The sequence below is a fragment of the Coregonus lavaretus genome, assembly GCF_964263955.1.
Source record: "Coregonus lavaretus genome assembly, contig: HAP1_SCAFFOLD_48, whole genome shotgun sequence".
Lineage (NCBI taxonomy): Eukaryota > Metazoa > Chordata > Actinopteri > Salmoniformes > Salmonidae > Coregonus > Coregonus lavaretus.
In genome coordinates this window covers 2,669,932-2,742,020 of record NW_028163311.1, presented here as the reverse complement: position 1 = coordinate 2,742,020, position 72,089 = coordinate 2,669,932, and the positions used below count along the sequence as shown (strand labels likewise).

At 46.1% G+C, this 72,089-nt stretch overlaps 1 protein-coding gene and 1 long non-coding RNA gene across 2 annotated transcripts; both read left to right on the top strand.

Annotated features, from left to right (window-relative positions):
- Nucleotides 1-37,985: 37,985 nt before the first annotated feature.
- On the top strand, nt 37,986-44,329 carry LOC311118284 (serine/threonine-protein phosphatase 6 regulatory ankyrin repeat subunit A-like; the record flags this gene model as incomplete). Its single annotated transcript, XM_084193112.1, has 3 exons — nt 37,986-38,018; nt 43,534-43,732; nt 44,154-44,329. 3 exons carry the CDS (start codon nt 37,986-37,988, stop codon nt 44,327-44,329), a joined length of 408 nt encoding a protein of 135 aa, XP_084049238.1.
- A 10,689-nt stretch (nt 44,330-55,018) lies between these two features.
- Nucleotides 55,019-59,600, top strand: LOC311118294. The gene is made up of 3 exons (XR_014611785.1): nt 55,019-55,095; nt 57,405-57,487; nt 59,571-59,600. It is a non-coding gene; the product is annotated as an uncharacterized lncRNA (long non-coding RNA).
- The last annotated feature ends 12,489 nt before the right edge of the window (nt 59,601-72,089 follow it).

The following is a 72,089-nucleotide window of genomic DNA, read 5'->3' as shown; positions in this document are numbered from 1 at the left end:
AACATAGCATCCCTCTGTTTGAGCCGGGTATTTGAGTAGGCAAAACTAACCATTTGCATTTGCTAGCTAAGTAAGTGAAACTGAAAAAAATGACAAAATATCTCTCTCTCTTGCTCCTCCTTCATTTTTGAAGAAATGCATTTGTTAAAAACTGTTCAACTATTGTCTTTCTCTCTCTTTGAGTCAACTACTCAATACATTTTATGCACTGCAGTGCTAGCTAGCTGTAGCTTATGCTTTCAGTACTAGATTCATTCTCTGATCCTTTGATTTGGTGGACAACATGTCAGTTCATGCTGCAAAAGGTTAGAGGATGTCCTGCGGAAGTTGTCATAATTACTGTGTAAGTCTATGGAAGGGGGTGAGAACCATGAGCCTCCTAGGTTTTGTATTGAAGTCAATGTACCCAGAGGTGGACGGAAGCTAGCTGTCATTGCAAAACAGTGTGTTTTAATCAATTATTTGGTTAAATATTAATGTATATATTTTTTTATAGTTGTATCTGAAAAGGATAACTTTTTTAATGTTTCACTATTATAAAAAAAAAAAAATGAAATTCACTGAGGGGTATGGTCCTCCCCTTCCTCCTCTAAGGAGTTTCCACTGATTGCAGGGAATACTGACTGGAGATGTTCCGCCCTCCAAGGCCCCTGAACCTGTGTAGGGATATCATTTGGATTGGACTGTGACTTTTTTATGTATTTTAATTTTGTGTGATGTAGTTTTTCCCCCTTTTCCACAATGGACATTTATTTTTCTCTGGTTTACTAACCGAACAGTAGGTGGAGGCATACACATTACGTGAACGTCATTATACTAGATAAGAAGAAGAAGAGGTAGAGGGACCACCCATACCTAAAAATGTAGGCACACATGACTGTAAGTCGCTTTGGATAAAAGCGTCTGCTAAATGGCATATTATTATTATTATTATTTATTATTATTATTATTAAGAGGTAGTTAGTCCATCAGTCCAATAGATGTCGTTGTTGCACTGTGGTAGTGGGGGAACAGGAAGACCCGGGTTGGCGCGACCCATTATTCAGAATAAAGAATGCGCCAGACATGTGCTGTCAAGACGACAACTTTGTGTCCGTTTCAAATGTATTACTACAGGTATGTAATAGCACGTTTAAACTTTCTAATATCGAAAGAACATGTCATAACATGCTAGTTAACAAATACCGCAAGGTATTCTCCCATTTGGTAAAGTTATTATGTGTTATTTTTGTGTCAAACCGAGTGAGTGAAAGAACGTGATAAAAACTATTTTACAAGTCACATAGCTAGATATTTGCGATTTGTCTGAGTGGATGTACATAATTTCGTCAAAGTAACTTAATAAAATAAACAATTTGAGATTTCTGTGTTCGTTTGACATGTTATTGGTTTTGTGTAAAAATGTATATAATCTTACGAGCTGTTAAAATGGCGTCGTCCATTCTGATGTTCGTTTAAAGTCCACATAGAAGATAATGGCCCCTATCAGATATTTATGTAGTTGGTGCAGTATATTATTTTACTGTAGTAAATATACATTGGGTGGTCGGGGTTGTTCGACCACCCAATGCTGATTGGCTGAAAGCCGTGGTATGCTGATTGGCTGAAAGCCGTGGTAATTCAGACCTACACCACAAGTATGACAAAAGCAATATTTGTACTGTTCTACATATGTTGGTAACCAGTTTTATAATAGCAATTAGGCGACTCAGGCGTTGCATCGTGCCTAACAGCCCTTAGCCGTGGTATATTGACCATATACCACACCTCCTCTGGCCTTATTGCATAAATATACATGAGTTCTAACTTGGAAAAGCATTTATTAGCTTTCAATTGTACAATTTATGCTCCCCGCATATAACCACGAAGACGGCCGGAAAGGCCATAAAGTATTGGAGATTTTTCAGTTAATCGCGGTTAACCACTAACTCACAAGGATAGAAAACATAACAAGCTAAGTATGGTGCAAAAGGAAATGGCTCAGTTGAAACAAAGACAGGAAATGGCTCAGTATACACCTATGGAGAAAGAACCACTTAAAGGGTTAAAACAGAGCCAGGAAGTGGCATAACAAGGTTTGGTCCCGCCACCATTGTTTCCAAAAACAGACGGAATAGAAGGAAGAGAAGTCAGATTGTGCCACTATTAAAGAATAAACAAGTGGGTGGGACGGTCAAGATGTTAAGATTGGAAACAATGGTGGAGTAAACTAACCAGGGATGGATTAAGAAAAAGGTGTGTACTAGGAGCAAAAATGAAACTGTATAAAAACTGACAACTGAGTGTAGGAGAGTAGTTGCTCTGCAGACCAGCTTGGCTCTATTGCTTGTGTAAAAAAGTATATCTTGATTCTACAAAAACTCTGGAAGTACTTTGTTTTTACTGAGGATAAGGACAATTCTCCACAACATTGTCTGTTTCTCTTTATTACTACAGGCCGACTAGGATTAAATCTAAGGCCTGTAACATCAACAGTGAGGACAAACCCAGCCTGCCTCTCTCCTTCCACACTGAGTCCAAACCTACATTCACTGGGTCCTGATTGACAGTCGAGCCCAGTTTGCACCGCAGGTACAAGAGATGGCATCAGTGAAGCTGGAAGACTGCAGTCAAACACTGGAGCTGAATGTCAACATTAAAGATGAAGAAGAGGAGGAGAAGATTGGGAAATCTGTTTCTCATGGTAAGAGCAGGTTCGTTCCAACTTTCCACTGTGCATGAAAAGTTGCAGTAGAACTGTTTCATGATGAACTGTTTCAATGAGAACGTAGATGTTATTTTATGCTACTGAGACTTGCATGGATGACACCAGTATAGTCTGTTTTGGAATGGGTGGCCAGTAATAAACTGGCCCTGAACATCTAAAACTAAGAGCACTGTATTTGGTACAAATAATTTCCTAAATTCTAGACCTCAGCTGAATCTGGTAATGAATGGTGTGGTTGTTGAACAAGTTGAGGAGACTAAATTACTTGGCATTACCTTAGATTGTAAACTGTCATGGTCAAAACATATAGATTCAATGGTTATAAAGATGGGAAGAGTTCTGTCCGTAATAGATGCTCTGCTTTTTTGACACCACACTCCAAAAAGCAAGTTCTGTAGGTTCTAGATTTGTCTTATCTTGATTATTGTCCAGTCGTGTGGTCGAGTTCTGTAAGGAAAGACCTAGTTAAGTTAAAAAGTATATAGGATATAGGTTAAGAACTTTTGTGAAAGAGCACAGTTTGAAAGATATGGCATACAGAAGAAACCGGATGGACATCATGAAAATGATCGGAGAGGTTGAGGAGTAAAAACAAACAAAATAGAACTATTGTGAAATTGACTGTCCATAAAATGTATATAGTATGTATAAGCATGAAGTAGAGGCCTAAGCATTGTTGTTCACTAGTTTACTCCAATTAGGGGAGGGGTGGTGGGGTTGGAAAGTAATAAAGGAAAATATGTATTTTTTAAAGGATATATATATATTATATTATATATGTGAAAAGTATATATGGGGGATTGGAAGTGATGCAGACAATTACATTGATGGAAGTTAAATCTATCAGAAATATTAAAGCTGATTTATTTTTAATAAATCTGAATAAATAAAAATACCTATTTAAGCTGCAGCTGGCCCAGAACAGAGCGGCACGTCCTGCTCTTCATTGTAATCAGAGGGCTAATATAAATACTATGCATGCTGTACACATATCTCTGACACACACACATACCCCACCAGACATGCCACCAGGGGTCTTTTCACAGTCCCCAAATCCAAGAAAGGATACACTATTATATAGAGCCGTTATTGCATGGAACTCCGTTCCATCTCATATTGCTCAAATAAACAGCAAACCTGCTTTCAAAAACAGATAAAGCAACACCTCATGGCACAACGTTTTTGTATGTATTGACATGTATTGACATGTAGGCTACGTGTGCCTTTTAAAATGTTTTTATGTAGTTCTGTCCTTGAGCTGTTCTTGTCTATTAATGTTCTGTATTATGTCATGTTTCATGTTTTGTGTGGACTCCAGGAAGAGTAGCTACTGCTTTTGCAACAGCTTATGGGGATCCTAATAAAATACCCAAATACCAGTATTGCCAGCATGTGTTTTATTAACTGGGCTATCTGGAGTGCTCAGAGAGTAGACTAAAGAAGTGACGTAGACAAACTGCCAGTAATTAGAACTTCTATGAAATGAGTCTGTGTAGTTACTAGGCTTGGGTGGTATACTGGATACCAGGGAATTTGGAAAAAGCCACTGGATGGGTTTTCCATACAGCTGAAACTGTTTTCTTGAAGTTTTTCTTGATTAATTTGAATATTTGTAGCTACTTTTTAAGTAAATACCTGCAGTCAACTTGTGCAATACGTTACGAGATAAAGAACATTACGTCACATTATTATGTAGCTTACAGTAGTCCCCAGTCAACGAGAAGAGACCGGAGCCTTGTGAGTCAATCTCTGTCGTGCAGCATGCGCCAGGTGATCTAATTACAGTATGGAATTCACAACTAAATGTTTGCCAGCTAGATATCTAAACTATTAAGTTAACAGTCTACAATGTGCTAAATGCTCTGCAGTTGCCCATTAGGTTTGCTAATGTAGTAGTTAGTTAGCTATCTAGCTAAGTGGTTAGCTTCTTCCAATCAAGCATTCCCTTGCTAACAGCAGAGAATCCCCACCTGGATCAAGAGCCTTGCTGGCTAATATTAGTTTTGTGCGGGCAGCCAACTGTGAGTGTTTGAGTTACTTGTATAGCTGAGGTCAGAAACTGTACAAAGTGTTCGCATTGCACTCGTTAGCATTTAGTTAGCGTCCTCTATGATGATTCCTTAGTACTAGTTAGCATTTTGTTAGCATTCTGCTCAGTTAAGTTTTTTGGCCTTTGAATATTAGTACTTTTAAATAAATACCTGTAGTCAAGTTGTTCGCTAGGTAATAGATAAAGCACATCACGTTCATCATTTCGCCCGTTAGATAATTTTTCATTATGAAGCTTTCTGTTAGGTTCTGAACAAACAGAGTAAAAACTCAAACGGACATCTAGGAAAACCTCAAACCAAGTTCATTCATCCAACGGGTTTCAAACAGCTGCAAAGACAAAGCATGATTACACAAGCACATATATTTATAACCTCCTACTCAACTCCTTACATATCTAGACAGCCAATACATCTCTGATGCTAGTCAGGAACTTAATTGGTTCTTCTCACTGGTGTAGTCATGGCCCTGCCTGATGCTAGAACCTTTGTGGGCGTGAAAGTGTATGCGTGTGAGATAGGACTGTAGTAGGAGGGTCGTTGTGGTGGGCCCCTCTGGCCCCCCTCCCAGAGGTTTCTACTCACTTCATCTGTTGACATGACCTCGAGCCGGATTCCTTGCTCCTCCCTAGTCCACAACTGGCCTGCCTTATCAGGAACTGAAACTAGACTGTTGCCCTTTGCCTCCCTCCTTAGGAACATGAATTCTGCACTTCCCCTTGTCTCCCTTAGTAACTTTCCATGCACCAAGTTCCTATCCACCCTTCATTGACCCCAACATATACAGTGCCTGCGGAAAGTATTCAGACCCCTTGACTTTTTCCATATTTTGTTGTGTTATCAATCAATCAATCAATTTTATTTTATATAGCCCTTCGTACATCAGCTAATATCTCGAAGTGCTGTACAGAAACCCAGCCTAAAACCCCAAACAGCTAGTAATGCAGGTGTAGAAGCACGGTGGCTAGGAAAAACTCCCTAGAAAGGCCAAAACCTAGGAAGAAACCTAGAGAGGAACCAGGCTATGAGGGGTGGCCAGTCCTCTTCTGGCTGTGCCGGGTGGAGATTATAACAGAACCATGCTAAGATGTTCAAAAATGTTCATAAGTGACAAGCATGGTCAAATAATAATCAGGAATAAATCTCAGTTGGCTTTTCATAGCCGATCATTAAGAGTTGAAAACAGCAGGTCTGGGACAGGTAGGGGTTCCATAACCGCAGGCAGAACAGTTGAAACTGGAATAGCAGCAAGGCCAGGCGGACTGGGGACAGCAAGGAGTCACCACGGCCGGTAGTCCCAACGTATGGTCCTAGGGCTCAGGTCTCTCAGTTGGCTTTTCATAGCCGATCATTAAGAGTTGAAAACAGCAGGTCTGGGACAGGTAGGGGTTTCGTAACCGCAGGCAGAACAGTTGAAACTGGAATAGCAGCAAGGCCAGGCGGACTGGGGACAGCAAGGTGTCAGCATGCCCGGTAGTCCTGACGTATGGTCCTAGGGCTCAGGTTCTCAGAGAGAAAGAGAGAACGAGAGAATTAGAGAGAGCATACTTAAATTCACACAGGACACTGGATAAGACAGGAGAAGTACTCCAGGTATAACCAACTAACCCCAGCCCCCCGACACATAAACTACTGCAGCATAAATACTGGAGGCTGAGACAGGAGCGGTCCGGAGACACTGTGGCCCCATCCGAAGAAACCCCCGGACAGGGCCAAACAGGAAGGATATAACCCCACCCACTCTGCCAAAGCACAGCCCCCGCACCACTAGAGGGATATCCTCAACCACCAACTTACAATCCTGAGACAAGGCCGAGTATAGCCCACAGAGGTCTCCACCACAGCACAAACCAAGGGGGGGCGCCAACCCAGACAGGAAGATCACGTCAGTAACTCAACCCACTCAAGTGACGCACCCCTCCTAGGGACGGCATGAAAGAGCACCAGCAAGCCAGTGACTCAGCCCCTGTAACAGGGTTAGAGGCAGAGAACCCCAGTGGAGAGAGGGGAACCGGCCTGGCAGAGACAGCAAGGGCTGTTCGTTGCTCCAGAGCCTTTCCGTTCACCTTCACACTCCTGGGCCAGACTACACTCAATCATAAGACCTACTGAAGAGATAAGTCTTCAGTAAAGACTTAAAGGTTGAGACCGAGTCTGCGTCTCTCACATGGGTAGGCAAACTGTTCCATAAAAATGGAGATCTATAGGAGAAAGCCCTGCCTCCCGCTGTTTGCTTAGAAATTTTAGGGACAATTAGGAGGCCTGCGTCTTGTGACCGTAGCGTACGTATTGGTATGTACGGCAGGACCAACTCGGAAAGATAGGTAGGAGCAAGCCCATGTAACGCTTTATAGGTTAACAGTAAAACCTTGAAATCAGCCCTTGCCTTAACAGGAAGCCAGTGTAGGGAAGCTAGCACTGGAGTAATATGATCAAATTTCTTGGTTCTAGTCAGGATTCTAGCAGCCGTATTTAGCACTAACTGAAGTTTATTTAGTGCTTTATCCGGGTAGCCGGAAAGTAGAGCATTGCAGTAGTCTAACCTAGAAGTAACAAATGCATGGATTAATTTTTCTGCATCATTTTTGGACAGAACATTTCTGATTTTTGCAATGTTACGTAGATGGAAAAAAGCTGTCCTTGAAACAGTCTTGATATGTTCGTCAAAAGAGAGATCAGGGTCAAGAGTAACGCCGAGGTCCTTCACAGTTTTATTTGAGACGACTTTACAACCATCAAGATGAATTGTCAGATTTAACAGAAGATCTCTTTGTTTCTTGGGACCTAGAACAAGCATCTCTGTTTTGTCCGAGTTTAAAAGTAGAAAGTTTTCAGCCATCCACTTCCTTATGTCTGAAACACAGGCTTCTAGCGAGGGCAATTTTGGGGCTTCACCATGTTTCATTGAAATGTACAGCTGTGTGTCATCCGCATAGCAGTGAAAGTTAACATTATGTTTTCGAATAACATCCCCAAGAGGTAAAATATATAGTGAAAACAATAGTGGTCCTAAAACGGAACCTTGAGGAACACCGAAATGTACAGTTGATTTGTCGGAGGACAGACCATTCACAGAGACAAACTGATATCTTTCCGACAGGTAAGATCTAAACCAGGCCAGAACTTGTCCGTGTAGACCAATTTGGGTTTCCAGTCTCTCCAAAAGAATGTGGTGATCGATGGTGTCAAAGGCAGCACTAAGGTCTAGTAGCACGAGGACAGATGCAGAGCCTCGGTCTGACGCCAGTAAAAGGTCATTTACCACCTTCACAAGTGCAGTCTCAGTGCTATGATGGGGTCTAAAACCAGACTGAAGCATTTCGTATACATTGTTTGTCTTCAGAAAGGCAGTGAGTTGCTGCGCAACAGCTTTTTCTAAAATTTTTGAGAGGAATGGAAGATTCGATATAGGCCGATAGTTTTTTATATTTTCCGGGTCAAGGTTAGGCTTTTTCAAGAGAGGCTTTATCACTGCCACTTTTAGTGAGTTTGGTACATATCCGGTGGATAGAGAGCTGTTTATTATGTTCAACATAGGAGGGCCAAGCACAGGAAGCAGCTCCTTCAGCAGTTTAGTAGGAATAGGATCCAGTATGCAGCTTGAAGGTTTAGAGGCCATGATTATTTTCATCATTGTGTCAAGAGATATAGTACTAAAACACTTAAGTGTCTCTCCCGATCCCAGGCCCTCGCAGAGCTGTGCAGATCCAGGACAGCTAAGCCCTGGAGGAATACGCAGATTCAAAGAGGAGTCCGTAATTTGCTTTCTAATGGTCATGATCTTTTCCTCAAAGAAGTTCATGAATTTATTACTGCTGAAGTGAAAGCCATCCTCTCTTGGGGAATGCTGCTTTTTAGTTAGCTTTGCAACAGTATCAAAAAGAAATTTTGGATTGTTCTTATTTTCCTCGATTAAGTTGGAAAAGTAGGATGATCGAGCAGCAGTGAGGGCTCTTCGGTACTGCACGGTACTGTCTTTCCAAGCTAGTCGGAAGACTTCCAGTTTGGTGTGGCGCCATTTCCGTTCCAATTTCCTGAAAGCTTGCTTCAAAGCTCGGGTATTTTCTGTATACCAGGGAGCTAGTTTCTTATGACAAATGTTTTTCGTTTTTAGGGGTGCAACTGCATCTAGGGTATTGCGCAAGGTTAAATTGAGTTCCTCAGTTAAGTGGTTAACTGATTTTTGTCCTCTGACGTCCTTGGGTAGGCAGAAGGAGTCTGGAAGGGCATCAAGGAATTTTTGTGTTGTCTGAGAATTTATAGCACGACTTTTGATGCTCCTTGGTTGGGGTCTGAGCAGATTATTTGTTGCGATTGCAAACGTAATAAAATGGTGGTCCGATAGTCCAGGATTTTGTGGAAAAACATTAAGATCTACAACATTTATTCCATGGGACAAAACTAGGTCCAGAGTATGACTGTGGCAGTGAGTAGGTCCAGAGACATGTTGGACAAAACCCACTGAGTCGATGATGGCTCCGAAAGACTTTTGGAGTGGGTCTGTGGACTTCTCCATGTGAATATTAAAATCACCAAAAATTTGAATATGATCTGCTATGACTACAAGGTCTGATAGGAATTCAGGAAACTCAGAGAGGAATGCTGTATATGGCCCAGGAGGCCTGTAAACAGTAGCTATAAAAAGTGATTGAGTAGGCTGCATAGATTTCATGACTAGAAGCTCAAAAGACGAAAACGCCATTTTTTTTTTGTAAATTGAAATTTGCTATCGTAAATGTTAGCAACACCTCCGCCTTTGCGGGATGCACGGGGAATATGGTCACTAGTGTAACCAGGAGGTGAGGCCTCATTTAACACAGCAAATTCATCAGGCTTAAGCCATGTTTCAGTCAGGCCAATCACATCAAGATTATGATCAGTGATTAGTTCATTGACTATGACTGCTTTTGAAGTGAGGGATCTAACATTAAGTAACCCTATTTTGAGATGTGAGGTATCACGATCTCTTTCAATAATGGCAGGAATGGAGGAGGTCTTTATCCTAATAAGATTGCTAGGGCGAACACCGTCATGTTTAGTTTTGCCCAACCTAGGTCGAGGCACAGACACAGTCTCAATGGGTATGGCTGAGCTGACTACACTGACTGTGCTATTGGCAGACTCCACTAAGCTGGCAGGTTGGCTAACAGCCTGCTGCCTGGCCTGCACCCTATTTCACTGTGGGGCTAGAGGAGTTAGAGCCCTATCTATGTTGGTAGATAAGATGAGAGCACCCCTCCAGCTAGGATGGAGTCCGTCACTCCTTAGCAGGTCAGGCTTGGTCCTGTTTGTGGGTGAGTCCCAGAAAGAGGGCCAATTATCTACAAATTCTATCTTTTGGGAGGGGCAGAAAACAGTTTTCAACCAGCGATTGAGTGCTGAGACTCTGCTGTAGAGCTCGTCACTCCCCCTAACTGGGAGGGGGCCAGAGACAATTACTCGATGCCGACACATCTTTCTAGCTGATTTACACGCTGAAGCTATGTTGCACTTGGTGACCTCTGACTGTTTCATCCTAACATCGTTGGTGCCGACGTGGATAACAATATCTCTATACTCTCTACACTCGCCAGTTTTAGCTTTAGCCAGCACCATCTTTAGATTAGCCTTAACGTCGGTAGCCCTGCCCCCTGGTAAACAGTGTATGATCGCTGGGTGATTCGTTTTAAGTCTAATACTGCGGGTAATGGAGTCGCCAATGACTAGGGTTTTCAATTTGTCAGAGCTAATGGTGGGAGCCTTCGGCGTCTCAGACCCCGTAACGGGAGGAGTAGAGACAAGAGAAGACTCAGACTCCGACTCGCTACATAATGGGGAAAACCGGTTGAAAGTTTCTGTCGGCTGAATGAGCGACACCGGTTGAGCATTCCAACGGTATTTCCCTCCAGAAGCCATGAGAAAGTTGTCCGGCTGCGGGGACTGTGCGGGGGGATTTATACTAACGTTACTATCTGTACTTACTGGTGGCACAGACGCTGTTTCTTCCTTTCCTACACTGAAATTACCCTTGCCTAACGATTGCGTCTGAAGCTGGGCTTGTAGCACAGCTATTCTCGCCGTAAGGCGATCGTTCTCCTGTATATTATGAGTACAGCGACTGCAATTAGAAGACATCATGTTAATGTTACTACTTAGCTTCAGCTGTTACAGCCTTATTCTAAAATTGATTAAATTGTTTTTTGCCCTCATCAATCTACACACTACCCCATAATGACAAAGCAAAAACAGGTTTTTAGACATTTTTGCCAAACTATTAAAACATTTAAAATGGATTCAGACCCTTTACTTAGTACTTTGTTGAAGCACCTTTGGCAGCGATTATAGCATTGAGGCTTTTTGGGTATGACACTACAAGCTTGGCACATCTATATTTGGAGAGTTTCTCCCATTCTTCTCTGCAGATTCTCTCAAGCTCTGTCAGGTTGGATGGCGAGCGCTGCTGCACAGCTATTTTCAAGTTTCTCCAGAGATGTTCGATCTAGTTCAAGTCCGGGTTCTGGCTGTGCTACTCAAGGACATTCAGAGACTTGTCCTGAAGCCACTCCTGTGTTGTCTTGGCTGTGTGCTTAGGGTCGTTGTCCTGTTGGAAGGTGAACCTTCGTCCCAGTCTGAGGTCCTGAGCGCTCGGGAGCAGGTTTTCATTAAGGATCTCTCTCTGTACTTTGCTCAGTTCATCTTTGCCTCGATCCTGACTAGTCTCTCAGTCCCTGACGCTGAAAAACATCCCGACAGCATGATGCTGCCACCACCATGCTTCACCGTAGGGATGGTGCCAGGTTTCCTCCAGACGTGGTGCTTGGCATTCAGGCCAAAGAGTTCAATCTTGGTTTCATCCAACCAGAGAATCTTGTTTCTCATGGTCTGAGAGTCTTTAGGTGCCCTTTGGCAAACTCCAAGCGGGCAGTCATGTGCCTTTTACTGACAATTGGCTTCCGTCTGGCCACTCTACCATAAAGGCTTGATTGCTGGAGTGCTGCAGAGATGGTTGACCTTTCTCCTATCTCCAGAGGAACTCTAGAGCTCTGTCAGTGGCCATCGTGTTCTTGGTCACCTCCCTGACCAAGGCCCTTCTCCCCCAATTGCTCAGTTTGGCCGGGCGGCCAGCTCTAGGAAGAGTCTTGGTGGTTCCAAACTTCTTCCATTTAAGAATGATGGAGGCCACTGTGTTCTTGGGGACCTTCAATGCTGCAGACATGTTTTGGTACCCTTGCCCAGATCTGTGCCGTGACACAATCCTGTCTCGGGGCTCTACGGACAACTCCTTCGACCTCATGGCTTGGTTTTTACTCTGACATGCACTGTCAACTGTGGGACCTTATATAAACAGGTGTGTTCCTTTCTAAAATCATGTCCAATCAATTGAATTTACCAAGGATTGGCTCGAATCAAGTTGTAGAAACATCTCAAGGATGATAAATGGAAACAGGTTGCACCTGAGCTCAATTTCGAGTCTCATAGCAAAGGGTCTGAATAATTATGTAAATAATATAGTTCTGTTTTATTGTCACACCCTGGCTCTGGGACTCTATATGTTGAGCCAGGGTGTGTTCATTCTATGTGTTGTGTTTCTATGTCGGGAGTTCTAGTTGTATTGTATTTCTATGTTGGCCAGTGTGGTTCTCAATCAGAGGCAACGAGTGTCAGCTGTGGCTGGTTGTCTCTGATTGGGAACCATATTTAAACAGTCTGTTTTCCATTCGTGTTTGTGGGATCTTGTTTCCGTTTTGGTTTGTTCCTTGTTGGCTATGTTAAACCGTAGGACTGCACGTTTCGTTTTGTTGTTCTTATTATCACTGAAGATAATAAAGATTAAATATGTTCGTTCATCACGCTGCGCCTTGGTCTACTCTCTACGACGATCGTGACATTTATTTTTTATGTATTAGCAACATTTTCTAAAAACCTGTTTTCGCTTTGTCATTATGGGGTATTGCTGAGGATTATTTTTGTATTTATATTTTTTAATCCATTTTAGAATAAGGCTGCAACGTAACAAAATGTGGAAAAAGTCAAGGGGGTCTGATTACTTTCTGAATGCACTTGTTAGCAGTTGATGTTATTCTTCAATAACACAGACCCCAAAGCAAATCAGGGGGAGAAAAATATATTTATTCAAAGAGAACCAATCATTTTTTATGCTGGAAAGTAGATTGTAGATGTTTATTCTTCCCTGTTCTCAGTGTTTTCTCCCTTGCCTATGGTTGACCAATTAGAATTCCTTGCAATAACATTGGTCCAATGGCCAAATACCAAGTATTCCCATTTCAGGCTCCATGTATAGACCATTTGGACCAATGCTAACTTGCCACATGTAGCTATGAGTCCTGGACTGGAACCCCTACATAGATACTAAACAGATGTTGAACTGAAAAACAACTGTTTCCATTGATCGTTAATTCCCTGTGTTGTATATTTATCTTGGAATACTCTTGCACACTGTATATAGGCTACTGTATCAATCATTCATTTGTTAATGTCATCACACACCATGCAAGTCATTGAAATGCAATCAAGCATTTTGGGTTTTAAAATAACAAAGCAACCCTTGAATAATTAGCGTAAACAATAAATAAACCGTTCCATTTCGGAAGTTGCATTCACGAATCAATGCAACTGTTTTTAGTCTTTGCTGTAATAAAGGCTTAACAATAAAACGTTACAACAGACTCTCTGGTACGCTTATCATTTATTTAGTATTTAGTTTGCTTCAACCTGTCAGACAAGCTCAGTGCATATGGTGGATTTGATTACCTGGATGTGCGTATATTCTTCAGCTTTTGTATTTGATTTGATTAAAACACACCATTCACCCTCTGAATGGCACACATACACAATCCATGTCTCAATTGTCTCAAGGCTTAAAAGTCTTTCATTAATCTGTCTCCTCCCCTTCATCGACACTGAAGTGGATTTAACAAGTGGCATCAATAAGGGATCATAGCTCTCACCTGGTCAGTCTATGTCATGGAAAGAGTTCATAATGTTTTGTACACTCAGTGCATATCACACCAATTGACTTTTTTTTATTCTGTTCACACAGGTGACATTGAGACATTCATTACATCCAGGGAGCAACAGCAGGAAGATCGCAGAGCTAAGAGGTCTCACCACTGCCCACATTGTGAGGAGATTTTCCCAATTCTATCAAAGCTAAAAATACACCTAAAAATACACACAGGAGAGAATCTGTATTCCTGCACTGACTGTGGGAAGAGCTTCACAGGATCTGACAGTTCATCAGAGAGTGCACACAGGAGAGAAGCCTTACTCCTGCTCTGATTGTGGGAAGAGTTTCTCTCGACTGGACAGCTTAAAAATTCATGAACGTATACATACAGGAGAGAAGCCTTACTCCTGCCCTGACTGTGTAAAATGCTTCACAAGATCAGCTGAGTTAAAAATTCATCAGAGAACACACACAGGAGAGAAGCCCTACTCCTGCTCTGACTGTGGGAAGGGTTTCTCTCGACTGGGCAACTTAAAAACACATGAACGTATACACACAGGAGAGAAGCCTTACTCCTGCACTGACTGTGGGGCAAGTTTCTCTCGACTGGATACCTTTAAAAACCATGAACGTATACATACAGGAGAAAAGCCTTACTCCTGCTCTGACTGTGTAAAATGCTTCACAACATCATCTGACCTAAATGTTCATCAGAGAACACACACAGGCGAGAAGCCTTACTCCTGCTCTGACTGTGGAAAGATGTTCTCTCGACTGGGCCACTTTAAAAAACATGAACGTATACACACAGGAGAGAAGCCTTACTCCTGCTCTGAATGTGGGGCAAGTTTCTCTCAACTGGGCACCTTAAAACAACATGAACCTATACATACAGGACAAAAGCCTTACTCCTGCTCTGACTGTGTAAAATGCTTCACAAGATTAGCTGAGTTAAAAATTCATCAGAGAACACACACAGGAGAGAAGCCTTACTCCTGCTCTGATTGTGGGAAGAGTTTCTCTCGACTGGGCAACTTAAAAACACATGAACGTATACACACAGGAGAGAAGCCTTACTCCTGCTCTGAATGTGGGACAAGTTTCTCTCAACTCAGCACCTTAAAACAACATGAACGTATACACACAGGAGAGAAGCCTTACTGCTGCTCTGAATGTGGGACAAGTTTCTCTCAACTCGGCTCCTTAAAACAACATGAACGTATACACACAGGAGAGAAGCCTTACTTTTGCTCTTAATGCGGCAAGAGATTCTCCTGATTGGGCAACGTAAAAACACACCAACGGTTACACACTGTAGAGAAGACTTATCACTGCACTGACTGGGAGACGAGATTCTACAGATTGGGGAATTTAAAAAGACACCAAAGTATACAGTGGGGAAAAAAAGTATTTAGTCAGCCACCAATTGTGCAAGTTCTCCCACTTAAAAAGATGAGAGACCTGTAATTTTCATCATAGGTACACGTCAACTATGACAGACAAAATGAGGAAACAAAAACCAGAAAAACACATTGTAGGATATTTAATGAATTTATTTGCAAATTATGGTGGAAAATAAGTATTTGGTCACCTACAAACAAGCAAGATTTCTGGCTCTCACAGACCTGTAACTTCTTCTTTAAGAGGCTTCTCTGTCCTCCACTCGATACCTGTATTAATGGCACCTGTTTGAACTTGTTATCAGTATAAAAGACACCTGTCCACAACCTCGAACAGTCACACTCCAAACTCCACTATGGCCAAGACCAAAGAGCTGTCAAAGGACACCAGAAACAAAATTGTAGACCTGCACCAGGCTGGAAAGACTGAATCTGCAATAGGTAAGCAGCTTGGGTTGAAGAAATCAACTGTGGGAGCAATTATTAGGAAATGGAAGACATACAAGACCACTGATAATCTCCCTCGATCTGGGGCTCCACGCAAAATCTCACCCCGTGGGGTCAAAATGATCACAAGAAAGGTGAGCAAAAATCCCAGAACCACACGGGGGGACCTAGTGAATGACCTGCAGAGAGCTGGGACCAAAGTAACAAAGCCTACCATCAGTAACACACTACGCCGCCAGGGACTCAAATCCTGCAGTGCCAGACGTGTCCCCCTGCTTAAGCCAGTACATGTCCAGGCCCGTCTGAAGTTTGCTAGAGTGCATTTGGATGATCCAGAAGAGGACTGGGAGAATGTCATATGGTCAGATGAAACCAAAATAGAACTTTTTGGTAAAAACTCAACTTGTCGTGTTTGGAGGATAAAGAATTCTGAGTTGCATCCAAAGAACACCATACCTACTGTGAAGCATGGGGGTGGAAACATCATGCTTTGGGGCTGTTTTTCTGCAAAAGGACCAGGACGACTGATCCGTGTAAAGGAAAGAATGAATGGGGCCATGTATCATGAGATTTTGAGTGAAAACCTCCTTCCATCAGCAAGGGCCTTGAAGATGAAACGTGGCTGGGTCTTTCAGCATGACAATGATCCCAAACACACCGCCCGGGCAACGAAGGAGTGGCTTCGTAAGAAGCATTTCAAGGTCCTGGAGTGGCCTTGCCAGTCTCCAGATCTCAACCCCATAGAAAATCTTTGGAGGGAGTTGAAGTCTGTGTTGCCCAGCGACAGCCCCAAAACATCACTGCTCTAGAGGAGATCTGCATGGAGGAATGGGCCAAAATACCAGCAACAGTGTGTGAAAACCTTGTGAAGACTTACAGAAAACGTTTGACCTGTGTCATTGCCAACAAAGGGTATATAACAAAGTATTGAGAAACTTTTGTTATTGACCAAATACTTATTTTCCACCATAATTTGCAAATAAATTCATTAAAAATCCTACAATGTGATTTTTGCATTTTTTTTTCTCATTTTGTCTGTCATAGTTGACGTGTACCTATGATGAACATTACAGGCCTCTCTCATCTTTTTAAGTGGGAGAACTTGCACAATTGGTGGCTGACTAAATACTTTTTTCCCCACTGTACATAAGAAGTGGTGGTGGATTGGATCAAATGAAGAAAGCGTAGAACACTATTGTAATCCTATTGTTTCTCACTGTTAGAGAACTGTGCAGAGAAAAGAGCGCATTATAGAATGTTAGCATCTCTTTACTTTACTGATCAGTGTTCACCTTGTCAGTTTTGGTGTGTTTTGTTTGTTTCTACTGTAATGATATTGAGATGACCTTGGAATTGCCCTTAGGGTTGAATATCCTCTGTGAGGCGTCTCACAATGGAGTCTGATGGTTGACTGGGTTGTACTGCTTCCCTCTGCAGTTTTCTGTGGGAAATGAGCTAGTAGACACAACATACACTGAGTGTACAAAACATTAAGGACACCTGCTCTTTCCATGACATAGACTGACTAGGTGAACCCAGGTGAAAGCTATGATCCTTAATGATGTAGTTGTGGTGTATTTATTATGGATCCCCATTAGCTTTCAGCAGAAAACAAGAAACTGCAGCTGCAGTGGGCTAAGGAATGAAAACACTGGACACTGGAGAATTTGAAAAACATTGCCTGGTCTGATGAATCCCGGTTCCTGCTGTTTCACACTGATGGGAGGACTAAGGTATGGAGAAAACCACGAGTACATGCATCCATGCTGTGTGTCAGCATTGCAGGCTGGTGGTGGTGGTGTGGGGTGTGTTTTCATGGCACACATTGGGCCCCTTGATAAAAGTAGAGCAACATTTGAATGCCACAGGATATCTAAACATCATTGCCAATCAGGTGCATCCCTTCATGGCAGCAGTTATCCATCTGCAAATATATTTTTTTCAGCAGGATTATGCCCCATGCAACAAGCCTTGTCCAGGAATGGTTCCAAGAACATGACAGTGAATTCCGCTAACTGCAGTGGCCTGCCTAGTCACCAGATCTCAATCCAATTGTGCATCTGTGGGAGGAGATGGAATGAGCTATTCGGGGTAGAGATCCACTCCCAGCCAACTTGACAGAACTGTGGGAAGCATTGCAGTCAACATGGACCAGCATCCCTTTGGAACGCTCTACACACCTTGGACAGTCCATGCCCCTACGAATTGAGACTGTTCTGAGGACAATGGGGTGTGCAACTCAATATTAGGCAGGTGTTCCTAATGTTTTGTACACTCAGTGTACATCAGATAAAGATGGTGTGATGATCAGTTTTCAGCATTAGTTTGGATGGATTATTTTATATTACTAAACAACTTTTGTTTAATGATAAACAGGCTATGAATTGACTACTTGTGTTTTGTAAATTGTCTTTTAAAACTAGATTCATTATTTTATTAATTGATTATGAATGTATTTGAATAACTGTATTGAAGTTAATTGATCTGGCGTGTTGGGCCAGTAACTGAAAGGTCGCTGGTTTGAATCCCGAGCCAACTAGGTGAAAATCTGTCGTTGTGCCCTTGATCAAGGCAATTAACCTCTATTGGTCCTATAAGTCGCTCTGGATAAGAGCATCTGCTAAATGACGAAAAATAATGTTTGTACATGAATTTATGCTGGGCAACTTCTTCTCTTGTGTATAATTAAATGAAACAAACAGTTTTAAGTGAAATATTTAGTGTCTATTTCAATCTTCTACCAACCATCCCTATGCCTGGTGTAGGCCTAGAAACATAGAGAGAAGATACGGCCAGATCTGTCACAGCCCGGAAGTAAAGCCGCACTGGGAGACACATTTGAAATGGAATACATTGACTACATGCAGCAGGGTGGAAAAAAATCACAATTTAAATATATTGTCGGAAGGGCTGTGGTCACCATTCATGTAATACATTAAATATATACATCAGACGGTATTGGGGAGCTATTTCATAGGGTTTTCACAAGTACATTATTTTCCCATTTCAATCTTATACCAACCAGATTTAATTTACAATATAGGGGGGTTGGCAACTAGGTTTGGCCTCCAGTCAATGTGTTGCTGAGCTTGTAGCTAGTCTGCGGGCCAGAACATAATTAGCCTATTAACAAATAGCCTATAGCTGCCCAATTCATAGTCCTACACAGTGAAGCTACACTACACATTTAACACGTGGTTAGTGGGCTAATCAATTCAATGACCATAACATAATAATGGGCTAATTATGGATGACTAGACTGAAGAGCCAAGAAGAGACGAAGCACGAAGACTTAGGACGAAAACGCCGTTGATATTCCAGTCATCAACGTCGTCTAAATGAGCACACCGGGAGAATTTCCACCCCCAAAAGCTATTTTCAGAGCTCAGTGCAGATGCACTTCCATGGCGGCCGGTGACCACCATGACTTATGTTTCTTGTGTTTCGGATCCCAGCATGCCAAGGAAGGCGTCTGCAGTCCCCCGAATTGCGCCTCCTGCGCCCCTCCTTTCTTTAAAGGAGAGGAAGCAGCGTTGGGCGTTTTTCAGGGAGGACATCCCCCTTGAGGATGTGTTGTCGATACTAGCCTCTGCTTCAGAGGCGTCGTCCGACGGCGCAGACTCGGGGGAAGATGGGGATTTTGAGGAAGGGTCTGGCATTCCAATGGAACAGTCGGACCCCGTCCCTCATACTTTCAAGCCCCCCTTTCCTTTGGAGAGCGAGAGGGCTTGTAGTCCTTATAGCGAAGGGGATACGAGCTCTGAGAGATAAGAAGCTCTCTCTTTCGCTGCAGCCTCTCTGAGAGCGGATTTTCCGGGTCTGATTGAGAGAGCTGCTCAATGGCTGGCAATAGAGCTGCCCCCTCTTCCCTCCGCACCGGAGGTTGATATGATGGAGGGCGGTCCTTATTCCAGGCCAAGGAAGGCGGCAGAGCCAGTGGCTCCTGCCATGCCTTCTTTGGCTAGGTACGTTGGAGGCTCGTGGGAGGCACCTTTAGCGGCGCGTTCGCCTGTAAAAGCTTATCTCCCATTCACGAGAGTGGAAGGAAGGCTTCAGGGTCAGGGAATCCCCAGGTTAGAGAGCGCCATGGCGGCGTATCTCGTACCGGGTTCGAGCCCTTGGCCCTCTTCCAAGAAGGCCACGTTGCCATCCCAGAAGGACCGACTCACAGCGTCGCTGTTAGAGAAGTCTTTTTGGTTGGGAGCCCAAGCTGTAGCAGCAGCTAACAACATTGCCCTCTTGGCGACCTCTCTGTCCCGTTTAACCACGGGTAAGACAGAGATGGCACCGGAGGAGGCGTTCAGAATTTCTGGCGCCATACTCCACCTTACAAAGGCGTCCGCAGTCTGCGCGGGGAGATCCATGGCCACTTCGGTGGTCGGGGAACGACACCTCTGGTTGTCTTTGACTTCCATGAAAGAGGCAGACAGGACGTCTCTCTTGAACGCCCCCCTCTCTGACGACGGCCTCTTTGGGGTCGCAGTCAAAGAGGCGACGGAGCGTTTTTCGAAGTTGGAGGAGGAGAAGAAGCAGTTGGCCAAGCACCTGCCGTTGGCAGGACGACTCGGCCCCCCTCCTCCCCAAAGGCCATCTACAGTGAGGGAAAAAAGTATTTGATCCCCTGCTGATTTTGTACGTTTGCCCACTGACAAAGACATGATCAGTCTATAATTTTTATTTATAAGTTTATTTGAACAGGGAGAGACAGAATAACAAAAAAAAAATCCAGAAAAACGCATGTAAAAATTTTTATCAATTGATTTGCATTTTAATGAGGGAAATAAGTATTTGACCTCTCTGCATAACATGACTTAGTACTTGATGGCAAAACCCTTGGTGGCAATCACAGAGGTCAGACGTTTCTTGTAGTTGGCCACCAGGTTTGCACACATCTCAGGAGGGATTTTGTTCCACTCCTCTTTGCAGATCTTCTCCAAGTCATTAAGGTTTCGAGGCTGACGTTTGGCAACTCGAACCTTCAGCACCCTCCACAGATTTTCTATGGGATTAAGGTCTGGAGACTGGCTAGGCCACTCCAGAACCTTAATGTGCTTCTTCTTGAGCCACTCCTTTGTTGCCTTGGCCGTGTGTTTTGGGTCATTGTCATGCTGGAATACCCATCCACGGCCAATTTTCAAAGCCCTGGCTGAGGGAAGGAGGTTCTCACCCAAGATTTGACGGTACATGGCCCCGTCCATCGTCCCTTTGATGCGGTGAAGTTGTGATGTCCCCATAGCAGAAATAGCATAATGTTTCCACCTCCATGTTTGACGGTGGGGATGGTGTTCTTGAGGTCATAGGCAGCATTCCTCCTCCTCCAAACACGGCGAGTTGAGTTGATGCCAAAGAGCTCCATTTTGGTCTCATCTGACCACAACACTTTCACCCAGTTCTCCTCTGAATCATTCAGATGTTCATTGGCAAACTTCAGATGGGCATGTATATGTGCTTTCTTGAGCACATATACATGTGCTGCAGGATTTCAGTCCTTCACGGCCTTACCAATTGTTTTCTTGGTGACTATGGTCCCAGCTGCCTTGAGGTCATTGACAAGATCCTCCTGTGTAGTTCTGGGCTGATTCCACACCGTTCTCATGATCATTGCAACTCCACGAGGTGAGATCTTGCATGGAGTCCCAGGCCGAGGGAGATTGACAGTTATTTTGTGTTTCTTCCATTTGCGAATAATCGCACCAACTGTTGTCACCTTTTCACCAAGCTGCTTGGCGATGGTCTTGTAGCCCATTCCAGCCTTGTGTAGGTCTACAATCTTGTCCCTGACATCCTTGGAGAGCTCTTTGGTCTTGGCCATGGTGGAGAGTTTGGAATCTGATTGATTGATTGCTTCTGTGGACAGGTATTTTATACAGGTAACAAACTGAGATTAGGAGCACTCCCTTTAAGAGTGTGCTCCTGATCTCAGCTCGTTACCTGTATAAAAGACACCTGGGAGCCAGAAATCTTTCTGATTGAGAGGGGGTCAAATACTTATTTCCCTCAGTAAAATGCAAATCAATTCATAACATTTTTTACATGCGTTTCTCTGGATTTTTTTATTGTTATTCTGTCTCTCACTGTTCAAATAAACCTACCATTAAAATTATAGACTGATCATTTCTTTGTCAGTGGGCAAACGTACAAAATCAGCAGGGGATCAAATACTTTTTTCCCTCACTGTACCTCCGCCCCTCTAAGTAGACCGGGGTCTACGACGAGGCGGCGTAATCGGCGTCATCCGGCGGCCACGAGCAGCAACGGAGCGGGCTCGGCCCTCCCAGCAGCTACGGTAGCCCCACTACAGCCGGCGAGGGAGGTGACGAGGACGCCGACCTGGCCCTCCAAGGGAGGCAAGAGGAGGCGTACGTGACGGGACGCGGGGGAGAGGATGGAGGACGCATCGATGGTGTCGAACACGCCCACTGTTCCCCCCCACCCTTCGGTTGAAGGGACGGGTGCTGATGTAAATGCTTTTGTTGATGTGTTTAATAAAGAGTTGGCTCCACCTGACTTTGTCAAAAAAGAGCCTCTTTTCCATAATACGTCCGAGAGCGTTCAAATCTCACCCTCTCTTCCTTACCACTCTAAGAGCCGTTCAGCCCACCGGGGGTGCGTTGCTGAACAGGCACTAAGAGTAGGTATCCAGAAGACCTCAATCAGGTCGTCACATCACACTTCACGTATAAGAAGTGCTTTACATAGAAGGCAGCAATCCCGGTCAGATTCTGACATGAGGACGCAGCCGCTATTTGGGGATGGCGCACTAGTACAGACTAAGGTCTCCACTAGTACGAGCCAGACCCATGCTACGTTCACCAAGGTGCCCAGAGTATCGCCGCCCCCAGGCATTGTAACACAGCAGCTATCTGGGAACGGCGCATTATCGCAGACCAAGGTCTCGGTTAATGCGATTCAGACCCATGCTACGTTCACGGAGGGCAGGATTACTAGCGTTATGGGTATAACCAAAGTATCAGCTCCCCTGACAGAACGAGCCAGTACTCACCACACTGAGCGTGAATCAACCCACCAGGGGTGCAGAGTTGAACACACACAGAAGGTGAAAGTTAAGAAGGTATCAAGGCGCCGCCTTGTTTTACCTCATAGAGACCTCATACTACAGACTTCTAGGAGTACTGTAGTGAAGGGCTCTGATAGCGAATTGCAGTCACCTAAGATGACGCAATCGCTTGCTGGGGATGGTGCCCTGCCGCAGGCTGTGGCCTCGGTCAGTGCAATTCAGACCCGCGATGCGTTCAAGGAGGGCAGGAATACGACGGTTACGGGTTTAACCGACGTCCCTACTCCTCTTTCTTTCTCAGAACGCATTTCCTCTCCCTTTTACGGGAGGCCCACCTTGGGCTGTTCCACCACTTCAATGTTGGGGAACAGTGGCGGTAAGGGCCATAGAAGAATACAGGTCCTTCCTACTGGATGCACCACAGCTTCGCGCCCAGCCACTTTCTCTACATTGCTGGCAGTGGCGAAGAAGCTGCACCCTCTCACGCTGGCTAGAACAGACGTTGCAGAAGGGTTATGCTCTCCAATTCCACCGGACCCCACCCCCGTTCAGGGGAGTGGTGGAGACGGTGATGAAAACGCCAGACAAAGTGGCCGCTCTGATGACAGAGATTACAGAACTTTTGGCGAAGGAGGCGGTGACAGTAGTTCCCCGGGAGCAAAGGAACAAAGGGCTATATTCGCCTTATTTCCTAGTGCCCAAAAAGACGGGGGGAGTGAGGCCGATTTTGGATTTACGCATTCTCAACGAGAGCATAACCAAACGGCCCTTCCGAATGCTAACGACAAAACGTCTGCTGGAATGTGTCCAGAGAGGGGACTTTTGTACGAGCATAGACCTAAAGGATGCGTACTTTCATGTGCCGGTTCAGCCGCGTCACAGGAAGTTTCTGCGGTTCGCCTTTCAAGGGGTGGCGTACGAATACACGAGGATGCCATTTGGGTACGCCCTGGCACCTCGCACATTTTCCAAGTGTGTGGAGGCGGCATTGGAACCGTTGCGTCGTCAGGGAATATGGCTACTAGCCTACCTGGACGACCTACTGGTTCTCGTCCCGTCAGCAGAGCTGGCGATCACTCACACAACACAGACAGTGATGCATCTCACAAGTCTGGGGTTCGCTGTGAATTGGAAAAAGAGCGCGCCCTAGCCCACTCATCAGATTGTCTACCTGGGGATACAGCTAGACACTGTGAGGATGAGGGCTCGAATTTCGGACCCCCGAAGGGTAGCCTTGTTGCTAGCCCTAAGGAAGTGTCGTCCGAATCACACGGTGACGGCGCTGTCGATCATGTCACTTTTGGGTCTCATGTCGTCAGCCCACTCTGTGGTTCCGCTGGGACTCCTGCACATGCGCAGGATGCAGCGATGGTTCGCCCAACCAAGACTAGACCCATTGCGTCAACGTCATTGGTTGGTGGTGGTTCCCCTCTCGCTCAGTGCAGACCTAAACTATTGGAGAAACTTGCGCGTTCTCACGCACGGAGTCCCGATAGGAAAGGTGTCCTCTCACATCCCAGTATTCACGGATGCGTCCCTGACGGGATGGGGAGGGACATGTCAGACACAAGCGATAGGAGGTGTGTGGCCTCAATCAGGTCGTCACATCAACCTCCTGGAGTTGGAAACAGTTCGACTGGTTCTGACCCACTTCGCGTCTACCCTTCGGGGTCGCGATGTGCTGGTCTGGTCAGACAACCGGACCACAGTAGCCCACATAAATCGCCAGGGTGGAGTCAGGTCTCCTGCTCTCCATCGGGCGGCAGAGGAATTGTGGCTGTGGGCTCAAGAGCACCTTCGCTCATTGAGAGCAGCACACATTCCGGGCTACTTGAACATAGGAGCAGACCTCATGTCAAGAGGGGGTCCTCGAGACGACGAGTGGTGTCTGCATCCAGACATTGTTCTCCAGATTTGGGAACAATTCGGGAGAGCCGAGGTGGACCTATTCGCGTCACGCGTGAATGCGCAATGTCCTCTGTGGTTCTCTCTGAGGGAACAGGACGAACCGCCACTGGGAAGGGACGCCTTTGCGCACCAACCGTGGCCGAGAGTTCTCCTGTATGCATTCTGGGAGGTAATGCCTTCTTCAGCACAATGGATTTGACGTCAGGGTATTACAACGTGCCCCTGCATGAAGAGGACAAGAAATACACTGCCTTTTCCTCCCCTTTAGGTCTGCACGAGTACAATCGGTTACCTCAGGGCCTCTGCAACAGCCCGGCTACTTTTATGAGAATGATGCTGACCATCTTTGGTGACCAAAAACGTTCTAAGTCTCCTTTGTTACTTGGATGATCTGATGGTTTTTGCTAAGACGGAGGAAGAGAGTCTGCAGAGACTTGAGATGGTTTTTCAGCGGTTGCAGGAGCACAACCTTAAACTGTCTCCATCTAAGTGCAAGTTTCTGAGGAGGTCTGTAAAGTTTTTGGGCCACATCATTTCTCAGGAGGGTGTAGCCACTGACCCTGCTAAAGTTCAAACCATTTTGAATGTGACTGAGAGTGAAGCTGAGAGTGAAGCTGATGGTGTCATACCATCTCCTATCAAAATAGGTTATTTCCTTGGTATGGTAGTATACTATCAGCACTACATTGAGAATTGTTCCATGGTTGCTAGGCCATTGTTTCAGCTAACTACAGGTCAGAAGAAGCCTAGGAGAGGCAAGGGTAGGAAGAGTGATGTATGCACTCATAATGATGTATGCACTCACTAACTGTAAGTCGCTCTGGATAAGAGCGTCTGCTAAATGACTAAAAATGTAAAATAAAAATGATATCCAGTACATACAGTGGGGAGAACAAGTATTTGATACACTGCCGATTTTGCAGGTTTTCCTACTTACAAAGCATGTAGAGGTCTGTAATTTTTATCATACGTACACTTCAACTGTGAGAGACGGAATGTAAAACAAAAATCCAGAAAATCACATTGTATGATTTTTAAGTAATTAATTTGCATTTTATTGCATGAAATAAGTATTTGATACATCAGAAAAGCAGAACTTATTATTTGGTACAGAAACCTTTGTTTGCAATTACAGAGATCATACGTTTCCTGTAGGTCTTGACCAGTTTTGCACACACTGCAGCAGGGATTTTGGCCCGCTCCTCCATACAGACCTTCTCCAGATCCTTCAGGTTTCGGGGCTGAGATCCCCAAAGCCTACAAGAATTCTGATAGTGAAACTCCACTCAGCTGGGATGGTGCTGTGCCTGATGTTGTTAACTTGGTTGAAGATGCTTTGTCAGTCTGGTCTGTGACAATCTACCAGGATTCTGATCAGTCGTCTGACACTACTAGTGTTGAGTCGGAAATTGAAAGTGTGCTGGCTCCGGATATGCTGATCTGTAGTACTCCCCAACCTGAGGTTAGACCTTTGAGCACGGTTGGTGCTGTCCGTGACATTCCTGCTAGGTTTTTGGGTGAGGGTGTTCGGACTAGACTAGGTAGATTTATTAATCCAGTGAATAGGCTAATCCAAACTATGTCTACACAGGAAATGAAACAATTCTTGGTTTCTCAGTGACGGTAGGATATTGCCTACCTTTTCTTTGTTGTGTGTATGTGGTAATCTAAGTGGGTCTTAGAGTGATTTGTGGGTTTGTATAATATTTTTGACAATTCATGTAACTTTGTGTGTAGTTCATCAGCATAAAATGTATTTGGCATTTTTTGTATAGGGTTGAATAAGGGATTAGCTACCTCTTATTTTTCCTAATCCTTCACGGGATAGCTTTCCAGCTGATCAACCATTTGTGGGTCAAGAATTAAGGGACTACACTGGGTTACTCTGTCGCCCTGTGGGTGTGAAATGTTTTTTTTCTTTCTTTGCTTTGTTACCTTCGAGGTAATGTGTTTTGTTTTGTGTTTATAATCTAGTGTAAAACAGTAGGGGTGAATGTAGTAGTGTGATGTTGTTTCCCTAGATTATGCACCAAGTTGCACACAAGGACAGTTCAACTAGGCCAGGTCAAGAGGGGATGTTAATAAGTTAATAATAATAATAATAATAATAATTCAATGTGGTTTTTATTTAATTACAGCTGCATAGCTAATGTAATTTTTTGGTGTACAAACATTTTTATGTATCTATATTGTAAATACACCTAATTGTAAAAGTTTTGTATATTTTGGTTTGGTCCATCGCGGGTTATCTGTATTTATGTACCCTCTTATTGTTCTCTTTTGCCTGACCTTCAACTAGCAAGGTATGTTGTCCTTGGCGCCGTAATTTGTCAATATAAAACTGTGGTAAAGTTACACAAAGTGCTGTTACGCAACTACAGGTTTTGTTACAATGTGGACAATATAAAGATTTATGTTAACAACTTTCACCAAGCTCGCTAATTAGGGTACCTATTGTAACTCGGGAGTATTTGGGGCAGTGTTTGAGTGAGTTTCTATGTGCTCACGCAGGTGCCCGAGAGCTGTGGCTGCACCAAGGGCTAACCTATTGTGTGTTGTCTCTTCGTGTACAGGTATGTCTTTTATTTTGTCCGAATTATGTTGTATATCATTTTACTTGTATTGTATAGTGTGTTGTTAGGCACTGAATGTGTGCATGCAGCACCTGTTCTCTTTTGCCTGACCTTCAACTAGCAAGGTGCCCGAGAGCTGTGGCTGCACCAAGGGCTAACATCATTTTTTTGTCTCTTCGTGTGCAGGTCGAATAAAAATTATCCAACCATCAGAATTCCAGTTGTGGCAGTGTCCTAATTAAAAGTACACAACGCAGAACGAACCACGCTACATATGCATAATGATGTAGTAAACAACATTGCTCTGCGTGGGAACTTTTGGTGGGGGGGAAGTAGCCTTTATAAGTCTCCATGGTGGGTAAAGACCATCACTTCGTTGTCTTGTTGGGAATAGTAATAATTTGTGACAGTACGCATTGTATTAGTCTAACGTTTGTTTTTAATTTAGTTTCTCACATTAAACAGACATTTGAGAAGGATTTGAGAAGCGATTGCTTGCAGTTGTACCTATGAGACACAGACACACTAAAGCTGTACAGTGTAGTTAGAAAAGTCAATTTACATTATTTGCAGATGTGTTCCCTTTTATTTACAAATCGAAAAATGTAACATTTGAAATGAATGTGGCAGAACAGTTAAGCATAGAGTTCCTGTGGGAGTCTTCTCCTTCAGTCTTTTTGCCTCCTATGCCTCGTTTCCTATTAGATGGGATTTTCCCAATGCCAAGTTCACCTGAGACAGCCGCTATCCAGTGTCATGTGTTGCTGAATTACAGATCTCGCTATCCCAATGTCGCTGCTGTCCATGGTGCTGAAATATCCAATCTCGGCTATTTGCATACATAGGACCATCCACACTTGACACCACACACACAAGTTAATGCTAATATCACACACACTTTTGAACATTGCACAACCTGCAACAAGACACTGAAACAGCACTTAATTTCAAGTTTGTTTGTTTCTGAATAAAGATGCGAAGAATGAAATCAATGTGTGGAAGGAGATTGGACAATGTATAGGCATTCCCTATAGCTGTATTTGACTGGAGCATGATCAGATTGCTTTGTTTCAGCCAGAATGGAAATTTGGTCTGAGAAACTATGCCCATTACAGCATGACTATTTCAGACAGAATTCACTTAATATTGTCTGTAAAAATATAAATAAGGCAATGTTTATATGACCCCCTTTCAAACATTCACATATTTATCATTTTCTTGCAGATATACAGTGCATTCAGAAAGTATTCATACCCCTTAACTTATTCCACATGTTGTTTTCTTACAGCCTGAATTCAAAATGCATTCAATTATAATATTTTCTCTCACGCAGCTACATACAATACCCCATAATGACAAAGTGAAAACACGTTTTTGACATTTTTGCAAATGTATTGGAAATGAAATACAGAAATATCTCATTTATATAAGTATTCACACCCCTGAGTCGATTAAAGCTGTGTCTTTCTGGGTAAGTCTCCAAGAGCTTTGCAAAACTGGATTGTAAAATATATGCAATATACATTATATAGACAGCCATTTTTTTTTTTTGCCATAAGTTTTCAAGCCGAATTAAGTCAAAACTGTAACTAAGCCACTCAGGAACATTCAATGTCATCTTGGTAAGCAACTCCAGTGAATATTTGGCCTTGTGTTTTAGGTTATTGTCCTGCTGAAGAGGGAATTTGTCTCCCAGTGTCTGTTGGAAAGCAGACTGAACCAGGTTTTCCTCTAGGATTCTGACTGTACTTAGCTCTATTCCGTTTCTTTTTGTCCTAAAAAAGTCTCTAGTCCTTGCCAATGACATGCATACCCATAACATGATGCAGCCACCACCATGCTTGGAAATATGAAGAGTGGTACTCAGTGATGTGTTGTGTTGGATTTGCCCCAAACATTACACTTTGTATTCAGGACATAAAGTTAATTTCTTTGCCACATTATTTGCAGTTTTACTTTAGTGCCTTATTGCAAACACAATGCATGTACAGGTTTCCTTCTTTTACATTTACATTTTAGTCATTTAGCAGACGCTCTTATCCAGAGCGACTTACGGTTAGTGAGTGCATACTCTGTCAATTAGGTTAGTATTGTGGAGTAACTACAATGTTGATGATTCATCCTCAGTTTTCTCCTATCAAAGCCATTAAACTTTCTAACTGTTTTAAAGCCACCATTGGCCTCATGGTGAAATCCCTGATAGTTTTCCTTCCTCTCCGGCAGCTGAGTTAGAAAAGGACGCCTGTATTTTTGTAGTGACTGGGTGTATTAATACACCATCCAAGGCGTAATTAATACCTTCACCATGCTCAAAGGAATATTCAATGTCTGCTTTAATTGTACCCATCTACCAAAAGGTGCCCTACTTTGCGAGGCATTGGAAAACCTCCCTGGTCTTTGTGGTTGAATCTATGTTTCAAATTCACTGCTGGACTGAGGGACCTTATAGATAATTGTATGTGTGGGGTACAGAGATTATGTAGTCGTTTGAAAATCACTATTATTGCACACATAGTGAGTCCATCTAACTGATTATGTGACTTGTTAAGCACATTTTTACTCCTGAGATTATTTAGGCTTGCCATAACAAAGGGGTTGAAAACTAATTGATTAGATTACTAGATACTAGACTCTGTCAATATGTTTTTGGAAGTGGCTCTGCATTTCTTGCATACACATCATATTTATGTAAGGATTATGACGACCTTCTAAAAGGACAAAGCTGTTTATGTGTGTTCCCTTGTCTCCACTGTCACCACATCCCTCGATGTGTGCAAACAGAGCATCTATATCAGGGATGGGCAACTCCAGTCCTCGGGACCTGATTGGTGTTACACTTGTTCCCCAGCCCCAGCTAACACATTTGACTCTAATAATCAAGTACTCATGGGCTTCAGTTTAGAATGCAATAAGTTTAATCAGCTGTGTTTGCTAGGGATGGGGAAAAAGTGTGACACCACTCCGACCCCCAAGGACTGGAATTGTCCATGCCTGATCTATATGGTAGGACCAGTACCAGATTAATATGGAGGCGAAAGAAACGCACACCTATTTAGGCGAGGTGCTGGCTATTGGAGTAGAACACTTGAAAAAGAAAAGGAGAGCCGCACACTCTAGGAGCTCAGATGCAATAATTTAATAACTTAATAACCAACGTCAGGATACCCTGATGAAGACAGCTTGTCTGTCGAAACTTTGGTTATTAGGTTATTAAATGATTGCATCTGAGCTCCTAGAGTGTGCGGAAAAAGTGTGACACCACTCCGGCCCCCAAGGACAGGAATTGTCCATCCCTGATCTATATGGTAGGAACAGTACCAGACCTGAATGAATGTGTCTGTTTTGAATATTCACGGAGACAGAATGATGTGGTTGATAGCAGAGACGTCATGCCCAAAGGGGGCACAGGGTCACCTGCCCCCTCAGATTTGTGATGTTTAAATTTGTCTTGTTATTTTTTCTCTGTCATACTACTAACCATGAAGTTGGCTTTAGCTAGCCCAGATAGGATCCCATTCTCCCAACCTAATAACTACACTGAACAAAAATATTAACGCAATATGTAAAGTGTTGGTCCCATGTTTCATGAGCTGAAATAAAAGCGTGAAATATTTCGTTCGCACAAAAAGCTTATTTTTCTCAAATTGTGTGCACAAATTTGTTTACATCCCTGTAAGCGAGCGTTTCTCCTTTACCAAGATAATCCATCCACCTGACAAATATGGCATATCAAGAAGCTGATTAAACAGCATGATAATTACACAGGTGCACCTTGTGCTGAGGACAATAAAATGCCACTCTAAAATGTGCAGTTTTGTCACACAACACAATGCACAGATGTTTCAAGTTTTGAGGCAGCGTGCAATTGGCTTACGGACTGCAGGAATGTCCACCAGAGCTGTTAACAGATACGTTTATGTTAATTTCTCAACCATAAGCCAAGGCGGCTTTAGAGAATTTGGCAGTACTTCTAACTGGCCTCACGACTTCAGACCAATTGTAAAGCAGCGTATGGGCGAGCTGTTGGCTGATGTCAACGTTGTGAATGCTCCATGGTGGCAGTGGGGTTATGGTATGGGCAGGCATAAGCTACAGACAATGAACACAATTGCATTTATCGATGACAATTTGAATGCACAGATATACCGTGGGATAGTGTACGTGCACAAAGTGAGTTTGTAACATGTATATCATTCTTACTTGTTGTTCTTTATATTTACTACCATTGCCTATTGTAAGTTGCCTCTCTGTGTTTTACTGTGTTGTGTAATACTCCGCAGGTAGCATTATGCCATTAATACAGCCCTTCCTTTGTTAATAGCGTTGTTGCTCTACTTGTGCTATCAGATATTGTGCATATTCATTACCCCTGTTATCTGTCCATTACAGGACCACTATCATTCCACTACCTTTCCATGTCCATTTCATCCGTGTGTGTCAATAAAGTATCCTTGAATGTAACTCTGAGGTTGCCTTATTCCCCTCTTACCGGGGGAGGTGAAAGCGCAACCTGGTCTCAGAACATTTCGTATTATTCTGTATGTACAAAGCTGTGATCAAGGCAAAGGGTGGCTACTTTGAAGAATCTCAAATCTGAAATATATTTTGATATGTGTAACACGTTTTTGGTTACTACATGATGCCATATGTGTTATTTAATAGTTTTGATGTCTTCACTATTATTCTACAATGTAGAAAATACACAAGACACAGAGGAGGAGAAACTATCCAACACCCTGGGAGAGAGAACGAGTGACCTCAGTCGAACTCACAGCCAGAAAGATGGGTTAGATACAGGAGAGGAGGAGGTTACCCCGGATGCCATCACCCCTGCTCCTGTGAACAAGGAATGAGAGGGGAAGCCTTCTAATCAGGCCAACGGGCAGGCGGAGCGAGAGGTCATAGTGATAGTGATTCACACCCAGAGAGAGACAGACAACCCATACAACCTCTTGGCTGAGATTAACCACACAGAGGTAGAGGCAGAGGGCCTTCAGGGCAAGCCAGTCAGCCTGCCTGCTCTGATCCTCAAGTCAATTGTATTTAAATTCATATTTATTAAAGATTTTTAGTCAAGACTTGAAAAGTGCCATTTATTTCAAATGATAATTATTCAGTGTCTGCAACCCTCAAGAACCAGGGTGAGTCTGGGTCCCCTTTTAACTGGGCAAACACAACTTGCATATTGTCATAGACTAGGCCGAAACGTTAATCTTTTAACCTTGCTTAAAAAAATGTTTTAATAAGTTAATTATTAAAAGCATTAAAATTGGGATTGGGATGTTTCCCACCTATTTATACAACCTACTCCACAAAGTTTAGAGAAATGTTCTGAAATTAATTAAGAATTAAACAGAAGAAAATCAGAATTGAAGGCAACTATAATGCAAAGAATTTAATGGTATATGGTTCAATCCTGTTTCTGGTCTAATGAATAATTAATATTGTTCCTCCTCTTCCTTATGGCAAGCGCAGCAGCACACTGCCCTCCAAAGCCTGCAAAAAAAACGCTGGACTGCCCCTTTCCTCGCCCTCCATGGAACATCCAGGGTCACGTCCTTGGTGACGTGTGGGGTGACGTCCAGGGTGACCACAGCAACATCCTCTGGAAAGGGACAAAAGCGGGACAGAATGTAAATAAATGCAAACCGTAGGTTCTAAACACTGGCCAGTTGAATGGGATCTTTTATTTCAGCTCATGAAACATGGGACCAACACTTTACATGTTATCATGATGAACGGCACCTGTCAGAGTGCTTTCTATAAGTCTTACTCACCTGCTTGGATGTCAGATGGCAGAGTGGCGTAGACGGCCACCATGAGAGGCTTTTCTTCAGGTGTGACGTCCACAACCTCCAAGAGTGAAGAAGCAGGGTATGCATCTGTGTTAGGGGTGAGGTCCACAAGCTCCAGGTGGGAAGAAGCAGGATCTGCCTCTGTGTTTGGGGTGATGTCCACAAACTCCAGGTGGGAAGAAGCCGGGTCTGCCTCTGTGTTAGGGGTTTTGTCCACAAACTGCAGGTGGGAAGAAGCAGGATCTGCCTCTGTGTTTGGGGTGATGTCCACAAGCTCCAGGTGGGAAGAAGCCGGGTCTGCCTCTGTGTTAGGGGTGATGTCCACAACCTCCAGGTGGGAAGATTCTGGGTCTGCCTCTGTGTTAGTGATGATGTCCACAACCTCCAGGTGGGAAGAAGCTGGCTCTGCCTCTGTGTTAGGGTTGATGTCCACAACCTTCAGGTGGGAAGAAGCCGGGTCTGCCTCTTTGTTAGGGGTGATGTTCACAACCTCTAGGTGGGAAGAAGCCGGGTGTGCCTCTTTGTTAGGGGTGATGTCCACAACCTCCAAGTGGGAAGAAGCCAGGTGTGCCTCTTTGTTAGGGTTGATGACCGCAATCTCTAGGTGGGAAGAAGCCGGGTCTGCCTCTGTGTTTGGGGTGATGTCCACAAGCTCCTGATGGGAAGAAGCCAGGTGTGCCTCTGTGTTAGGGGTGATGACCACAAACTTCAGGTGGGTAGAAGCCGTCTCAGCCTCTGTGTTAGGGGTGATGTCCACAAGCTCCAGGTGGGAGGAAGCAAGGTGTGCCTCTTTGTTAGGGGTGATGTCCACAACCTCCAGGTGAGAAGAAGCCGGGTCTGCCTCTGTGTTAGGGGTGATGTCCACAACCTCCAGGTGGGAAGATGCTGGGTCTGCCTCTGAGTTATGGGTGATGTCAACAACCATACGGTGGGAAGAAGCAGGGTCTGACTCTGTGTTAGGGGTGATGTCCACAAACTTCAGGTGGGTAGAAGCCGTCTCAGCCTCTGTGTTAGGGGTAACGTTCACAATCTCCAGGTGGGAAGAAGCCAGGTGTGCCTCTTTGTTAGGGTTGATGACCGCAATCTCTAGGTGGGAAGAAGCCGGGTCTGCCTCTGTGTTTGGGGTGATGTCCACAAGCTCCTGATGGGAAGAAGCCAGGTGTGCCTCTTTGTTAGGGGTGATGTCCTCAACTTCCAGGTGGGAAGATACCGGGTGTGCCTCTGTGCTATGGGTTTTGTCAGCAACCTCCAGGTGGAAAGAAGCCAGGTGTGCCTCTGTATTAGGGGTGATGTCCAAAACCACTATGTGGGAAGAAGCCGGGTCTTCCTCTCTGCTACGGGTGATGTCAACAACATCTAGGTGGGGAGAAGCTGGGTCAAACTCTGTGTTAGGGGTGAATCCCTCAACCTCCAGGTGGGCAGAAGCCGGGTCTTTCTCTGTGTTAGGGGTGATGTCCACAACCTCCGGGTGGGAAGAAGCTGGGTCTGCCTCTGTGTTATGGGGGATTTCCACAACATCCAGGTGGGAAGAAGCCTGGTCTGCATCTGTGTTAGGGGTGACAATTAAAATCCTGATTGGCTCTACTACTACAAGGCACCAGGATGTCATGACAAAAGGCATCTGTCAGAGTGCTTTCTATGAGTGCTACTCACCTGCTTGGATATCAGCTGGTAGTGTGGCGGAGAAGGCCACCACTAGGACAGGGGGAACTCGCAGGGTGTCTGCAGTAGGCTGGAAGTAGCTTTTCACCTCGTCCGCCACAAAGGCACAGACAGAGCTCATAAAAAAAGGGGTCTTGAGGTCATCCAGGGAGAAGGACTGGCTGATTCTCCCGAGGATCGACCTCACAGAGTCAAAAGCAGCAGCCCGGGAGAAAGGGGTGTGAGGAGAAGAGGCCTTCAACGTGTTGGAGAGCTTCTCCCCTACGGCCACCACCATACTCACAGCCATACCGCTTAGGAGGATGGGGTGATCTGAATGGCCTTCCTCTGGCTGAAGCCACAGGGCCAGGAGGATCCTGGGCACCAGCTCCACCACCACCTGGGATGGGCTGAGCAGGTTGCTACAGGGCTTATTGGACAGCTTGTCCAGAATGCTCCTCACAGCTCTCTCCACGATGATGTGGACCTTGGGGTCGCTGAAATCAACAAAAAGCAGCAGAGAAAGCTAAACGATGTGCAATGTTCACACAGAGAACACTGCCCTAGTTATTTTCTGCATAGCTCCAGATGTGTAGATGAATGGAGCAAGCTGTATGCAGGGCAGTACTTGGAACTCACATGTCAGCTCCAGCTGGAGAGGTGGTGTGCATAGAGCGGCGGAGCTTGCAGACAGCCTTGTGCTCCATGTCAATCATTTTTAGGCAGGTGTTTACTTCCCAGGTCTGCCGTAGGAAACAGGAAGTCCCATTAGTGTAATTTCACAACAGATATATTCTGCTGTACTGACTAGTTGTTGAAAGGCTAGAAAGGAGCTCACTGACTGATAGTCTAAGTCTCTAACTCTCATTCTCTTACCAGCCGAGCGAGTTCGTTCCCCTCCTCCAGGGTTTCCTTCCACACCCTTCAAATAAAACACAAAGCATTTCAACTTTCCTGGCTTCCTATTTATCTGTTGTTTATTTTACCCACACCTCCTGGAGTGCTGCTGGTGACAGAGAATGGCAGTGAAGGTGAGAGCTGACGTGGTACTCACCTCTCCCTAAGGGATTTTTTGCCCTGAGACACCAGCCAGTCGCTCATGTGCTCCATGGTGACATGGGGCGAGACCTGGCCTCGACTCTGGAGCAGCAGATAGTGGACCATGAACTTCTTCTGCAAGATGAGGTAAGGTGTGAAACCGTGCCACTAAAGACCATATAATGTGCTTTCAGAAGGGCCTCTCGCAACATTTCACAACTGCTCATGTCTCACAATTTGCAAGTGATATTAAAAACTCTTATGACCATCTTCTCTAAACTGTCTTGAAATAAAACTCTTGTTTTGGGATTAAATCTATCTCTTTTTTTCTGTGATTACTGTTTTTGTGGGATGAATCTTACCTGTTTATTGTAATATGCTTCCTCCCAGCAGGCCTGCAGAGTCTGAAAATAAAGGCTGCTTCTACAGAATTCCTTTGAAGATAATTAAAATAAGTATGCTTTATTAGGTACATTATGCACAGGCATTTACAGTATGCCAAAAGGAATATCTCGTAAGATTACCTTAGTGGGACCATAAGTGAACTCAGGAATGCTCCCAACCCTATCCATGGTCAGAGGGGGACGAAATGCAGCGCTATAAATATACGGGATGCTCTAGAGATAACAGGAATGACTTAAAGTCGCGAATGATCAATGCCTGTGGAGTCGTCCAATATGCTGCGCTGAGAATTGAGTTGTAGGCGATATTTGGATATGTTTGGCGCAATTTACATGTTTACATTCTATTGCCATGGAGAAATTGAGTTTCTAGAACCTGTTTTCTTCTATGTCTTTATTTCGTGAAATATTAAGATCTTTATTTTGTCATAATGTGTATATGAGGACGTTGGAGCCCGTTCCGATTCATGACGCGGTTATCCAGCTTCATGTTGCATAGACCTACTAATCCAACCTTGGCTTACAAGTTAAATTAAATTAGTATATATGCCTATACAAATCTATTGACCACATCCATTTAAATCAATGATTGTCAATTGAAAATGTGGTAGTTGTGTTATCCTGTTGTGCGTGTCAGGGCTCCTCTTAAGCACGTTATTCCAATATTTCCTAGAATTGACGCAGGTTACACTTTTGCAAAACTACTAGGTTAAAAATAAGAGCATGAATGACAATAAAGGTATGACTTGAATTATATGTGTAGTAGTGTGATGTTGTTCCCCTAGATTATGCACCAAATTGCACACAAGGACAGTTCAAGTAGGCCAGGTCAAGAGGGGATGTTAATAAGTTAATAATAATAATAATAATTCAATACGGTTTCTTTATTTAATTACAGCTGCATAGCTAATGTTATTTTTTGGTGTACAAACATTTTTCTGTATCTATATTGCAAATACACCTAATTGTAAAAGTTGTGTATATTTTGGTTTGGTCCATCGCGGGTTATCTGTATTTACGTACCCTCTTATTGTTCTCTTTTGCCTGACCTTCAACTAGCAAGGTATGTTGTCCTTGGCGCTGTAATTTGTCAATATAAAACTGTGGTAAAGTTACACAAAGTGCTGTTACGCAACTACAGGTTTTGTTACAATGTGGACAATATAAAGATGTATGTTAACAACTTTCACCGAGCTCGCTAATTAGGGTACCTATTGTAACTCGGGAGTATTTGGGGCAGTGTTTGAGTGAGTTTCTATGTGCTCACGCAGGTGCCCGAGAGCTGTGGCTGCACCAAGGGCTAACCTATTGTGTGTTGTCTCGTGGTGTGCAGTTATGTCTTTTATTTTGTCAGAATTATGTTGTATATCATTTTACTTGTATTGTATAGTGTGTTGTTAGGCACTGAATGTGTGCATGCAGCACCTGTTCTATTTTGCCTGACCTTCAACTAGCAAGGTGCCCGAGAGCTGTGGCTGCACCAAGAGCTAACATATTGTGTGTTGTCTCTTCGTGTGCAGGTCGAATAAAAATTATCCAACCATCAGAATTCCAGTTGTGGCAGTGTCCTAATTACGTGACCTGCGGACTGGTCAGCTCAAGCCGACCGCCGGAGCTGTGCATGTGGATGAGGTGCACGACCTGCCCATGTGAATTTGTTGATGGTTTACTGTAAGTGAATATATACTGTAAACAGTGAAAGTGAATGTAGCATATTCATTAGATACAGGTATTCGTGCTTATTTGTATGTTTTGGATGAATTTGTTTTTTGCATTTTTTTTTTTTTGGTATTTGAATGCACTAAATTACATTGTATTTTAGTGCTCTGTTGAGCCATGGAATATTCTCAAATCCATAAGACATGTTATGCTGGGGATTTTAGTGTGGGTAGAGGGAGGGGTGTCCTTCCATTTACACCAATTGTACAGTCAGCTCCTGGGAGTAGAGCGTTTGCTAGTCCTGAGTTTGCAAGCACTGGGAGGGGTTGGCTGTTTGTTCCACCTGACCAGGGTATCCCACCTCTGTCTTTTGATGTACCATCATCCACAGTACTCGGTGATAATGGGACTAATCAAATGTTCTGGTCCTGTCCCCGTCTGGCAGATTAGTTGTCCACTATTTAAAACCCTTTCTGAAGCATTTGATATAAAGTTGCAGCCTAGTGCAGAAATTGCTATTTTTGGAGTACCAAACAACAATCCTTCTCTGACCAATAGACACCTAGATGCCATTGCCTTTGCCTCCCTGTTAGCCCGCAGAAGGATTTTATTGGATTGGAAATCTATCAATCCTCCCTTAGCCTCTCTTTGGCTCAAAGATCTGAAGCTGTTCCTAAAATGAGAAAAAATGAAGTTACCATTCGAGGGTCAACCAACTCATTTTATTCCTCCTGGGACCCGATGATATCCTATTTTGAACAGCTCCAAACACTTCCTCCAGATTAGTACTCTTGGCCCCACCTTGAGATTACTGCTATATAGGCCTATAAAATCACTTAATCACCTGAAATTGTTAGGCTATTACATTTTTGCTTGAAGTAACGTTGTTGTATACTTTTGTTTTGTTTTCTGACATGTAACTCAATTACTTTCCCTTTCTTTTTAAATGTGTTTGGAGGCATTCTGGGGGGAGGGGGAGGTCAAAGGGGGACTAAAAGGGGAGAATTGTACCATGTCTTTACATGTTATCTTTCATTCATTGTGAATACAAAATATATCATTTTAAAGGGAAGGCTTTGAAGCCAGATTTAGCGGATTTTGCTGTTTAGTTTTCCTCAACCTGTGTTTTGTTTCTCTCTCCTCTCCCTGTTAGATGGTGAGGCTGCTTCTCTCCAGAGGAGCCAACATGAATGCCTTTGACAAGAAGGATCGCTGAGCAATCCACTGGGCTGCTTACATGGGTGATGAGTTTACCACATCATTTACATTCTGACTAATGTCCTTTATACCAATGAATGAATGAATGAATGGACTGTGTGTTAGTCTCACAGCTCAGCTGTATGAGCCACGTCTAGTGTGTTATTATGTCAGAATCATGTACTAAGTAGGTTGATTAGATGTTTTCAGTTGTACTAACATGATGTAGGTGTTGCTTATGGTGCTGTGTACCACTGTAAACTAATCTATCTCTCCCTCTCTCTGCCTATCTCTCTGTGTTTGTGTCTCTGTTTCTCTCTTAACCCCCTTACTATCTCTCTCTCTCTCTCTCTCTCTCTCTCTCTCTCTCTCTCTCTCTCTCTCTTTATCCCACCCCCTCTCTCTCTACCATAGGGCACATTGAGGTGGTGAAACTGCTGGCCTCTCATGGATCAGAGGTGTCCTGTAAAGACAAGAAGGCCTACACCCCTCTCCACTCTGCAGCCTCCAGTGGAATGATCAGTGTGGTCAAGTACCTCCTGGACCTTGGTGTGGATGTGAGTCAACACGCATTCAAATGTGTAGGGGGTTTTCATAATAGTAATGAAGAGAGAGAGGTTAGAGCCAGTGATTTGGACCAGGGGTTTTTCATAACCAAGTAATGAAGAGAGAGAGGTTGGACCAGGGGGTTTTCATAACCAAGTAATGAAGAGAGAGAGGTTGGACCAGGGGTTTTTCAGAACCAAGTAATGAAGAGAGAGAGGTTGGACCAGGGGGTTTTCAGAACCAAGTAATGAAGAGAGAGAGGTTGGACCAGGGGGTTTTCATAACCAAGTAATGAAGAGAGAGAGGTTGGACCAGGGGGTTTTCAGAACCAAGTAATGAAGACAGAGAGGTTGGACCAGGGGGTTTTCATAACCAAGTAATGAAGAGAGAGAGGTTGGACCAGGGGGTTTTCATAACCAAGTAATGAAGAGAGAGAGGTTGGACCAGGGGGTTTTCAGAACCAAGTAATGAAGAGAGAGAGGTTGGACCAGGGGGTTTTCATAACCAAGTAATGAAGAGAGAGAGGTTGGACCAGGGGGTTTTCATAACCAAGTAATGAAGAGAGAGAGGTTGGACCAGGGGGTTTTCATAACCAAGTAATGAAGAGAGAGAGGTTGGACCAGGGGGTTTTCATAACCAAGTAATGAAGAGAGAGAGGTTGGACCAGGGGGTTTTCATAACCAAGTAATGAAGAGAGAGAGGTTGGACCAGGGGGTTTTCAGAACCAAGTAATGAAGAGAGAGAGGTTGGACCAGGGGGTTTTCAGAACCAAGTAATGAAGAGAGAGAGGTTGGACCAGGGGGTTTTCAGAACCAAGTAATGAAGAGAGAGAGGTTGGACCAGGGGGTTTTCATAACCAAGTAATGAAGAGAGAGAGGTTGGACCAGGGGTTTTTCAGAACCAAGTGACCTGATCAGGAATATATTGTTTTGTTCTCTCCCCCCCCCCCCCCTCTCTCTCTCTCTCCACTCTTTTCCCTCCCTTGCTCCCTCCAGATAAATTAGCCCAATGGGTACGGTAACACCCCCCTCCACGTGGCATGCTACAACGGGCAGGATGTGGTGGTGAATGAGCTGATCGAGTGCGGCGCCAACGTGAACCAGGTGTACGAGAAGGGTTTCGCCCCACTCCACTTCACGGCCGCCTCGCACCATAGGGCGCTCTGCCTGGAGCTGCTGGTGGGCAACGGGGCCCTCGTCAACATCAAAGTATTTGGCCCTGGTCTACATTCAAATACCAATGGAATAGGCCTAACAATGCAAACTAAATGCAATCAAGCGCTCCTCCAATACGTGTTTGATTTTGCCTGTGGTCAGCAGCACAGACTGCCGTGTGAACCATCTTTGTCTTTCTATCTGCAGAGTAAAGATGGAAAGACCCCCCTCCACATGACGGCCATCCACGGACGCTTCTCCAGATCTCAAGCCATCATCCAGAATGGTGAGTCGCTGTGAATGCTCTCAACTGAATATATATGAACCAGTAGGCTCTTCAGCATTGTCTTTTGTCTTCAAACCATGATTCACTGGCACAGAGCAATGTTACTTGCAATGTGGTTGAACATGAAGCTTCATGAGGCCTCTAGGGTCAAGTGGTTGACGTGTGTGTGTGTCTGTGTGTGTGTGTGTGTGTGTCTGTGTGTGTGTGTGTGTCTGTGTGTGTGTGTGTTCTGTAGGTGCTGAGATCGACTGTGAAGAAAAGAATGGAAACACATCTCTGCTCGCTACGGCCATGAGTTACTCATCAATACACTCATCACCAACGGAGCTGACACAGCCAAGTGAGAACACACACAGTTTCCAGCAAAAATGCAACATGCATCTGCAATTCTGTCATTGACCGAATTCCCGCTTGGAGACTATGCTCAACACATTGTGGTGTGTGGGGGGTTGATAGACAGGGCATTGCAGCATGCTGATGTGTTGATCTGCTGTGGGGTTTAATGAGGACTGTGATGTGGTGCTGTTTCCAATCTTAGCTGAATCAACTGTAAGTCGCTCTGGATAAGAGTGTCTGCTTAAAGTCTAAAATGTAAAAATGTGTTGCAGGCGAGGCGTCCATGGGATGTTCCCCCTCCACCTGTCTGCTCTCAGTGGGTTCTCTGACTGCTGTCGGAAGCTCCTCTCATCAGGCTTTGATATAGACACCCCTGACGACTTTGGAAGGACCTGTTTACATGCTGCAGCAGCTGTTGGGTGAGTGGACTGGTCCAGGCTTTACACCAAGGAATATTTAGTTCATGAACTGGAAAGCCACCAGAAAGAACAAACACATATTCACACTCTTACATTTCACATTGTTTAGCAGTATTAAAAAATCGTATAGATCATTAGTGCGGTATCATTTCTATATAATGTGGTTCCATGCCATGGTGGTATTGACTTGCGCTCTGGTCTAAATTGTCTTTATATCTTCTTGAAAGAGAAGAGAAACCTGCAAACTGCTCTTGCTAGTATCACTTTTTATTATTGCTTTTATTAGCATTATAAAAGCAGTGATACTAGCAAGAGCAGTGTACGGGTTTCTCTTTTCTTTAAGGTTCTCATTGTTACCATCCACCTGATAGCTCAGATGTGAAAGGGCCTTTCTGAACTTGATATCTTGTTACCATCCACCTGATAGCTCAGATGTACGAGGGCCTTTCTGAACTTGATATCTTGTTACCAGGAACCTGGACTGTCTGAATCTGCTGCTCAACACAGGGGCAGACTTCAACAGAAAGGACAGCTTCGGAAGGTCTGTCTGTGGCATCAAATAACTTTCATATGTGATCTTTATGATAATGGGGAATATAGTATAGGGGCATATAGGAATTATTATGGGAAATATTGGGCGGTAGGTAGCCTAGCGGTTAAGAGCGTTGGGTCAGTAACCGAAAGGTTGCTGGTTCAAATCCCCTAGCTGACTAGGTGAAAAATGTGTCTATGTGCACTGCAGCAAGGCACTTAACCCTAATTGCTCCTGTAAGTCGCACTGGATAAGAGTGTCTGCTAAATGACGTAAATGTAAAATGTAAATGTTTTACAGCTCCAATAAGCTGTTTCTGTTGTTGATGTTGAATGGTTTCTGTGCGTTCTTCTAGGAGTCCTCTGCATTATGCGGCAGCCAATTGTAACTACCAGTGTCTGTTTGCCTTGGTGGGGTCTGGGGCCAGTGTGAACGATCTGGATAAAAGGGGTTGCACCCCGCTCCACTACGCTGCTGCCTCCGACACAGACGGAAAGTACGTCTCACACCTCTCTTACTGTTGTGTGTGTTGTGGTGCCATGACCTTTCACATTTCACTGTAGTCTGGAGAGTATGTTGTAGTGCCATGACCTTTCACATTTCACTGTAGTCTGGAGAGTATGTTGTGGTGCCATGACCTTTCACATTTCACTGTAGTCTGGAGAGTATGTTGTGGTGCCATGACCTTTCACATTTCACTGTAGTCTGGAGAGTATGTTGTGGTGCCATGACCTTTCACATTTCACTGTAGTCTGGAGAGTATGTTTTGGTGCCATGACCTTTCACATTTCACTGTAGTCTGGAGAGTATGTTGTGGTGCCATGACCTTTCACATTTCACTGTAGTCTGGAGAGTATGTTGTGGTGCCATGACCTTTCACATTTCACTGTAGTCTGGAGAGTATGTTGTGGTGCCATGACCTTTCACATTTCACTGTAGTCTGGAGAGTATGTTGTGGTGCCATGACCTTTCACATTTCACTGTAGTCTGGAGAGTATGTTGTGGTGCCATGACCTTTCACATTTCACTGTAGTCTAGAGTATGTTGTTGGCCGTGTTTGAATACATACTAGTGTTAAATATGCAGTGTGAAAGCTTGGCCACGTCTCCTTTGGGAAAGTGTCTCTGCTTGCTTATCTGTTTGTCTTGATGTTGGTATAATGATTAGTGAACTCTTGACCTCTGACCTCTAGGTGTCTGGAATATTTGCTGCGAAACGACGCTAACCCAGGGATCAGGGATAATCAGGGCTACAACGCAGTCCATTACGCGTCTGCGTACGGACACCGACTCTGTCTGGAGCTGGTGAGTCAGAACCACAGGGGACTAGACGCCCTGCATTCACAGACCTGTAGGGGGACCTGTCTCCAGACATCATTTGTAATAATTGATGATTCATTATTATATCATTGATTATTAGTTATTTCAAATCCATTCTTGTCTCCCCGCCCTTCCTCCCAGGCGGTGACGGGTCATGAGGAGTGTGTGGAGGCCCTGCTGCAGCACAGCGCCAGCTTCCTGGTTCGGGACTATAAGGGGCGGACCCCTGTCCACCTGGCGGCGGCATCCGGACACATCGGGGTGCTGGGGGGGCTCCTACACGCCGCCCAGTCAGTGGAGACCCTCCCCGTCATCACAGACAACCAGGGCTACACGCCACTACACTGGGCCTGCTACAACGGTACGTACTGGACTAACAGAACACTAGATCTTTTCTGATTTTCTCTCTTCAGCACCGTAAACATGTCCCTGAATTAGGCAGGCCATACAACGGTACGTACTGACTAACTGGACTGTAGCTCTGTTCTCTCCTCCATGAAGTGTACACTCATTCACTCCCTCTTGTGGCTTGAAAAGCATTCGATTGGTGTGGACGGAGCCATGTGGGGGAATGAACAAGACTACAACAGAATTAGGGGTTATGACTCTCAGTGGAGGACCTTACACTGAAACAGGACTTTGTCAGGGATTGACATAGCATATGTTGTAGCTAAAACATATTTTGTGACTTCACCATTGTCAGATGTGTAGCTTTCTCTGAGTGTATTGTTGTGGTCTGCAGCGACGTCATCTTTTTCCTGTATGAATCAATCTTCCACTAGGCCATGACACGTGTGTAGAGGTGCTGCTGGAACAGGAGGTTTTCCACAAGACCGAGGGCAACTCGTTCAGCCCCCTCCACTGTGCTGTGATCAATGACAACGAGGGGGCTGCAGAGATGCTGATTGACACTCTGGGGCCGGCCATTGTCAACGCCACTGACACCAAGAACCGGTAACTACAGCACATGACAAAGTCCTTTTCTTCTGGAGAATAATGTTGTCTTGGGAATAAAATGACCTCTGGGGTTGGATGAGGGATTGTAGATTACTTTTAATACATCTATTAGTGATTTTATATTTCTATGGTATAAACAGGGTTAATTGAACAAACTTGTTTATAACAGTCCTACATGATGTCGGTGAAATAAGTTTCCTCTCTCTCCAGGACCCCCCTGCATGCGGCGGCTTTCACGGACCACGTGGAGTGTCTTCAGCTGCTGCTAGGCCACAACGCCCAGGTCAACTCCCCCGATGCCTCCGGGAAGACCTCCCTGATGATGGCTGCTGAGAACGGACAAACCAACGCTGTCGGTACGCAGCCCCCTCTCCTCCGCTTTGCCTCGCCCAGCCGGCTTAAGTTCAACATGTCTGTTTTACATTTTAATAAGTCGCTTAATTTCCTAATTGAGTTTCTTTATGTTTCTCTGTCTGTGTCAGAGCTGTTGATGAGCAGTGCCAAAGCAGAGCTCACCCTGCAGGATGCAGTCAAGAACACTGCTCTTCATCTGGCCTGCAGTAAGGTGAGCATCCCCACATGAAGATGACGTTCATCTGAACAGTTGGCTCTCTCTGGTTAAAATTTTGGTCTGACATGTTTGACTCTGGTTTTTAAAGGGGCATGAAACCAGTGCTTTGTTGATATTGGAGAAGATTACAGACAGGAACCTCATCAACTCGACTAACGCAGCCTTACAGACGTACGTATGGTTCAGCTGTATTAATTGGGCCAGAAGAATTGGTCCTCTGTAGCTCAGCTGGTAGAGCACGGCGCTTGTAACGCCAAGGTAGTGGGTTCGATCCCCGGGACCACCCAAATACAAAAAAATGTATGCACGCATGACTGTAAGTCGCTTTGGATAAAAGCGTCTGCTAAATGGCATATTATAATTATATAATTAGAAGAAGTGCACTATATAGGGAATAGTCTGGCATTTGGGAGGTATCCTCATTTGCTGCTGGCTAATCTAACGGCAGGGGCGGTGTGTTCAATAGGGCGATATGGGCGACGCACTGCCAAACGGGAAAAGGAAGGGATTTTTTTTCTAATCAATTATATCACGGCAACAGTAGTTATCAGTGTTGTAATCTAGACGTCTGATCTGCCACTAAATGTCCAATCAGGCTAAAGTCGTGCTTCAAATGCCCCCCCCCCCCCCTTTTGGGGCGATTTCAGTCAGGTTGAAAATCGCCCAGAAGTCTCTCATAGACTCCCATGTAAAATCTATTTTTTTCAAATATCAGAGCTTTCAATACAATCTCTATGGGTTTCTGAGGGCTTGCACTTACGCGCTTTCGTCATACGTAACATAACCATGAACGTAACTAAGAAAAGAGCGGGTAGCAGCGTCAATCAATTCACGTACTACTGGTAAGATTGCTATAGCGTTCAGTGCAACTCGATTGTCTCTTTGAAATAAGTTACTTTTTGTCGGCGAACAAATCAAGATAAATTGGCAACGAAACAATTAGGACCTCCCAGACCAAATTTAATAATTCAACAGGTTTCTACTAAAGGCGGAAAGTCCTACACCCGAGGATTTTCCAAAAATTAGTACGAACGAAAAACCTGGCTAGCAGGCTGCGATGTAGCTAATGCAGTCTTCTGCTACCCCCTGCTTACTCTTTCACCCTGAAGGCGGCACGGCAGACAGCACCGCTTGGACAGCGACTGGTGTGTAATGGACATGCACCATCTTTCAGGAAAGATTAAGAAACATGAGCTGTCAAAGACCCACATGGATAGCTGTTTGAGATTGTCTGCTTTGGGGAGTGAACATTGCCACTCAACTGGATGAGGGATACAGGCTAGCTGTCCGCCGCCACAACGATGAGGTTAGTGTTGATAATCACAAGTTTACTGGAGAACTGAGACCAAGTAGAGACTTTGGACAGGGTGGATATGGTATAATAAAGGCAGTTTATTCAGAGGTAAAGATATCTGGAATCGCGTGCACGGACCCGTTCGTTATCTGAAGACAATGTTTCATTGTGTGCAGACATTTTATGCAATAAATGAAGTAGGTTGAATCTAGTAGTTCTGATCTTCTGATTGGTCCTGATGAGTTGGGCGAGGTCACCTCCAGGCTAGTGTCACTGTTGCATTGGCTCTGAGTCGGGTTCTCTGTCTTCAAATGTTCAGCCTAAGAGAGGGGATTTTTGTGTGTGTGTGTGTGTGTGTGTTTAACAGTGATGATGTGTGTGTGTGTGTGTGTGTGTGTGTGTGTGTGTGTTTAACAGTGATGATGTGTGTGTGTGTGTGTTTGTGTGTGTGTGTGTGTGTGTCCTCAGAGCAAGAACTCGTGAGTTGGAAGAACTGAGAGGCCTATGGCGTGGGTGTTGTCCTTGGCCACCTGCTGACAAGGCTGACAAGATAGGACCCTTTTGTCCATTGTTATTGGATAGGAACAGAACTTATAACCAGCTCCTGACCTAAATAGATCTTAGCACAACATTTTACTCAACATATCATATTCCATATTCACTATAACAAATATATTTACTACGACATTAGCAAGAACCGCCACATCCTCAGCCGGCTAATCCAGTGTGTGAAGTTTTGCGGAGTGTTTGAGTTAGCTTTGCGAGGCAAAGATGAAACTGAGGGCTCCACCAACCCTGGTAAGCCAACACTTTTGAGATCAGTCAATAAATGCTTCTGGTATTGACTTATATGCTGCCCCTGTCTTCATGTTGTTGCTGGACATATCTTTTTTTAAATGTGTGTAGGTCACCTAAATCATCAGAAAAATTGCCCCCCCTGAGAATTTTTTCAGGAGCCGCCACTGTCTAACGGTACTTTCTCCTCAGGCCGTTACACGTTGCAGACAGAAATGGTCTGACAGTGGTGGTTCAGGAGCTACTAGTGAAGGGTGCTAGCGTGCTCGCAGTCGATGAGAATGGTAAGATCCATAACGCTAACACCGTTTTCTTCTGTACTTCTCTTCTCAATGTGTCCACAAATGTTTCTCTCTAGTCCACTGCTTGGTTATTGTCTTAACTTTGTATCTCCTAGCCTGCTGTTATTTCATGTTTTTCACCAAAAGTGTTGTAGTAAACGGTGATGCTCCTGAAGTGACCCTCTGCTGTTCTGTTTGAACCCCTCAGGTTACACGCCTGCCTTGGCCTGCGCCCCCAACAAAGACGTGGCGGACTGCCTGGCGCTGATCCTGGCCACCATGATGCCCGTGTCCCCCTGCAACCCGGCGCCCAGCCTGTCCTTCAGTGCCATTAACCACTACACCACCAGCCCCTCCAAGAGTGTGACCTTCGACAGCCTGCCCGTGCTGCGCAGCGAGCACAGCTCCTACTGCAGCTTCAACAACATCGGCCACCGCGAACACGATGGAGGCTTCTACAAGGATGAGGAACTCAACGACTCAGACTCAGAGACATACTGAGGGGGGTGGTGGTCGCTGCCCAGGAGGGGAGCCAAGGGCAGGCGGATGGACAGTGAAGTGGGGCAGAGGCCACAAACAAATCCACACATACACACCGTGTCTTAAATCACCACAGCCAGCTTTGGGAGGGCACGAGCCGAGACAGTCCGCACAGGAGCCTTAAGAGTCCCGCAGATGGAGAGAGAGAAATGGAGGGAGGGAGGGAGAGGGGGAGGCACAACAGGCTGGCTGGCCACACTCATCCTCTCATACCACCAGGTGTCCTTCCAGCAGATACTGGACTTCAGAGGAACTGCTGCTGCTATACCCCACCTTTACCTTTACCCACAAAGGTCCTAAACGGTAGAAACTGTCCAGCCAACAGACAGACGGACACCTTATGACGGCAATAACCTGTAGTCCAAGGGGATAGTAGCACTTCACTGAGTGAAAAACAGACATGGACCAAAAGATGTGATTGCTTGTTCAAACCCCCGTTTTTGTCTCTTTTTGAAAATCATTTTAACTGGAAATATGTACAATACATATGCTATGTTCGTCAAATCAGGATCAGGAGGTTCACAGGTTTTTTCGTGTCCTTTTTTTTCTTTAAAAGGATGAAACTAGCATGTACATATTGTAGCGACCCGCACAGACAGCTGTGTGTTATGTGATAGGCTAGTAGATGGTTGTGTTGTACCTACCAGTACCCAGTGTTCGCGGGGTCCGACATGTCAATCAACCTGCTATCTGCCAATCACGGGAATGCCTGGAATGTTCTGATGCCGGGCATCCTGGCGGTTGGCGGAGTGGCGTGGAGGGGGGTTGGGCAGGGGGATGGAGCATTGGAAGTTAAGACCAGGTTTAACCTTTGTTCTCTCTCTTTTTACGTCTGGGCTTCACAAGAGAAGGTCACGATTGGCTTGTGGATTATCTTTCATTTATTTGGCGTGGGCTACGGCCAAACAGTAGCCTGTGTAAAGTTGGTTTAATAAACCGTCCATTCGTAAACTCAATCCTCTGTCTGGACAGTTGTTCTTTTATGATCTAGTCAGGTCATTACATTGGTTTCAGAAGTAAAAACGTTGATAAAAGTTAGCCAGCTAGCTAGCTGACTTCTGTAGCTAGCTACCGTAGGGGAGAACGAGGGGTTGAAAATGCTTCGAGGGAATCCGAGAGTGAAGGTGGAGGTAGGGGACGATTATGGCCAAGGAGGTGCGTGTGCATGGACGTCGGGGGTTCTGGCTGAGGAGATCGCCAGGGCATCGGAGCCCAGAGGCCGCTTGAGGGAGGACGTTAGAGTGATGGCGGCTGAAGCGGGCATGAGTCATTCGTCGACTGTGTTTCGCGCGGATTCTGGTGGGCGGACCGAAGGGGTGACGTCGACGCGGCGGGACGAGGAATCTGGGGCTCAGGATGTAAACAAACATGGCGGCGCCCAGTTCCCGGCTGCGTCCGTATCTGTTAAGACCCCGAAGTGTTCCGGTAAGGCGGATTGGGAAGCTTTTCATGCTCAGTTTGAACTGTTAGCTCATTGTAGGGGGTGGTCGGATGAAGAAAGGGCACTGCAGTTGGCTTTATGCCTCACGGATGAAGCTCTGGCCTGTTTGATATTGATTAGCCCCGAGGACAGACGTGATTATGGTGCTTTAGTGGGAGCACTGAGGAGGCGCTATGGACAGTGTGTACAGCCCGGGCTACTGCGCTCCGAACTGAGTAATAGACGCAGGCAGCCTGGAGAGCCTCTACGGGTGCTAGCTAATGACATTGAGAGCCTCTCTCGGTGGGCATATGCTCACATGCCCCCCTCCGTGCAGAGCGAGCTAGCACGGGACCAGTTCATACAGGCGCTCTCTCCTACGGAGCTGTGCATACAGACCCAGCTGGCTCATCCTGAGTCATTGCAGGTAGCCTTGGAGATGGCTTTAGAGAGGGAGCTGGTGTGGGCTGGGGCTTCAGCTGGGGCTTTGGTGGGGGTGCAGGGAGACAGACCCTCTGTGCGAGCTGGGGGGCAGAGCAGCCCGGAGCCGGAAAAGCCTGCATGGGTGGCTGAAATTACAGAACTCATTCGTGCTGTGTCGCTACAGGCGGCACGAAACACACGCCCTGGTCCCAGGGTCTGCCGGGGTTGTGGCCAGCCAGGCCATCTGCGCCGAGATTGCCCCATGTCCCCCAGAGCTCAGGGAAACGGCTCGGGGTCCGCATAGACCGGGTAGTGCGGACCCCTGGCTTTCTATCCCAACCACCATCTTCTTCAGGAGGAGCCCACCGGCACAGACGGGGAAGCAAGGCTCCACTTCCCCCAGAAGCAGACGTGGGCAAGCGGATGGAGCCTGTTGTTGTGGTGGGCCGGACCTGTGTTGGGGACTTTTGTCATGTCCCTGTCACTGTGGAGGGGGTGCCCTGCTCCGCCCTGGTGGACACTGGGTCCACAGTAACCCTGGTGAGGCCAGATATTGTGCCAGGTTGGACTCAGTGTGAGCCTACAACTGTGCAGCTCCGCACAGTCACAGGTGAGCTGGCACCCATGAAAGGGAAGGGAATAATGACTCTGACAGTAGGGGGCAGGACTGTGCGTCATCCTGTGTGGGTGGTGGCTGTGCAGGACCCTTGTATCCTGGGGTTGGACTTTCTTAGGAGCACAGGCTGCCAGTTAGACCTAAATAGGGGCACACTGAGCTTCCAGGGAGGGCCGGAGGTCACCATGGCCCCTATTGTCACATTCACTCAACCCAACAAACCCTTTACTCCAACAGTTAAAGCAGCAGAGACTCATGGCTGCCCCCCCTCCCCCACATCTGTGTGTGACTTTTCCCCAGCCCCCCTGTCACCTACGGCGTTGTGTTACATTCCCCCAGCTACCTCCACGACACAGCCCTCTGTGAGCCCGGGCCGCGCCCCCCCAGCCCAGCTACCCCAGATGGGAGGGGAGAGGACACTGTCTGCAGTGAGGGAGATATGGGGGAGGAACTGTGTTGGTCTTGACCCCGAGCAGCAGGAACGGTTGTGGCAGTTGCTGTTTGAATTCAGAGACAGCTTTGCGCTGAGTGAGGAAGAGGTGGGTCAGACTCATCTGGTGCAGCATGAGATCGACACAGGTGATGCTCGAACTATCAAGATGCGTCCCCGCCGTATCCCGCTGGCACGCCAGGAGGCGGCAGACAAGGCTGTGTTGGAGATGCAGCGGGCAGACTTCATTCAGCCCTCAGACAGCCCCTGGGCGGCGCCAGTCGTCATGGTTCCGAAGAAGGGGGGCAAGCTGAGGTTCTGTGCGGACTACAGGCGGCTGAATGAGGTAACCAGGAAGGACTCATACCCCATACCACGTATCGATGAGTCGCTGGACCTGGTTAGGGGGTCCTCCTGGTTCTCCTCACTAGACCTCCGCAGTGGCTACTGGCAGGTGCCCCTCTCCCCAGAGGCCAGAGCCAAAACTGCGTTCTCCACTAACAGAGGACACTGGCAGTTCAAGGTCCTGTGCTTTGGCCTGTGCAACGCTCCAGCTACTTTTGAGCGTTTGATGGACAGGGTGCTGGATGGCATCCCCCGACAGCAGTGTCTGGTATACCTCGATGACATCCTGGCCCATGGCAGCTCCTTCCAGTCAGCCCTGGGGGCGCTACGGTGTGTGCTGGAGAGGGTGGCTGCCGCAGGTCTGAAGCTCCACCCCGAGAAGTGCCACTTCATGAGGAGAGAGGTGTCCTTCTTGGGCCACCGAGTGGGGAAGGAGGGGATCAGCACCATGGAGGACAAGGTAGCGGCTGTCAGAGACTGGCCCACCCCCACCGACCAGCGTCAGCTGAAGAGCTTCCTGGGCCTGGCCTCGTACTACAGGAGGTTTGTACGGGGCTTCTCAAGCGTTGCTGCTCCACTGAACCGCCTGCTGCCGAAGGACAAGGCTTTCACTTGGACAGTGGAGTGTGAGGAGGCGTTCAACACCCTCAAACGTGCACTGATCGAGGCCCCCGTGCTCGCCCCCCCTGACCTCACATTGCCCTTTATCCTGGACACAGACGCGAGCAATGTGGGCATGGGTGGGGTGCTGTTCCAGGTGGGGCCAGAGGGGGAGAGAGTGGTGGCGTACTTCAGCAAAACATTTGACAAACATGAGCGCCGCTACTGTGTCACCCGGCGGGAGCTCTTGGCTGTTGTGGCTTCCGTCAAACACTTCAAGTACTACCTGGGTGGTCTGCCCTTTTCTGTAAGGACTGACCACTCTGCTCTCCAGTGGCTCATGTCTTTCAGAGAGCCAGAGGGGCAGGTGGCACGCTGGTTGGAGGAGCTTCAGCCGTATGACTTCACGGTGGTACACAGGGCAGGGGCACGCCACTCCAACGCCGACGCCATGTCCCGTCGGCCCTGTACTGCAGACGGCTGCCGCCACTGTGAACGGAGAGAGGGACGGGAGAGAGAGCTGTGTGCAGAGGAGGGGGTCTGTGCCACAGTGTGTCGGGCGAGCGGGCCTGTCTGCTGTGAGCTGCAGACTGTCGACGTGGCTGAATGGGGGCAGCAGCAGGGACGGGACACAGACCTACAGCCAATGCTACAGTGGGTAGAGGCGCAGGTGAGGCCACCATGGGAAGAGGTGACAGTGCTCTCACTCGCGACCAAAGGGTTGTGGTCAAAGTTTGAGCGACTGCGGCTGGCTGATGGCGTGTTACAGCGGGCATGGAAGGAGTCAGCTACGGGGGAGGAGAGGTGGCAGGTGGTGGTCCCAAAAGCATTGCGGGAGGCTGTGCTCCAGAGTACTCATGGGGGGGGTGGGGACTGGACACTTTGGGGTCACAAAAACACTGCGCCGCCTCCGTCAGGGCTTTTACTGGGGGCAGCACAAGAGGGATGTGGAAGACTTTTGCCGCCGCTGTGACAACTGCACAGCGAGAAAGGGCCCCCCAGGCCGCTCTCATGCTCAGCTCCAACAGTTCCCAGTGGGGACTCCCATGGAGAGGGTGGGAGTGGATGTAGTTGGGCCGTTCCCCACCACAGACAGTGGAAACCGCTGGGTGCTCACGGCCATGGACTATTTCACAAAATGGCCGAGGCCTATGCTCTGCCTGACCAGGAGGCAGAGACCATCGTCGACGCCCTGACAGCGGGGATGTTCAGCAGGTTTGGAGCTGCAGAGTCCATCCACAGTGACCAAGGCAGAAACGTTGAGTCCCGTGTGTTCGCCACCATGTGTGAGAGGCTGGGTATGCACAAGACCCGCACTACTCCTCTCCATCCTCAAAGTGATGGCCTTGTGGAGCGCTTCAACAAAACGCTTGGACAGCAGCTGGCCAACGTCTCTTCCAAACACCAGCGTGACTGGGACAAGCACCTGCCTATGGTCCTCATGGCATGCCGCTCCGCTGTCCAAGACTCCCCCTCCTGCACGCCTGCCCTCCTCATGCTGGGGAGAGAGATCCGTACCCCTGCGGAGATGGCGTTTGGTCGGCCCCTGGATAGCCCTCATGTTTCCCCGGGGCCGGAGTATGCCCGGAGACTCCAGGACCGCCTGGAGACAGCCCACACCTTCGCCAGAGAGCAGCTGCTGAATGAAGGTGTGAGGCAGAAGAGGAACTATGACGTGCACACCCGGGGAAGGCACTTTGTGGCTGGGGAGCTGGTCTGGGTCTACAGCCCGCTAAGGAAAAAATGCAGATGCCCCAAGTTGGACAGTCACTGGGTGGGACCCTGCAGTGTCCTGGAGAGGGTAGAGGAGGTTGTTTACCGGGTGCAGCTTCCTCCCAGGGGGAGAAAGGTGACACTGCACCGGGACAGGTTAGCCCCATATAGAGGGGCCTCTTCTCCCCAAACCCCAGGAACCCCCACAATTCCCCTCTCTGGCAATGACATTCTCCAGGCACCCACCCCCAGGTGCCGCAGACAAGGCTCCAGACAGCCCACTCCCCCTGTGTCACCGCGTGGTTCCCCAGAGCCACGGACTGTATTACCCGTTCCCGCTTCCTTGTCCCCCATGTCCTTGCCTTCATCCCCTGGTTCCCAGAGGGGCACTCTGCGGCCATCACAGCCACGCAGGCAAAGGAGACCTCCGGGTCGCTTCAGAGACTTTGTTTGTTCCCTCGGGGACGAGGGACTTTGTGGTGGGGGGGCTGTGTAGCGACCCGCACAGACAGCTGTGTGTTATGTGTTAGGCTAGTAGATGGTTGTGTTGTACCTACCAGTACCCAGTGTTCGCGGGGTCCGACATGTCAATCAACCTGCTATCTGCCAATCACGGGAATGCCTGGAATGTTCTGATGCCGGGCATCCTGGCGGTTGGCGGAGTGGCGTGGAGAGGGGTTGGGCAGGGGGATGGAGCATTGGAAGTTAAGACCAGGTTTAGCCTTTGTTCTCTCTCTTTTTTACGTCTGGGCTTCACAAGAGAAGGTCACGATTGGCTTGTGGATTATCTTTCATTTATTTGGCGTGGGCTACGGCCAAACAGTAGCCTGTGTAAAGTTGGTTTAATAAACCGTCCATTCGTAAACTCAAGCCTCTGTCTGGACAGTTGTTCTTTTATGATCTAGTCAGGTCATTACAGTATTTTGACAGGTTTTGCTTGCTTTAACTTCTTCAAAAAAATGAAACCACTCAATCCTTTTATGTGATTGCTTGTTCAAACCCCCGTTTTTGTCTCTTTTTAAAAATAATTTTAACTGGAAATATGTACAATACATATGCTATGTTCGTCAAATCAGGAACAGGAGGTTCACAGTTTTTTTCGTGTCCTTTTTTTTAATTTAAAAGGATGAAACTAGCATGTACATATGAAATAGTGACTGAATTCGAAACTCCCATGAATTATTTCAGTATCTGAAGATTGCTGTATATTTTATGAGTAATAAAATAAAGAAATGAGTTATGTTATTTAATAATGAACTATGGGTTATCTGTTTTATGTGACAACCGCAGTATCAATTTCTAGGTGACAGTGGTGCTAATCCCAAAAGAAAGGCTACATACAACAAAGAACAAGAAGTCTATTGGCAAAATGATGACAATTGCATGTACCTTGGCCTAACGGTGTGGGTTATGTATTTTATTTTTCATGGCGTCCTCAACATTACAGTTTTAAGGGCAACAATAGCCTATATTTGTTTACAACTCGCAGGATTTCCTTACATGAGCTTTCAACAACACAGAGTGTTGCATCAGCACGAGATCTAAAGTGCGTCAAATCTGTACAGGTCATTGTTACCTCATCACTGATAAACGTTTAAACTGATCAAAAACCGCTGGAGCAGTTCAGTCTAATCCTCCCTAGTGCTGGAGGATTGCGTTTGTTTTCGCTCTGGATGCGCGTTCATTTTGGCAAGGAAATGTGCTGATTTTGCAAGGAGATGGAGAATAAAGAGTTCAAGGTAGGCATGTTATTTATTTTTAAATCTTCAATTATATTAATTACTGTGGATTAAATATTGTTTAACAAATGAAATAGTGTGCTATTCATGCTGTAATATCAAACTAGAAAGTCTATGGCCGGGGAGTCATGAGAGTTGGCTAAAGGTACAGTAAGTAGAATCTGCTGTGGGTCAAATGGGGGTCAAAGGTTATGACAGCGCCTTCATAAATACGTCCTAAATGGCACCCTATTCCCTATGTAGGCTAGTGCACTACTTTTGACCAGGAGCTAGTGCACTACTTTTGACTAGGAGCCATAGAAGGGTTGGCTGATGTCACGAAAATGATGCTCACGCATCGATGGCCGGAAGTCGTGTATCTTGGTATGATTCTGAACCTCAGCTAACAACAAGCTGCCATGTGGGGAATCGTAGCTCTGTGGCATGTTTCAGCTCGTTGTATGGTGTTATTGATACCATGTCTTGTTTTGAGGTGTTTTGACTGATATCATGTCTATGCAATGACGAAAACCAACCCCTCTATAGAGTGTTACAGTGGAGGTGTGATAATACCCATAAAACCTAGCGGTCAAACAGGAAATGGTTCCAATCGTTTTTCCACCATTCATTTTTCCCATAGGCGATTTTAGAAACACATAAAATAAGGGCTGTATTTCGTGTAGGCTTACCCTGTAAATCTCTCTCGGACAAGTTGACTTTTATCAGGATATTCGGCTCTATTTACTCTCAGATTCGAAAATGCTAATTAGCATCAAAGTAGACATCATGCAAAACTACAAATCCCTGCAAGCTCCTGCATGTCATCTCTAGCTGACACCTTTGCTAACGGGTATTGTGTCAATTTAAAACTTGCACTAGACAGTTCACAGAATTGTCCATTTAAAGAAATGCAGCCAATTTATTCATTACTACATTTAGCTAACATTAGATAGTTAATCCAGAGATTCTTACCTTTGCCTCGATCAGCATGATCATCATGGCATTTGGCATAAGTCTCCTGAGTGGCGCAGTGGTCTAAGGCGCCGCATCGCAGTGCTAACTGTGCCACTAGAGATCCTGGTTCGAATCCAGGCTCTGTCGCAGCCGGCCGTGACCGGGAGACTCATGGGCGGCGCACGATTGGCCCAGCGTCGTCCAGGGTAGGGGAGGGAATGGCCGGCAGGGATGTAGCTCAGTTGCTAGAGCATGGCGTTTGCAACGCCAGGGTTGTGGGTTCGAGTCCCACGGGGGGCCAGTATAAAAAATATATATATGTATTCACTAGCTGTAAGTCGCTCTGGATAAGAGCGTCTGCTAAATGACTTAAACGTAAAATTTGTAGTTCTTTATGATAGCAACATTAGCAGCTAATAAGCATTACATTTTTGGGAGGTAAATACAGGCGAATATATTGATAAGTCACCTTGTCCTAGAGAGATTTACACGGTTATCAAAATGTCACACCAGGGTAAGCCTACACGAAACACAGACCTTATTTTAAGTGTTTCTAAAATCCCCAATGGGAAAAATGAATGGTGGAAAAATGACCATTTCCCTGTTTGACCACTAGGTTTTATGGGTATTATGACTCATACTGTGGGACTCTATAGGGCTCCAGCGAAAAGAAGTGCACTATATTGGAACTAGGGTGCTATTTCGGACACAAGCATAGATATGATGCATTATTATGTGACCATAGAAATAGAATCACTAGAAAGGATAGAGCCTCTGACCTTGGCAATTTGACTGGTAAACTGAACTGTACACCTGATATGATGTTCTGGTGATTATATTTCTCTGAATATGATGCATTATGATGTGACAATGAGAGTTGGGTTAATGGTGCTCTCAAGGCAACTGGGAACTCGAAAAAAATAACTAGGTCAAATCATGTCCGTGATCTTCAGGTCGGAAAGTCAGAGCTCTAGAAAGATGCCAGAGTTTCCGACTTGGAATGCCTTTTTACATTTTGTGGTGGTAATTTTACCCCCTTTTTCTACCCAATTTTTCGTGATATCCAATTGGTAGTTACGATCTTGTTACGATCTTGTCTCATCGCTGCAACTCCCCAGCAGGCTCGGGAGAGGTGAAGGTCGAGTCAGGCGTCCTCCAAAACATGACCCGCCAAGCCGCGCTGCTTCCGACTTGGAATTCCGAGTTGGATGACTGTTCAAAACGATTTTTCCCAGTCGGAGCTTGTTTTTTTTCCCTATTTCCCAGTTGTCTTGAACGCACTGAAGTCGGAAGTCAGAGATTTCCCAGTTGTTTTGAACACGGCAAAAGGCGACACAGTAGGTGACATCTAAACATGACTTTGTGCTGTCTTTCAGAGGTCAGAGGTCAGTGGGAATGACCTCACCCTCATAGACCTGGATGACCCCATCAATGAAGCTGATGTTATGAAGGAAGTCAGGTAAGTGATTTACACTAATGACACATCTGTGACTGGTTACAGGATCACATAGGCCTACAGATTCAGTAGTAGGTCAAAGGTCACCGCCTATGGAGAGGTAGGCCCAGAGCCATGTATTTAGAGAGTTGGGACATTGAGATATAAACTCAGCAAAAAAAGAAACGTCCTCTCACTGTCAACTGCGTTTATTTTCAGCAAACTTAACGTGTAAATATTTGTATGAACATAACAAGATTCAACAACTGAGACATAAACTGAACAAGTTCCACAGACGTGTGACCAACAGAACAAAGGGGGGGGGGGGTCAAAATCAAAAGTAACAGTATCTGGTGTGGCCACCAGCTGCATTAAGTACTGCAGTGCATCTCCTCCTCATGGACTGCACCAGATTTGCCAGTTCTTGCTGTGAGATGTTACCCCACTCTTCCACCAAGGCACCTGCAAGTTCCCAGACATTTCTGGGGGGAATGGCTAAATCCTAGCCCTCACCCTCCGATCCAACAGATCCAGGCTCTTCATGGCAGAACACTGACAGTCCTGTCTTGCAGGAAATCACGCACAGAACGAGCAGTATGGCTGGTGGCATTGTCATGCTGGAGGGTCATGTCAGGATGAGCCTACAGGAAGGGTACCACATGAGGGAGGAGGATGTCTTCCCTGTAACGCACAGCGTTGAGATTTCCTGCAATGACAACAAGCTCAGTCCGATGATGCTGTGACACACCGCCCAAGATCCACCTCCAAATCGATCCCGCTCCAGAGTACAGGCCTCGGTGTATCACTCATTCCTTCGACGATAAACACGAATCCGACCATCACCCCTGATAAGACAAAACCGCGACTCGTCAGTGAAGAGCACTTTTTTAGCCAGTCCTGTCTGGTCCAGCGACGGTGTGTTTGTGCCCATAGGCGACGTTGTTGCCGGTGATGTCTGGTGAGGACTTGCCTTACAACAGGCCTACAAGCCCTCAGTCCAGCCTCTCTCAGCCTATTACGGACAGTCTGAGCACTGATGGAGGGATTGTGCGTTCCTGGTGTAACTCGGGCAGTTGTTGTTGCCATCCTGTACCTGTCCCGCAGGTGTGATGTTCGGATGTTCCGATCCTGTGCAGGTGTTGTTACACGTGGTCTGCCACTGCGAGGACGATCAGCTGTCCGTCCTGTCTCCCTATAGCGCTGTCTTAGGCGTCTCACAGTACGGACATTGCAATTTATTGCCCTGGCCACATCTGCAGTCCTCATGCCTCCTTGCAGCATGCCTAAGGCACGTTCACGCAGATGAGCAGGGACCCTGGGCATTTTTCTTTTGGTGTTTTTCAGAGTCAGTAGAAAGGCCTCTTTAGGGTCCTAAGTTTTCATAACTACCGTCTGTAAGCTGTTAGTGTCTTAATGACCGTTCCACAGGTGCATGTTCATTAATTGTTTATGGTTCAATGCATTGAACAACATTTTACATTTTAGTCATTTAGCAGACACTCTTATCCAGAGCGACTTACAGTTAGTGAGTGCATACATTTTCATACTGGCCCCCCGTGGGAAACAAACCCACAACCCTGGCGTTGCAAGCGCCATGCTCTACCAACTGAGCTACAGGGGACTAGCATGGGAAACAGTGTTTAAACCCTTTACAATGAAGATCTGTGAAGTTATTTGAATTTTTACGAATTATCTTTGAAAGATCCTGAAAAAGGGACGTTTTCTTTTTTTGCTGAGTTTATGTATACATTACATGACACAGTAGATATCCATATGACATCTGGCTCCCCATGGGCAATGTTGACATTTTAAACAATGCTATGTAACTGAACATCTATAATTAGAATGTACTTATAATGAAAGGATAAATGAAAGGCTCTAAGGCGCTAACATTGAGTCCTTTTAAAAGTTGGCAGAATTCTCTAAATATTTGGCTCTGGATAGGCCGAGTCATCTCAAGAGTATTGGAGCCATAGAATTTGAGTGATTCTATTCTAATTCTAGAATGATTCATTCTAATTCTATGATACTAATTCTATAATTGGAACACATCCTCACACTCACATTATAGCAGTGACCTAAGAGAGATTCCCTTTTCTCTATCTAGATCCCATAAAGATCACAGAGAGGCTGAGAGACTAACCAAGTTGGACGAGGCTGTTCTAGAGACAGATACCCCAACTCAGTCACAGGAGGTTGAAGGAGAGAGTGAGTTGGACGAAGCTGTTGCCATCCCATCTCAGTCACAGGAGGTTGAAGGAGAGAGTAAGTTGGACAAGGCTGTTGCCATCCCATCTCAGTCGCAGGAGGTTGAAGGAGGGAGTGAGTTGGACGAGGCTGTTGCCATCCCATCTGAGTCGCAGGAGGATGAAGGAGATAGTGAGATGGACGAGGCTGTTGCCATCCCATCTCAGTCGCAGGAGGTTGAAGGAGAGAGTGAGTTGGACGAGGCTGTTGCCATCCCATCTCAGTCGCAGGAGGTTGAAGGAGAGAGTGAGTTGGACGAGGCTGTTGCCATCCCATCTCAGTCGCAGGAGGTTGAAGGAGAGAGTGAGTTGGACGAGGCTGTTGCCATCCCATCTCAGTCGCAGGAGGATGAAGGAGAGAGTAAGTTGGACAAGGCTGTTGCCATCCCATCTCAGTCACAGGAGGTTGAAGGAGGGAGTGAGTTGGACGAGGCTGTTGCCATCCCATCTCAGTCGCAGGAGGTTGAAGGAGAGAGTGATTTGGACGAGGCTGTTGCCATCCCATCTCAGTCGCAGGAGGTTGAAGGAGAGAGTGAGTTGGATGAGGCTGTTGCCATCCCATCTCAGTTGCAGGAGGTTGAAGGAGAGAGTGAGTTGGACGAGGCTGTGGCCATCCCATCTCATTCGCAGGAGGTTGAAGGAATGAGTGAGTTGGACGAGGCTGTTGCCATCCCATCTCAGTCACAGGAGGTATGATGTATTTTTCTATTACATGTATGACATTTCATTGAGATATTTTGTGTTTTAATGACGCAAAATTGAATTCCAGCCTAACTCTGCTTTCTGTTGTCGCCATCAGGATGCAGTGGTGACATTCACTACCGTGACCCACAAGGATGAAACTTCCCAGACCAGCCTCACCCTCAGCAGGGGAAAGAGAAGCTACCCAGACCTACACACCTTTGTGCAGGACATGAAGGACGAGTAAGTTGCTCTTTGGCTTCCCCATGCATCCCCTAGATATGTTCCCTATCTCAATTGCATACTCCCCGTGTCCTCTCTTCTCAAAACCCATTGGATGAGAAAGCCAGAGGGCCCGCCCTTCTGAACTTCTCATCCAATGGGTTTTGAGAAGGAGGCGAGGAGATTGAGAGTCTCCCATAGTCTCGGGCCAATACAAAGGACTCAACGGACCAAATAACCAATCAGGGATGTCTGGGTGTGGCCTAGTTCCATAGAGGTCCATCCATAACGTAGTCTAAGATAATAGAGGTAATGTCCATCCATAACGTAATCTAAGATAATAGAGGTAATGTCCATCCATAACGTAGTCTAAGATAATAGAGGTAATGTCCATCCATAACGTAATCTAAGATAATAGAGGTAATGTCCATCCATAACGTAATCTAAAATAATAGAGGTAATGTCCATCCATAACGTAGTCTAAGATAATAGAGGTAATGTCATGTAGTTCATTGTGTACTTGCATTTATTTACTTTTCAGCCATTGGAATCTGCTGAGTGAGAATATGCGTGCCGGGGTGAGTTATAGTCACATCTAAAGTAGTTAATGTTGGTAAAATGGACCAAGCATTCATTTGTGGAAATCCTGCAGGACCTTTAATCCTGAACCACTGCTTTAATTGACTAGCTTGAGTAAATGGTTCTACGTTTTATATCAGTGCAGCCCCTTTAACAAACTAACTCTGTATGGTCTTTTAACATTGCAGATGAGCAGACATGAGTTTAGTGCCAAGTGCATGGATATTGTAGCATGGGTGATGGAGTCTACATCCACTGTGGTTGTTCCCGCCCTTGACCTCACCATGCAGGTAGAGCTCTCTGATTCGCCAAGCTCTTCTGGATCAGGAAGTAATGAGGCAGGAGAGGTGACCTCTCTTGGCCGCAGCGTCAGATTCAGCTGTAGTGGAGGACCCAGCAGGTGCACCAGCGCCAGAACCGCCTGCAGCACACGCACTCCCACGCCTTTCCCCTCCTCTCACAGGTACCTAGCCCTATCCCCTCCTCTCACAGGTAACTAGCCCTATCCCCTCCTCTCACAGGTACCTAGCCCAATCCCCTCCTCTCACAGGTACCTAGCTCTATCCCCTCCTCTCACAGGTACCTAGCCCTATCCTCTCCTCTCACAGGTACCTAGCCCTATCCTCTCCTCTCACAGGTACCTAGCCCTATCCTCTCCTCTCACAGGTACCTAGCCCTATCCCCTCCTCTCACAGGTACCTAGCCCTATCCCCTCCTCTCACAGGTACCTAGCCCTATCCCTCCTCTCACAGGTGCCTAGCCCTATCCCCTCCTCTCACAGGTACCTAGCCCTATCCCCTCCTCTCACAGGTACCTAGCCTTATCCCCTCCTCTCACAGGTACCTAGCCCTATCCCCTCCTCTCACAGGTGCCTAGCCCTATCCATGCCTCTCACAGGTACCTACCCCTATCCCCTCCTCTCACAGGTACCTAGCCCTATCCATGCCTCTCACAGGTACCTACCCCTATCCCCTCCTCTCACAGGTACCTAGCCCTATCCATGTCTCTCACAGGTACCTAGCCCTATCCATGCCTCTCACAGGTACTTACCCCTATCCATGCCTCTCACAGGTACCTACCCCTATCCCCTCCTCTCACAGGTACCTAGCCCTATCCATGTCTCTCACAGGTACCTAGCCCTATCCATGCCTCTCACAGGTACCTACCCCTATCCCCTCCTCTCACAGGTACCTAGCCCTATCCATGTCTCTCACAGGTACCTAGCCCTATCCATGCCTCTCACAGGTACCTACCCCTATCCCCTCCTCTCACAGGTACCTAGCCCTATCCATGCCTCTCACAGGTACCTAGCCCTATCCATGCCTCTCACAGGTACCTAGCCCTATCCCCTCCTCTCACAGGTACCTAGCCCTATCCCCTCCTCTCACAGGTACCTAGCCCTATCCCCTCTACTCACAGGTACCTAGCCCTATACACGCCTCTCAAAGGTACCTAGCCCTATCCCCTCCTCTCACAGGTAACTAGCCCAATCCCCTCCTCTCACAGGTTCCTAGCCCTATCCCCTCCTCTCACAGGTACCTACCCCTATCCACGCCTCTCACCGGTACCTAGCCCTATCCTCTCCTCTCACAGGTACCTACCCCTATCCTCTCCTCTCACAGGTACCTAGCCCAATCCCTTCCTCTCACAGGTACCTACCCCTATCCCCTCCTCTCACAGGTACCTACCCCTATCCCCTCCTCTCACAGGTACCTAGCCCTATCCCCTCCTCTCACAGATACCTAGCCCTATACACGCCTCTCACAGGTACCTAGCCCTATCCCCTCCTCTCACAGGTACCTAGCCCTATCCCCTCCTCTCACAGGTACCTAGCCCTATCCCCTCCTCTCACAGGTACCTACCCCAATCCCTTCCTCTCACAGGTACCTACCCCTATCCCCTCCTCTCACAGGTACCTACCCCTATCCCCTCCTCTCACAGGTACCTAGCCCTATCCCCTCCTCTCACAGATACCTAGCTCTATCCCCTCCTCTTTTTGCAGGTCTTTCCTGTTATAGGTACAAATATCCATTCCAGATCCACTTAGTGAGAAATACTACTTAGATACTACACAACCACTCTAAAAAGTTTACTCTAAATGTTAATGTTTGGACTGAGTGTGGTTTGAGATGGTTCACAATGCTTCCTTTGAATAACAATAACAAGGTTGAGTTTGTGTCCCAAATTCTTGGATCATATTTTTTTATTTTGTTACCATGTACTATTAATTTATGTTGTGCATTCTGCAGGTGTTTGACCTCTTTGCTGAGTGAGGACAAAGAGCGACATGTCTCCTCACCTGAGGGTGGCGATAGAGAGATGAGACACAGACCACACTCAGCACCACTGAGATCTGTGTTTGGCATCTCTGAGGACTCTGTCTTCGACATGGTCCAGAGCGGCCAGTCGCAGGGTGACATCGTACCGCTGCCCAAACGGAGTAGACAGGAGAAATACAGACCTAGCAAAATGTCAACGGACGGCAAGTTTATGATGGGTATTGTCGAGTTGGTTATAAACCTTCTCAACTCCAGATTGGCTGAGCTAATGCGAAGTGTCAGTCAGGGAACTCTAGTTCTGCTGACTGGAAGTATCTCAGCAAGTCAACAGTTTGCCCAAGAGATGCTAAGCATGGCGACTTCTAAGATGTATTCCCATGCCATAGAGCATATTGCGCTCGGCCACAAGTCTCCCCTTGAGTTAGAGAGGGAGCTTGAGGCCATCTTGGGTCCTCTGGCTGGACAGGTCATAGTCATCATCATAGATAGCATCATCAAGGCTAAAACCAACGGAGGAAATGAGGGGAGAGCGACCAGCCCCTTGACCTATTTTCTAACTGCCATTTCGGCAGAAATACAAAGCCTAGTGGTTCACAGATCGGCTAGCAGACCATCCACCAGACTGTCCAACAACGACCCACTGCTGAACATTTCCAAGTCGAAGGTCTTAAGATCAGTTCTGCTCAAAATGGCAGAGCTCTTTGGCCAAGGTCCAAGTGAAACCTGTCTAGTTCCACTTGTCCAGAGTCAGTCCAACAACTCCATTTGCGACTGGACTGTGAATGCAGGCACCATTCATCCAAGTACATTTCTGTCCGACAACAGAGTGACAGAAGTGTCATCCGATGTTGTGGATCTTGTACTTGAGGTTTTTTGGATAACAGGATTTTTGGATAACAGGAACCCGTCAAGGCCACAGAGTGCCTGCTCCCACAACTCAGCTAGTGGAGCAATAGATATGAGAGCTCTTGCTGGGGACTTGGTCAGACAGGTGTCTGTCAAACTTAGCCCGTTTGTCTCTGAGAGTCAACTCTCCACCATGTCCATGACAGATCTGTCATCATCTTTTTCTGACTCCACCTTGAAGCAGTTGTGTTCTCGCTCTGTTGTTGCTCTGGCAACTGCCTGTCAAGCAATCAAAACAGAGCTCGAGAACCAGAGACCTACCAACCTGGCAGCCAGAGACCTACTATCGTCTCTGTTAGAGACCATTGAGGACATGGATATCTCTGACATCCTCCAGGGCCCGTCGGGCATTTTGGAGGAGGCTGCTGTGATAAAGCACCCAGAGATGTCCACCTCGACAATATACAGATCTCTGCTTCTCGACTCATCTCTCGCCTCCTCTAAGATGGTCACTGAGAGCATTATCTTCAACAACCCATGTCCATCAGAGGAGAATGTGAGTATTCAGAAGGAGCTCCCTGCTGATAAAGTTAACATCCTCCATGGTCAACCAGTGGAGGAGTATATTGTCAAAGCTGAGCAATGCATCATTCAGGTCATTCAGGATGCAGCTGTGACATATACTGCTGCGCTGGATAGAACCGACTCTTGTGGGAAACTGTCGGAAATCCTATCTGTCCATGTTTCCTCAGAGAATATTGAGGAGGCATCCTCTGATCTCTTTGGTGGAATTATTTCCGACCTGCATGAGGTATCTGAGGTCAATAAGGCCTCCATGCGTACGAAATCAGGTCGCAAAATGTTTTGGGTGGAAGTGAGTTCAGGTTCCCAGATGATTTATACCAAAACCCTGGACAAACTAAGGAAGCTGTTCACCTCCCACCATCTCACTGAGGGAAAAAATACTCCTGTGCAAATCGAGCTCTCTGCAACTGGACTACTTGTAACTGAGGCCACTGTGGAGGAATCTCCTGTACAGAAGACAGACAGTAAGACCCCTTCTAAGTTCTCAGCCTCAGCCCACCAGCTCACCCTCGACACCTGCACTAAAGGGGTAATCAAACAGGTGATCTCGGTGCTGAGGGTGGACACTTCAAAGGAAGACTGCTCCGCTTCCGTTGGGGAGAGCACGTCAAATTCATCCTTCGACTTCAACCAGAAGTTGGACTCGATAATTTCGAAATTGGAGGACCTCACCATTTCGAGTGACGTGACGTCAGCCGAGATTGCCACACTCACGCGATCCCTTAGTGCAGCCAGCAGAACCTCTAACATTTCCATCCAGAGCTTTCACAGTGCTGAGTTCCGAGCTAAGGCCAAACACATTGTGAGTGAGACCATTCTCAGAGCTGCTAGCAAAGCCAGCCATTCTTTGCTACAGAGCATGCCTAGCACCACCTTCTCACACCATGCGGTTTCTACAGCCGAAGATATAGTAAATATTATCATGCAAGACCTTGAAAGTGTATCTCAGTACACTGTGGATGACGCAGACTCCTTCCCACTAGAAGAGAAAAAGCTGGAGTCCCAGCTCAAACCCAGAGTTGTCTTTGACAACTTATTGGATGCTGCTCAAACCATGTACCACAGAGTAAAGGATAGACTGAACATCTTTTTCTCTTTTCCACCAGTGTCAGTCACCACAGCCAAATATGTGCTGGACTCCACCCCTGTGGAGACACTCAGACATTCTAAGTCCGCTGACACTGCTCTTGTTGAGGACAGGAGCCGCCCTCCGTCTGTGAGAAGTGAGAAGCCTTTGTCAAAAGTCTGTTTGGCTAAAAGGTCTAAAGCCCTTGTGTCTTCGAGTGGCTCTTCAACAGACCACCATGTAATTGACACATGCAGTGAGGATGTCACTCTGCCCACCAGGAGTATGTCAGTTGTGAGCAACAACAGTTTGAAGAGAGCCTCTCCTCTCCACGGCAGTGGATTGAGTGAAAGTTGCAAACCTCTTGTGGCTCTAAAAGACGTAACAGTGGCAGTCAGCCAAGAAGGCTTTAGCGAAACTGCAAAGAAGACGCTCAGCTTGATCCTAAATGTGATCAAGTGTAGAGTGGCCAACTCTGAGAGTTCATCTGTTGGGCAGATTGCAAGTGAGGAGTGTCTGATAGCCACTAACATGTTAGACTCTGTACTGGAGAGCCTTGACCAGTTGCCTGACATGAGCGCTGCCGATGAGATCACAAGGACAGAATCCCATACTGCCGTTATTCTGCACTATAGCCTATTTATTGCCTTACCTCCATAACTTGCTACATTTGCACACACTGTATATATATATTCTGTTGTATTTTCTGACTTTATGTTTTTTTTTTACCCCATATGTAACTCTGTTGTTTTTATTGCACTACTTTGCTTTATCTTGGCCAGGTCGCAGTTGTAAATGAGAACCTGTTCTCAACTGGCTTACCTGGTTAAATAAAGGTGAAATAAAAAATAAAATAAAAAAATACCTCTATCGCAATGGATGAGACAGGTTCACGGTCAACGCTTGTGAGCCAACAAGAAATAAACATATCTGACACCAATATCATAGTGAAAACTATAATGGACACATTGAAGACGGACGACCCAGAGATGACTTCAGCAGAAGAACATCTGGATAGGCTCCTGTCAGTTGAAGCCCTTCAAGGTGCGTCTGGCAACCTGATCGCAAAGGTCCATGGTCTCATTCAGGAGATAACCATAAACCGCCAGCTTCAATCCATGGTTGGCCACAGAAGCCTCTCTCAACCAGCGCTGCCTAAACCAGCCCTGAGGAAGCTGTCAAAGGACGATGCCTCAGAGCTCATTTACAACTTTGCCCAGACTTCTGTTAGGAGACTCCTGGGGCAGTGTATGGGAAGGCCTATGCCACCATCGGCTGAAATGGTTTTGGATCAGGTCATCAAGTTGATGACAGACGTGGTGATGGACAGCCTGACTTATGTGTCCAAGTCTACAATGGAGGATGGTAAGTGAAAGTACCTATTTTCATCTGCATAGGACTTCATTGTAACATGATGCTCAATACATTGCGTTTTTTGATGTGAAATTCACTGGTTGTGTCCAAAATGGCACCTTCTTCCATATTTAGTGCACTACTTTTGACCAGACCCTATGGGCCCTGGTCAAAAGTAGTGCACTATAAAGTGAAGAGAATGCCATTTGGGATGATCTGACTGACTTCAATGGCTGCGTCCTCTTCTCCCAGTTATTGTACACAGATCGGTCACACTAGCGTGCTCTTCTCACTCAGACACCAGCAATGCCACAAGTGACATCACTCATGGTGTTGTAGCTGACCTTAATGCTACTGAGGAATTCCCTGCCAGGAGCCTTAGCCCGGCTGATGTAAAGGCTGACGGCATGGCCCGTCTTCCCTCTGCCAGAGGGGAAGAGACTAAGAAGAACAGGAAGTGGCGTTTCCTACCGAAAATGCATACGTTTCCAAAGATCATGATTAAGGTAGGGTGCTCTGTGTTTTGAGATTACCTCTGTAAGGCAGGGCTGACATTTACCCTACAGATTCACTACACCCCTATTGTCTCTCAGCATTAGAACAATACTGTTGTCATTGTCTTTAGGAGGTTGAGTGAGGACGCTGTAATGCAATCCTAATACACATGGGAGAGAGTCAATGGCTATGTCCCTAATGGCACCCTATTCCCTATATAGTGCACTACTTTTTACCAGCGCTCTATGGGCCCTTTTCAAAAGTAGTGCCTTACGTAGCGAATAGGGTGCCTTTTGGGATGCACACTCTGTATTTTACACAGGCTCAGTTGTCCTGATGTGTTTTGTCAACAGCTGTTCAAGACAAAAGGGGAACCGAAGAGACACCCTAAACAGGATGCACTGCCTACCAAACATCTCAGAGAGACTCATATTTCACAGGGTAAGTGATAAGCATCGATAATGTCATATTGATGTATCACCCTATGACAAGCTTGTTAAAACAGTGACAACAGATACAGGCAGACCGACGGACAGACAGGCAGACGGACAGGCAGGCAGGCAGACAGACAGACAGACAGGCAGACGGACAGGCAGGCAGACGGACAGACAGGCAGACGGACGGGCAGACAGACAGGCAGACAGACGGACAGGCAGACGGACAGGCAGACGGACGGGCAGGCAGACAGACAGACAGACAGGCAGGCAGGCAGGCAGGCAGACGGACATGCAGGCAGACGGACAGGCAGACGGACAGACGGACAGACACAAACACACACATTCATTTTCTGATTATGAAATGTTCTTATGACAGATGCTGAGTGTGAGGTTCCAGAGGTTCCATCCACTCCCCCTCCCAAGGAGGACCTGACAACCACACCGGCCCCTGCTCCCCAGGAGTCCCAGTCCTGTAAACGCCCACTCATAGTCGGGGTGTTACACGCTCTCTCCAGAGCCATCTCCAAACCATTCAGAGGAGCTTCTGGGAAGAAGAATTAGCCAAATGCCTGATTTTATTAATATGATATTTTAATCAGAGCCTTTATTTAATAAAACATTACTGCATTGATTTCTGTCTATAGTAGTCTTCATGTATGTGCAAGATAACGGTAAAGTACTTCAAACCACATAGTCAAAAGTATTCATAGTGAAGTACCGTTTATGATTATTGATTGTGGAAATACACATAATACAGAAAAGTTGTTGTCACATATAAAGACAGACATAAAGGAGAACTCCGTAGACCAGTCACATTCTCAAGCCATAACTAAATCCATGAATGGATCTCCTATAAGATGACAGGAGAACATTTGTAACACTTTCTATGAAGCCTATATCTATAATGCATACACTCAAGTCATTTACATTTTACATTTTAGTCATTTAGTAGAAGCTCTTATCCAGAGCGACTTACAGTTAGTGAGTGCATACATTTTTGATTTTTTTCATACTGTCATACACTCATAATGACTTAATTGAGTTAAGTGTTAAGTAAAGTGCAGTTATAAACACATGATGAGGGCTTATTATGTATTTCTTGCAATAAAAAAAGAAAAATGCTACTAGTTTATTAAACATTCATGACTGCTATTGCACGGCTCATGTCCACACTTCTGTACAATAGGGGGCAGTAATGCACCATAACGTTGGATGCCAACTGCCTATAAACCCCACTGAAGAAGAAAAAGCTACTCATGTAATGCATGCTGGAAAGCAGACAAAAACTAATGATTTGCAAGAGATCTAAACACGATTTATAAGCTACTGAACAACAAGTCCAAGAAAGCATTGCTAACCGCGTTTGCACTTTGAACAGATTTCTCGACAATAATAATGGAAGATGTGACTGGGGCTCAGCTCATTGCAGAGGCACTAAAAGCTCAGGTGAAGTGTGTGCAATATATATAAAACAGTGTTATACTGTGTAACCGTGTTGCTAATAATATATTAGTCGCTGATCATGTCCTTGTCAGTGAGAATGTAGCACTACGAGTTGTGAAAGTGTGCCATAGGTCATTGCACTGGTATAGCTAACTATTAATATTGTTGTAGAAAAACATTTAGATATTTATGTGGAATAGTATATGTTAACACCCTTGTTGATGCATGCCAATGTGTGTGTCAATGCACAGAAAATCTAAACTACATTGTAACAATTCATATACAATTCAGTATGAAAATGTATGCACTCACTAACTGTAAGTCGCTCTGGATAAGAGCGTCTGCTAAATGACTAAAAATGTTTAAAAAAGGTAAATATACTGTATCTACATGTATCTCTCTACAGAATGTAGAATATATGTTTGGAATAGTTGGTGTTCCAGTCATTGAAGTAGCTATGGCAGCTCAAGCCTCAGGAATCAAGTATGTGGGAATGCGCAATGAACAAGCCCTAAGCCACCTTTTTATTACTAAACCAGCTCTCCCCAAATCATGTGATATTAACTACCCGTACATAGACTACAGGAGCGTGTAGTGTGTGAGGGTCAGTTTCATAGCTTTTTTGCATTGCTAATTATGTCTGCCTGTCTGTCTGACCCTTTGTGTGTCTGTCTGCCTGTCTTCCTGTCTGTCCCTCTGTCTGTCTGTTCCTCTCCAGTCCAGGTGCGTGTCTGGTTGTGTCTGGACCAGGACTCATCCATTCACTTGGTGGAATGGCCAACGCTAACATGAACTGCTGGTATGCTAGAACTCCACAAACAGAAGACCCTACTACTCATGTTCAGTTGCCTTTCAAAAGAAGGGATGCTATCCGCACACTGAAAAAAATGATCTGAGGACTCCAAACTATCTCAGCTTGTCAGTTGATGTCATTGTGTGATACCTCTCTCTCTGTAGGCCTGTGATTGTTATTGGAGGCTCCTCTGATCAAAATCAAGAGACCACTGGGGCGTTTCAAGAGTTTCCACAGGTACCGATTCAACCATGACATTTCTGACTATTGAACATTAGGGGATGGTATCCCGGGACACAGATTAAGCCTAGACATGGCCTAAAAAGCAAACTCAATAGAGAATCTCTGTCTGGGAAACTGGCCCTAGCAGTTTAATTGCTGAAAGAGGAAATAATTTGTTATTTGTGGTCCTCTTTCTCTGTCAGGTGGAGGCATGCAGATTGTACAGTAAGTTTTCTGCTAGGTCTAGCAGTCTGGATATGATCTCCTCAGTGGTAGAGAAGGTATACAGTCTACTCTGACTCCCTCTTGTGACACTCTGGCTCTAGGACTTTTGTATGTGAGCTAGAGTGTATGTTGTTTTGTTGGGGATTTGGGTGTTTTTCTATGTTGGTAGTTCTGTCGAGTGTATGTTGTTATGTTGGGGATCTAGTTGTTTCATTTCTATGTTTGGGTTTTGTGCTTGTAGTCAATGACTCCCAATCGGAGGTAACGAGTGTCAGCTGTCGGCTCGTTATCTCTGATTGGGAGCCATATTTAAACTGTCAGTTTTCACCTTTGTTTGGTGGGTTATTGTTCCTATTCCAGTGTTCTATGTTCTGTCGGTGTCACAGAGGACTTCACGTATCGTCATTTGTTGTTTTTCGTGGTTGCTTTAATTAAATAAAGTCATCATGTTCACTCCACGCGCTGCGTATTGGTCCGCTCCTTTAGACGATCGTGACAGAATAACCCACCCTAAAAGGACCAAGCAGCGCGTCCAGGAGCAAAGGGTCTGGACATGGGAGGAACTGTTGGACGGAAAAGGGTCCTGGACTTGGGAGGAGATCCTGGACGGTATGGATCGCCGACCATGGAGCGAGACGGTGGAGAGGCGACGGCGAGAGGAGCAACGGCGTCGGCAGAGCCAACGTCGGAAGGACGAGAGGCAACCCCAAGAAATTTTTTGGGGGGGGCACATGGCTTGGGCAGCTGGGCAGCAGGAGGCTGCCACAGGGAGAAAAGGAGAGAAGGCTAACAGAGTACGGGAGCCATTGGCGAGTGGAAGGAGGGAAGTGTGTGTGGCACGGCGTGAAGGACTGATGTGTGTTGCCAGTCCGGTCCGGCCCGTTCCTGATCCTCGGTTTAGGCCAGTGGTGTGTGTTCCCGGTACGGACCGGCCTGTTCCTACTCCAAGCACCAGGTCCACGGTGTGCTACGCCAGTCCGGTCCGGCCTATTCCGGCCACTCGCACCAGGGATGCGGTGCGCGTCGCCAGCCCGGCCCGGCCTGTTCCGGCCACTCGCACCAGGGATACGGTGCGCGTCGCCAGCTCAGCCCGGCCTGTTCCTACTCCACGCACCAGGGATACGGTGCGCTTCGCCAGCCCAGCCCGGCCTGTT